We start from the raw sequence: 67,812 nt of genomic DNA on the forward strand, positions 1-67,812 counted from the left end.
AGCAGTCCATGAAATAATGCCTCAGAAGATGCAACACCTCAGTAGACTTGCCTGAGCTCAGAAACAAAAAGTGACTGGCCCTAATTAGTATTTCAAGGGAAGGTCTCAGGGGAATACCAGGTTGAAGACATTATGGAAAATTTGCACAAATGAAGGCAATGCCAACCACTTTCATATTGCCGCCCAAAAAGCAGCATGGGTAAGTCCATGAAATCATAAGAAAGTCAACCCAAAAGAGATTTTACTTAAATAGAATACTTACTAGAATCTACCTCTAGGCAAATTTACTGAAATGATTAATTAAATGAATGTAAAATGCATTACATAACTGATTCAAACATGATTTTATAGAGGCTTTGAAAGGAAACTTCGTATTTTGTAAACCTTCAAAATATACATATATTTTTTTGGTTTTATGGATAGAAATGAATGTTAAACTGTGTCTAGATTAAATGTGGATAAGTAATATAGGTTCTGAAGCTCAATGAAAAAGTTAATTGCTTCACTTTACTTAAAAGGTTAGACTAAGGATTTAGCAAGAATTCTAAGTCCTCTAAATCTCAATCAAAAGGATCATCATCATTATGCTGAACTAATAAACTGAACAAAAAATAAAAATACAGTCATTTTTATTATTCAATATTGTGAGTACTCGAAAAAGAATTATCTATTCTCCTCTTTTTAAATATGTTTCAACATTGTGAGCTTTATACCACTTCTATCAGCTTAAATCACATTTACAAATATCTCAGTTCCAAACGTATTTATAGAGTCTTGCATGATACCCTTTAACAAAACACTTGCAATTAGCATAGTAAGGGGAGCGGTAATTAACATTAGAAACAAAGAGGCTGTTCTTTTCCGAAATGATTGTAAGAGGAAAGTCAGCCTCGTATTTGTACCAATCCATGCCTAGAGAGACAATAACATCCACCAAGACAAATAGTACATTCATCAGTACTCAGCATTTCACTGAAAACATTGTCAATCCACCTCTTCTGGAAAGTTATAGTTTGTTCAAGACAACTGCGTGCTTAGATAAATCTAGTACCTGTAGTGCATCAGGCCACAAATCTTTCCTATCAAGAAAATAGCAAAATAAGCATGAATTTGAAATATGGCCTTCCATATGGTGTTCAGAAATTAATATCAAATCAAGTCCTTTACCTACAATGGTGCCAACTATTTTGGGTTTTTTGAATTTACTAAAAATTTAAATTAGTATGAAGGAAACCAGAAAGACAATCAATATAGAAGCAAAATCTAAGTACCTTGGTTTTTAAAGATGTCACTACTAGGGATATCTGGATGGGAAAACTAAGAGCATTTCCCCACATGCACTTCACCCAGTACTGTACAGATATAACCCAGCAACCTCTTTTTTTTGCACTGTCTTCAAGACAATTTCTTTTTCCAACACTGAACTGAACAAATGCTAACTTTATTTTATTTTAGAATCTTAACATAAAATGATGACATTAAAAGTCCCTTTTGAACTTCATTATTGGTTTTATAAATGGAACATGCATGAAGAATCAAGTATATGAGAGTGAACTTTGAAACAGAGCAATTAAACAGAACTCTAAATTGGTAAACTACAGTCATCTCATTTCTTCTTCGCCCACGATACCTTTATAGAGGGCAAAATCCAACCTCAAGTGAGCACAATTCTCAATGGATTATTTTTCCCCTCTCCTCTTCTTTCTATAGTTTCTATTTGTTGCACTGTCCTTATGTTAAAAATTTAAGTATTTAGCAATCATCCTAAGTTTTAGGATTGTTATGTGCTTACCTGCAGTTAGTCATTTTTAATATGTTAGCGTTAATCCCAAATTGGATTAAACATATTGAAGAGTTACACCCTCACTTCATCAAGCTTGCCATCTTTTAACCTTATTTTTATGTTTTATTTCATTGTAATTTTTTTGATTATTAGCCTCCCAGAATAACTGAGAGTTGGGCAGCACGCAGGTTTTATAAAACTATTACCTCATTTATTTGCAATACTATTATATGATAAGGCTGCAATATGATTTAATTACTCACTGATACATCTAGGCTTTTTCTTTATAACATTTATAACTACAATTGTAATACATTTAATATATAGTTCAGAATTCAAAGGACATTTTGGAGGCTTTTTATAACTGTTTAAGAAATAATTATTATTTACATTGCTCTAGTAAGGTTTACAAATCTGGATATATTGGGCATGATCTATAAGAGAGAAACTAATATCTTGAGTGTGCCATTATATGCAAAACCATAATGGAAATATAGCTGAACCTAAATATTTGGAATTTCAGTATTCAATATTTTTTAATCCAAGTCTGTTTGATTATGTTTAATCAAGACTATGACCTGATTCTTTGCCTAGGGCCTTGCTTAGTGTTATTGAAGCCCTCTTTTCTTCTTTTTCCTTGTTCCCATCTGAGTTTGTTGTTTCTGCCATCTTTTTTGTTTGGTATTGCTTTCTTGTTTTAATTGGTTTTTAAACAATTGATAAACCACTCAGAATCTCTGGGAGTCAGGCACCATATAAATATTATTATGGTTGGTCAAAACCAGATATTTATAGGGGATTTGACATTTTTGTCTACCTATTGAGTCCTTTCCAAGGAATTGGGTTAGGCAGATGTCGTTGATTAATAATATTACAAGAATTGTCATAAGATATAAGCTGTTCCAACTGAAGCTGCCTTTGCAATAGAATGATGGTGATTTTGTCATCCAAATCAGTCATTGCCCCGATCAACAAGGCCAGCAGTAAGTGATGGAGTTCCTGCACATCAGATAACAACTGGGTTACAAGGACTCAAAACTGGTGACTGAATAACCAGGGTCAGCAGCTACAGGACTATTGGGAAAAAAGTTGCTTACCTGTTGCAAATATACAAAGACTGAAAACAAATAACTGCTTTGAAGCTTGTTACAAAAAACAGCTAGCCAAAGGTGGTTTTTTTTTTCTTCCGTTCAATCATGTCCGATTCTCAGAGACTGCCTGGACAAGTCCATGCAGTTTGTTTGGCAAGGTTTTTCCTCCTTCCTCCTCCTTCCTGAGAGAAAGTGACTGGCCCAAGGTCATCCATTTGACTTTGTGCCTAAGCTGAGACTAGTCTTCTGGTTTCTATCCAGATCTCTTAACCACTACACCAAACTGACTGTCCCTGCACAGGTATTAAATGATGCCAATATTGTAACATCAAAAATAAGCACCGACTCATTTCAAGAAACGAAACAACTGATACACAGCATAGTTGCAATTATAACTGAAGATCTTGGATGCAAAATCAGTCAACAAGAAATAATCCAAACAGTACATCAGCAAAATGGAAGGTTGGGTTAGAAAATACGATCAAAATGTTAAGATCAAATGCAAGCAAGTTAAAACACATAGAAGAAAAGAAGCTAAAGAACAAGACCAATACCTAATCAAGAACTATGACCTAGAGCAGAGGTGAGCAATTAATTTTCCCAAGGAGCCACAAGAGAAACTGGAACTGTTGTGGAGGGATGATGATGCCCTCTGCCCTCCACTGATGCTGTATCACCGCCCCCGATAATGATACCCCAATGCTGATGCCAACACCGCAAGACAGATGTGGCCCTGGGACTGTAAAATGCTCAGATCTGATCTAAAAACCAAGAAGATCAAAAAAGCACTGGAAATAATAAAGTAGCAAATAACAGCCATAGCCAAGAAAATCAGCAGATACAAATCTTGAACTGCACATTACAGGCAGAATCTCCAATTTCAGTTGAATCAGAAACATTTCTACCAATCCATCAATAGAAAATGCCGTTGTTTGTAGTCTATGTAAACCTCTTGCAGCACTCAACTAGGTGGTCCACTGCTTCTTCAGCTTCTTTACAGAGACAGCATTTGCTGTCTGTTGCTGTCTTTCCAATTCTGGCTTTATATGCATTTGTTTTTAATGTTTTGTCTTCTGCATTGAGAATTAGCCCCCCTCTCTCTTTCTTCAACTTTCCTGCTCTTAGGCATTGCCAGATCCTGTTATTATCTGACCGTATCCCGTCATTTCAACCCTAAGCTGCAAGTATTCTTTATTGTTATTATCTGCTTTACCTACTCATTTTTTAATGCAGTGGCCATGTAATATTTTGCCCTGACATCATAGTTCTTTTCTGTTCTTCAGATGGTCTCTCTTATATATATAATTTAATCTCTTTGGTATTCAGTAAGCCTTCATGGTGTACTATGTTCAATAAATCTTCTACATTGTCCTTTAGATGTTCTTCCAATGTCCTTTTTTCTTCTTTAAGTGTCTGATATACTTGCAATATTCCTGACCTATTTATGCTCCATGGTAAACAGAGTCTGTCAACGCCTTTGCGTGGATGAAGGACATTATTTTTCTGGTCTTTCTATCCAGAGCTTCTACTTCAGCTCAAGTCTAATCCACCATTCCAACTGGATATATAACGACTGGAATTGTCCAGGTGCTAATCACCTTGATGGTATTTCCACCAAAGAGTTTGAATTCTAAAATCTTCTTCACTCTTCTGGTGTATTCACTACTAATCATCTTGATTTCAGTGCTAGAGCCTGAAAGATTTCCCATCTATTACCATTGACTAGTGTCTTCCATTGTTCCATTGATCTTTGCAAGTCAGAAAGCAAATGATAAGTAATATATAGTGCAGTTGCACAGAATTCTCCTACTTTGGTATGCAATGTGAAATAAATAGTATCTCTCTTTAGCAAAATAATAAAAAATAACATTAAACTCACTCACCTTATTTCGGTTTGGAGGAAACTTCAAGAAGCGTAGTACTATGCAATGCTAGAATGTAAAAAAAGTGCAAAATTAACATGATTTGGTAATTTGAACTGCTGAATAGGCTGATATCAGTTAAAATAAAAGTGAACAAAATAAATCCCTTTTCTTTAAGAATGAATATAGGCAAATAAATTTTATACAGCATGCAGCTCTCGGATGATGAGGCAGAAACTCATCAGAACATGACTTGTTTCAGTCAGCAAGTGACTAAATCAGAGTTCAAAATAAGTAAGTAGGGACAATCCTTATCATTCTGGACTTTACGTGCATGGATGAAAAAATAACCCACATGAAGAACTGAAGGTAACAGCAAAGATGTTTGATACAACTTATGTGCAGGTAAACTGTAACGATTTAGAGGAAGGCAGATAGTCCCTGCTTCTGATAACAAGTTTAATCTTTGGAATAAACCACCTACAAAAAAAACTGTTTTCAATCATGTTTGAAGTAGCTTCTTAATGAACTGCACAATATTAATAATATACTTTAGAAGAAATTGTTGATGTTTGCGATACATCAATAACACAGAGTCAGATATGTTGGGGTTTTAATGGGGATTTTTATATTGTTATCGACTGTTTTAGCTGGGCTACTATTTAATTCTTTTTAATTTTTGTATCCTGTATTTTTTATGTATGCCCTGTTCACCGCCCTGAGTCCTTCGGGAGAAGGGCGGTATACAAATACAATAAAAGCAAAAAGCAAAAGCAAAGCAAAGATCACCAATAATCTCTCTCCTCAGATTCTTTTCGACTAAAATAGTTATATCACCCATTACAAATTATTGTTGTACTGTGAATTCAAGACAGGCTGGGGATAAGCTACCAGATCTGGGCTGCAAAAATCCAGACAACTACTTCTAAATGGCAGCAAAGACTTTGAGGATTTTTTCTCTCTCGTTTCTATCATCCAGTCATCTGGATTTCCGCAGTCTGAGAAACTTCCCATAACTAAAAAATCAAGTAACTCAAACTGGTTTCAGTTTTGCCCCATTGAAACATGGTCCACCCATTAAATAAATCTTTTGGATGCAACATTTTTTTCTCCAATAAAATGCATCTCCCATTTCATGGGCATACTGCTATATAGCAATTAAAACCACCATTGTTTAAAGAGGTATTAAAGATGAGTGGCAGTGTAAAGGTGTATACTCCTAAGCTAAAACTTCAGATAACTAAAAGTAAAAAAATGTATTTAGATATCAAAAGATAGTACTTGGCATTACAGACAATTATAAATCTCATATTCAACTTATCCCAATGTTTGGAATAGAAGAGAGTGCAACTTAATACTGTATATTTAGCATTGCTACTAAACTATTTACATACTATTAAAACTCTCCTGTTTGTCTGTTGGTCACCTTCAGTTAAGCAAAATGGCACATCATAAGGCAATAATTTTTGAATCAAGGAACCTCAAATGGGCTAACTTAAAGATTGTATCCAAAATCCAAGACCCATTACTCTCTGGGACTGAAACTTGGCAAAATTGTGACCATTTCGGCAACGTTATAGTCAGCCACAATCATGTGATTGTCATTTCCCACGCTCTCTGTCAGCTTCCCGGAAGGAAAGTCAATGGAGAAACCTGCAGGAAGTTGGAAATCATTCCTTCTCTCATTGCTTTTTTGTCCGTCTGTGGTCATTCAGTTTCCCTGTTTGAGAAAGGGAATATCTCTGAAATGATGGTCCAACGGGTCATTGGATGTCTAGTATAATTATACACTTGGAAGGCAATGGCATTTGTTAGGTTAATAAACCTAAAGAAAAAAAAGCAGCAGAACCTGCTCTGAACTCTTCAATATACATGTTCAACCTCTGTTATGAAGAAAAGAACAGAATCAGCTTAAGGCAGTTAGTGGATGAAATGCAAACTCTAAAACCTTGGGTTTTGTTTTAATTCTATTCATTTTCTATTGGAGCCAATATTAATGAATATAAATTACTTTGTAAAATACTTCTCTAGGCGTAAGTATTTTCCACTACTCCACAGAAGCCCATTAATGTATAAACAAAATTATTTTGTGACTAGAAAAGTAACCAAAATTAAATGCTGGCTATAAGTTGATCATTAACGTTAATCTTAGTTATCATGATGCATCTTCATGATGTATACAGTAGGCAAACTTCTGATTATATCATTTCCTTCCCAATCTATGTAAAGAATTTCAAGGAACTATTACAAATAGCCACTTCTGGGGATGCAGCATCACAAATCATGGGATGCTTTCAAATAAGAGCAAGCCAAATTACGCAAACAATAATTTCATTAATAATGGCTTGCCACATGTTGGTTCATGCAATAAAATAAACTATGGCTTTACAAATCACAATTGGATGCAATGTTGTGCTTTACCAAGTAAGTTTTATCTTGCTCCTCCCAAAAAACTTGGCAAAGAAATGATAACATTGTAATGTGGTTCTTAGTACAAAAGAAGTTAGTTATCATAAAATGGGATATTTTTATTCTTTATAACCCAAATGAATATTTGAAAGGAATGTTATACAAGGTAAACCTTCTATCAGTACAAACCTAAGGGTGAGGCCGTAGGGCAACGACTCCAAAAATCAGTGACTCTGCTATTCTGAGCCCTTCCCTCCTCCTTCCCAGCCACATGAGCAGAGCATATGCAGCCTGCTCCATGTTTCCCAGTGCACACCTATATACATCCCAGACAGATACAACATGAGGGGAGCACAGAGAAACATTGTAACACAGAACAAACTACAGATGACTGCTGATAACAGGGCTGGAATGAATTCCAAATGCCACATTGTACATGTTTGTCCCACATTTGTTTTTCAAGAAGGTCTTTGAAAAAATAAACAATTATAAGAATGCCAGGAATCCTTTAATGTGTATTATTTATTGGCTAATCCCTCATTTAAGAAATAGCTTACCTCTTAAGCTAAGATGTAATCGTGTGTCATGCAACATTCTTTGTAGTTTGACAAAATTTTAAGCCTAAGACATTAATCTCTACAGTACACTACTTCTTAAAAGAACAAGGAGAAGGTGCCAAAGAATGAAATCACGACACGACAGGTCTCCGGAGTTTCCAACAGGGGCTTTATTGACTTTTTAATAAAAAGTATTTTTCCTAATATTTTTGGACAGAGGAACTTTGACTCAAACACAAGAGGTCATTTGAATACCGTAATGCCTCTTCTAGGACATCATAGCAGCTTGCTTTCCTACATACTTAGCTTTTGATGTCAAACGCAATTGCTTTACAAGTATGACTCAGGCACTTTTGCATGCAGCTTTAAAGGGACTTGCTTTCCAGCCTATTTCTACACCGACTTTAGGAGTTTTTCCAAGAAGAATTCTGCTAAGAATTCTCAAGGACTCTGGATTTATGATGGAGTATAACTTCACCATTCAAGATATTGGGCGGGGAGTGAAATGTTTCCATCTCGATCAGCAGTGTTGGGGTTCCTCTGTGTATCAAGGAGACCCCAAGACATGCTTTCCCAAACCGATGACAGTTTGCTTCCTCTGACCGTTTTCAATAATCTTGCTTCAATTCTGCATTCCAACCCTTAACTTTCAGGATCTGTATTTACGGAAAGTGGAACTGAATTATTATTATTATTATTATTATTATTATTATTATTATTATTATTATTATTATTATTATTATTATTATTATTATTATTACTATTATTATTTATTATTTATTATTTATTAATTATTAATTATTACTATTATTATTTTTAAAAAAATTAAAACCACCCAAACTGCACTTTGCAAGAGCGCGGAAAGAGGCAGAAAACCCGCTCGAAGGATGTGAGAACGGGGCGGCAAGAGACCCACCGGCGACTTCCCACCAGCCAAGGGCGGGAGAGGGGAGGGGGGCGGTGAGGAGCGGAAACGAGCTCGGCAAGTCTGGGGGATGCTTTCTCTGGCATGGTTGGGGGGGGGGGGGAGGAGGAAGAGATCCCAGGAGGAACCGGCCGGGACTGACAGGACTTCCTCCTCCCGGCCCGTGAGCGTAACGGTGGGGCCGCCGGCCGGAGCATAGACAGACCCGTGGGGAGGCAGGGGGGGGCGGAGCGCTACCCGAGACCAGAGAGCCGTTGGCCGCCGCCGCCGCCTCGAGACAAGCGCGAGGCGAACGGCGGGCTGCGCGCGTGCCCCCCCCCCCTCAGCGCCGTTACCTGTCTGTGGGAGACGACGAGGCTCTTGTTGCCCTCCCCGTGATATCGCCATTCATTCTCATCCATCTTCTCCGCTTCCATCCTCCGGCCAACGGCGCCTTCCTTACGGTTTCCGGGCAGGTTCCTCCGGCTCGTTCTCTTTCTTCTTCTTCTTCTTCCTCGGCTTTTATCGCTTTCCTCTGTGCCCGCCCACAAACCCAAATAGCAATGAGAGCACCTTTTCCGATCCTCTGATCGTCATTCACGAGTCAACCACTCAGTAGTTTTCGACACACACACACACAGACACACACACGCTAAGCTGGCGCCCGGGTCAGAACAGGAAGTTCCACCTTCCGCCATCGGGCAAGTGGAAGCCACCAACCTATGATAATAACGCAAGGAATAAGGGGTGGGACTTCCTTAATTAGCCATCTTTAATGAGGGCAGAAGCTTCCGCTGCCGTGGTCGCGAGAATGTGGCCTGTTAAAAACATGCGAGTTCTGCTCTTGGGGAAAAAAAAAAGAGGGCTTCACCAGCTTTACTGAGTATGCGCAGAAGAATATTGGGGTAATATAGCGAGGAGTTGGATTACTGTCTTAGAGGTCTTCAAACTTGGCCCTTTTATGACTCATGGACTTCAACTCCCAGAATTTCTCAGCCAGGCATGCTGGCTGAGGAATTCTGGGAGTTGAAGTCCATGAGTCATAAAAGGGCCGAGTTTGAAGACCCCTGCTTTAAACGGTGGAATGATTTCGGAAAGGGTTATGGTTTGTTTTTCTTCATTAGCTGCCTATGTTCGTATTTTTATTCTTGAGTCATAGGATAATACAGTCAACCTAAATTAAACCAGCAGTGAAGATTGACACGGCACAGAATTTAACGCAGATAAAGCTCATTGGAATGTAGATCTGAATAGGCGAGTATAAATTGCTACATAATGCTATTCGTGTTAAGTGTCCCTTACTAAAGGTTTGGAGAATGTAACAAATTTTAAAAAGCATCTAAGCTGCATCAACTCCAAGCCCTTAAGAACCCACTTTCATGTGAAGGCATCTTATATGGAGTCTTGCATTTTGTCCATCAAGGCACGCATGATCTGTTTTGATAGCAGTTCAGGAAAAGTTTAGCAGAGAGTTGTTTCCCTGCTCCACTATTAGTAAATATGATGCATACACTAATATGAAATCAAATTTTGAGAGGGAAAAAATATCCTTACTTGCTGCAAAACAAAGGGACAGCGCTTTTGTATAAACCTTTGATGTGCTATTAGGGTTTTTCCCCAGAAAATCTTGCTCTTTCCATAGATGGATATTCAAATGTGAGCTCGCTCACCTATAGTTTCCATCGTTCAATCTATTTAGGAAAAAACATGATAGCAACAACAGAACATTTGGTGTTCATGCCAGAAGCCTCAAGCGATCATTCCTTCTTAATCATAATCTAGATAAATGTTGGATAAAATGTTTATCCTGAACCTTTTTCCTTTGATGTAAAGGACCCAGATTGTTGGGGGCAATTAAGCTGACTTTGTAATAATGCCGCTTGGGGTGTGTGTGAAAGCCCTAATAAGCAGGCATATACATAGAATGAAGGCTACTGCTAAGCTTGTAAGCCGCCCTGAGTCTTCGGAGAAGGGCGGGATATAAATGGAATTAAAATAAAATAAAAAATAAAATAAATTAAGATGCGTAATGTGGACTACCAACTTGACTGGCCTCAAAAAGGGTTGAGCAAACTCAGGAAATTATGGGGATCAATGTCTATTGGCTTTGATGGCAGTGTTACTGCCTCTGAAGGCCATCTGCTGGAAGACTAATGGACATCCTTGTGCAATTGGTTGGTTGCTGTGAAAACAGATTGTTGGACAAAATGATCCAGGGGTTGCAATCCGTCCAAGTGATTTATATACAGTAGCTACTCATCTCATAATTGCAGTTCTGGGCAATGAAAAACAAGATCAAAAACCAACAGAACTAGGATAAATAATAATAATAAGATTATAATAGCAGATTGGCACCCAAGGGCAATCAAATTGAAACCTCATAGCTTCAGTCATGTAAAAAAAAATGATGGACTTGCCCAGGCTATTGTTATTATTATTAAAAATTGTATTAACACCTCAACTAAAAAGTCTGCCAGTGCAACTTACAGAACAGTAAAGTAGTAAACTTTGTTTGTCCTGAGGTTAAACTCTGCATTAAAATAACTCTGCAACTTAAAAGAAAATGGATTTCAGAGCAATAATGGAGCAAGTTATGTATATATAAAGTATAAGAGGCAAAATCTAAATAGTTGTGCCTAGACTTCAGACAGGAATTATTTCAAAATTCTGGTGGCATATTATTTTAAAATATTTAGTTCTGGAAAAACTAATCTTATTTTGTTGAAGGAAAAGTCTTCATCATGGTTCAGTCCAAGCTGGGAATAAACAACATGACAACTGCTTTAGAAAGAAGGTTGCAGTTTATTGAAGAGGAGAGCCAGATAGAAAGATGGCTCTGTAAGAAAAAGAGTGGGCGCATGTAGGGTGTGGGGTTTTTTTATTATTATTATTATTATTATTATTATTATTATTATTATTATTATTATTATTATTATTATTATTATTATTATTATTTATTAATTTTATTTATATACCGCCCTTCTCCCGAAGGACTCAGGGCGGTGAACAGGGCAATGCATGTTAAAAGACAAAATACAAAATACAAAAATTAAAAGGGATTAAACAGAATGCTCACAACTCTTACAATAAGTTAAAACACAATAAAAAAGTTAAAACACATTAACAAAATTAATAAAATTATACCCTCTGGAGCCTGTTGTTTGGAGTTGTTTCCTGTTCCTGTTTGAGGCTTCATATTTCCTGTGTCATGTATTCTGACCTGAGTCTGGGCGTGCCCTTTGGCATCTGTGGGTTAATCCTATTATGTCCTGCCTTAGAGTTTGGATAGGGTATGTAGATTTTAGGTGTCTTTTTCTTTTTAATAGTCTAGCTGAGGGCCTCCAACCTTCCTGGATGGTTTATAGAGCTGGTTTCTGCTTGGGGGAGGGAGACTTGGGGCTATTAAGAAAAACTGGGCATGCTTTTCTACCTCTTTAAAATCCTTTAGGGAAAATATATTTTTCTGCCCTTTTTAATATTTCCTTCCCTGCGGGCTAACTTCCCACAATTTGATATGGTCTTGTGGTTTTAAACATGAGGGAGCCAATTTCATCATGAAAAACAAAATAACGAGAATATGTTCATTAAAGACAACATAGACTACTCAAATAATTTTGGATTCACAACTAGAATTTATAAACAAGTAATTTGTAAATGGCATGTTTGGTTGTTCAAGATATCTGTATTGATATTAAAAGTATTGTAATATTTGGGGAAAATGAGTTCTAATTTGTGGAAATAATGTACAATTCTATATGAAAGAACTATGTCTTGCTATAAATTGGTTTAATTCATATTCTTTGATCCCATAATTGGGCTTTAGATATGGTTGTTCATAGAGACTTAAATTACAAGACATGTTAAGCTAATGTTTTTCATAATTCAGGATTATTCTACATAAGCAGGCTACTGTGTTCTGCCCCATTATTCCACATGATTTGTCAATTTGAGCTAAACAAATCAGGGAACACCTATGGTTCATTTAACTTTCCATTGAAGGGATGATTCTTTGTATCTTATAATTAGAATTATAAGCAAATATTTGTCCTTAGCTGTTTGATTTGTTGCACTGTTGTTAATGGCAAGAGGAGCCAAAAGGGAGCATCTAGCAAAAGTCACTAGGGGCTTTATTCAGTTATTACCATAATTAGGGAGAAACCAGCTGATTGTAAATTTTCTTCCACATTCTTCAGCAGTGCATTTAATTTCCCCCCCCCTGAACATCACAGTTAAACGTGTTCAGAAAATGATCCTGGGCCAAAATTCTAGCAGTTTGCTAGAATTCCAAGTGCTTTATTTATTTTTAGTTAAATATTTCCCAACAATTGCCCTTTGCTTATACATCTATCCCTTACTATGACTCACTTCCTGGAATGGAAAATAGAAAAAAAATGAAACAATTCAGAACAGTTCAGATATGACATCGTTGCTAAAAGAAACTGTTTTGGCCATTGTTTAATAAATTATTTGCATGCAGTAAGAGTTCATTGTTAACAGTTCAGTTCAGGATGGGGGCTTCCATCATACTGAAATGTGTCAAATCTCACTGTACATTATTTCAGACACTTTTATGTCATTTATGTAATTATGCAAGTGGTATAATTTGCATCAATTTATGCTGCTTCAAATAATTACACTTTGATGTAAAACAAGCAAATATGTGAATTGTCCTGGTTGCAAAAGCATATAATTATTTAAATCATACTAATTTATGTGAATCATCCAGTTTACTTCCATTACAATGCAATTTATTGTTTGAAATGATGTCTATATATAGTTTGTCAGTTGCCAAAATTTGCTAAATCGGAGTCCACTAAATAAGCTTTATTATGCAGCTAGTCTTTGTTTAATAGCAATAATTGGGAGTGGAATTTCTGCCACTAAACAATATGGCCATAAAGTGCAGAATCACATGACTGTCATTTAACAATGGCAGTTTCAGCAGTCTCCAGTTACCATTGTTAAACAAATCACTTCAGATTGTTAAGTAAGGGCCCTACATGACTGCGACTTCTGACTTCTTGCCAGCTTCCCCACCAACTGGGAAGCTGAAGGGAAAGTTGCATATCATGATCCCATGAGCACAGGATTCTGCAACAATTGGAAATCTGGGCCGAATACTAAGCACTAAGATTGTATGTAACCATGAGGATGCTGCAATAACAGTTCAATGACCAGTCATAAGTATCACTTATTCAGCATGCCTTCCTGCTTGAGTGTTTAAAGTCTAGTCCAGACGTAGTTTGCTCCCATTTCTGCCTGCGCGCCAGGTCAAGGTTATGAAGAAGTTCATTGGCTATCTCAGCATCACCATTCTCTAGATGTTTTTGGTACAGGTTTTCGCAGGTTTCATTCCATCCTGGGATATATTCCTTGCGGAAGCCACGTGGGATGGATTTTTTAGCCAATAACATGATTGCTCCAACCAAGTAGCTTTTACTAACTGCCGGGATACGTCCTATTGTGTTCTCAAGGTCCATCGTAAACTTTTCCCAGTTGGCCATCTTAAGGTTCCACCTTGGTCGGGGTATAGATCTGATAATAGGTATCTTTATTCCTGTCTTAATGATAATAGGTCTATGTTGGCTATGGGGGAAGGTTGGTAGCACTTGCCGAGAGGCAGGTACAGGTTTGGTTTTATCTTGTGTAACAAAACATAAGTCAGGGTTATACTCTTTCTTCTATGCAGCTGATTTAAAAGTACCTCAATCTTTAGCATCAAAAACTAGGTATAGGTTGTTCTGCTCTGCCCATTCACAGAGGGTCTCGCCGTTAGTATCATTAAGCATATATCTCCATTGGGTATGGTGGCTATTGAAATCTCCTATATAGATGCCCGGGTGTGGAATCCTTGGAAGAACTGTGTTAGGCCAAGAGATAGTAGGGGGCTTATAGATGTTCATAACTTGGGTGTCTCCAATCTTAATTGTGATAGTGTAGATGTTATCCTCACTGCTTGTTTCCAATAAATATGCGTTGTCAATGTTATTACGCACGTATGTTATCAGACTATAAGTTTGATGAAAAATAGCGCCTAAGACGTCATATCCAGGTATTCTTCCTCTGCTTTTAAGCTGCTGTTCATTCTCAATGTGTGTTTCCTGGATCACAGCCAAATCGACATAGTTTTCAAGTAGTAGTTTGGAGAGATGTTCACATTTTGATCTACTACTGCCTTCGATGTTAAGTTGGCATATACATATTGAACTTCCAATATTCCGAATCATTTTAGTATTGGTATTTGTTATTTCTGTTATTTCTGCTATTTTTTAGTCCTTAAAAGGACTGTGGAGTTGTGTGTGAAGCCAGGAGATCCTCGCGGATGTCTGGCTACCAGTCTGTCTGTTACTCATTTAGCACCACCCAGGAGGCACGTGTGGCTTAAGGATTGCCACGGATGCGAGTAACTTTGCCCCCTAATGATAAACTTAGTGAATTCAGAGGATTTGGACTTTTATCTATGCCTACAAATATGCCAAACTTCCAAACTGTTTCTGTAGATTTTTTGGATTATATATTATGTAAATTTCTTTAAAATTAATTTCCATATACACATTTCTATCAAAAATATTCTCACTGAATTAGAAGCAAATAATCAGAATGCCTAGAAAATGCCACTATTGAAAAGTTAATGGTGGGGTCATCCCACTTAAAAGTTGTATTTCAATTAGTTCTATAAGGCTGTGCTCAGCTTTATGATTTCTGATGCAGTAATGGCAATCCAGTACTTTAAATGCCACTATTGAGGTTAGATAACATGGGTTTCAGTTTTTTTCACCTTTAATTTATATAGAGTGCCACAGAGCAGTCCAAAGGTTCAAGTCTCAGCAGACAAAAAGGAAGTTGATTCACTCACATCTAGATACCTTATGTTATGATTGTCAGTAATACATCAGAATTTTAAGCAAAAATTGCAACTCTGAACAACTGACCAGGAAGGAGGAAGGACAAAGAGAAGAGGTCTGATACAATAGAAGAACTGTTCCTAAAACATTCATGGGTCTCTGTGGTTTTGTGTAACAGTTAGGCCAGGCAGGTTTTTGACCTGTTAGTTACCAAAACTATTGCAAGTATATAGTACTGCTTTTCCTTTAAGATTTCTTAGATGTGGTTATTCAAAGATTGGACTCCAAGAAATCACATACATTACATTTGGAATTACTCAACATTTAGCTTTTCTGAAAAAGGGATTCATGGGTGGGAAAAATTGAAAAATAAAACTGTGATAAAATTTACAGTGATTCCCAAAAATTCTGTGGTGCAACTATACTGGAAAAGGTGTGTACAATTCAAGTTAGTACATTTCAGAAAAGATACTTTAGAGAAAAAAAATACATTGAAGATGGTAATTGAAATGATTGAGAAATTGAAAACAATTCATGTGAGGAAAGTTTGCAGTGTTTGAAGGGCTAATAAAAGAGATTACATTTTATTCATACTTTATGTTTGTGTCTGACATGAAGACACTGGATAGATATTTTTCTCTCTAAAATATTAAAGCCAGGTCATCTGATTGATCTGAATGGGGAAAAACTCAAAACATTGAAAATGAAGTATTTTTTCAAGTAATGAATTGCTAAACTTTGGCATTGCCTACTGAAAAACATAAAGATTGGCATCAGTTTGAATAGTCTTAAAAGGAAGGGTGGTAAATAAATCTTTCGCATATACAATTATCAATGGCTATAAGATAAATTAACTGGAAGTTTCTTTCATTATATTCTAACTTTTTACTACCAATTGCTGGAAAACAGGCACTGATATCCAGCAACTTTCCACGGGTATTGTCTTATCTATTCCAAAAACAAAATGGCAGGTCTAAGATCTCATCCAACAGAGTTCTTTTTATGTAATTAAATTTTCCTGATTTTTCATAGTTTAACTTTAATGTCATATGAAATGATTGTGTAGAGCAGGGGTGTCAAACTCAATTTCACTGAAGGCCACATCAGCATTGCGGTTGCCCTCAAGGGGCCGGGTGGGTGTGGCCAGGGTGGGCGGGGCCTACTGGGTGGGCGGGGCTAGGGTATGTATGGCCTACTGGGTGGGCATGGCCAGCTCTACATCGTTTGCATCAAGGGTGCCTATGGGGGCCTGGGCAGGAGTAGGACAGATCTGAGGGTCTATGGCAGAAGGAGGGTTTCTGGGCCAGGGCCAAGGCAGTGGGGGCCATTCCCTCACTGTTTCCAGGAAGGCTTTGCGGGCCACATGAAACCACTTCGCGGGCCGGATCCGGCCCCCGGGCCTTGTGTTTGACATGTCTGGTGTAGAGTATTATGGGCAATATAGGGAAAATTGAACTAAGGATATTGCATTTTTGTGACCAGGGAAAATGTATTGTTTAAGATACATGAATCAATTTGGTGTCCACTCTTAGTGGACACATGCAGTAAATAAATTTTCTTCAAGTTTTTAGCAACACAAAATATTTTGTGCTTATCCATAAGTTAGATATTTTGTTTTAAACCTATTTATTTATATAGTTTTATGAAATAGTCATACAATGTTTCTTTACAATAGATTCCATTAAAGAGATTAAACAGAAACTTTAAGAACATTCCTGGGATAAATAATCCCACCCAAGGTCTTTGGGTCTCTTGTACTATGACCGTTAAACCTTAAGGTAATTAAAGGGCTTTTCCTCTATATTGCTTTGATAAGCTGAAATCTTCACTTTAGCTAATCAGCAACTGAGAACAATATATTATTAAGTCTGTAGTTGCCTATCTGTAAGAATTTCATAATATAGCAATAAACATCTCTGGAGAATTAAGTTGCATAGAAGCATCACAAACCTTAAGTCTACAAATGCATTATTTGTTTCCAAGAACAACACTATTATGGGTTTTTATAGTAAAAATAATAGCCAGAATGTCATTGCCCTTGTGCAATGCTTATCTAGGGTGATATATTATTTTCCCATATTTGCTTCTTACATAGTTGACATTAAATAGGCCCAATAAGTAAGCAAGACAAATCTATATTGAACATTCGTTTATGTTTTAGCATATACATAGTATATGCCCACTGTGCATTTTCAGAAGACAGTTTGTTACCATGACCCTTCTGATTGTCCTCCAACTCCATTGTCTACCTTGCTAAACAACTCTTATCACTTCTCCCAAACTGCATGTGATCTGAGAAAGCTCATCTAAAACATGTTCAGCCATGAAATACTGATAGGAAAGGTAAAAGTTCTTAACTGGGGACAGAAAATGTTTGAAAGTTGCTATTTTTTTCTCTCCAAAGGAGATGTTACAGTGTATTGACTATGGACTATTTGACTTCATATTTCTATATCTGCTATATGTACAGTTCCCTGATTTTGAATCTAAACAAATCCCCATAAAAAAATATACGGTACGTATTCAAAATACCCTGCTTAGCTTTGTATAGTGTAGGGCTTGAGCCAACTTTCTACTGACATCATTGATGTGTAATTTGTCCAGGGATATTTCAATGTTTGTATGAAATTGTGTATGAACAGTGGAATTCTCCCCCACCTTCTCTGGCAGTTTTTTTCCAGCCTGATTTCAGGAGAGAAATTGTAGTAAAGCTACAAGACTGAAAGGTTGTAACATCCAACAACTCTGCATCTCTTCTGTGAAATCGATCCCATTGTCACACTACAGCTTCACTTTAGATAGCTGTAAGGTAGACCTACAATTAAAAATTAGCCTACACTTTGTATGTTTTTGAGCTAGGAATTGTCTTTCTGATCCGTTGTCTGAATATTTTAATATTGGAAGCTAGAGTCTCTTCTCTTTCTATTATATAATTACATTGACACGGGTTGGTATAAATAGATATTTACCTGTCCTATCATCTCTCCTATAGCCTGTTCATAACTATTTACATTGTTTTCAAATGGAGAATTGTGCAATGTATACAGATAAAGTCTCTTCTATAGTTTCCTCTACCTCTCATTAGAAACAGCATTCTCTTCCTGTATCTAAACCTATCAAAATCCTGTTGAGGTGCTTCTTTTTTTTTTGAGTCTCTGACTAAATGATAATTTATATTCTGTTTTTATTGTTTTTTGTTTCTCAGAATTCCCTCCCTTCCAAAGTAGCTTTCCTTTCATTATCAAAAGCAACTTTTATGTTTCTACACAATCTTGTCATTCACTCCAGCAAAGGAGATACTGTATATTTAAGATTACTACTAGACTTCAATCTTAATTATTGCCTGCTCACTATTTCAATCTGATCATTATTCTTTCCTATGAACTCTGGTTTTAGGTAAATGGTGTGTGTAGAGTTTAATATTTCAAGGTTTCTTAGAACGTTATACAGCATAGATTGATCAAACAGCAATCCATCAATAGGTACCACTATATATTTTGTCTGAAAAAGCAACTATAACTGTATTGGTCTCAGGAAAGGGTCAGGGAATTCCAACAATTTGTAGCTAGGTAATACCTTTATAAAAACCAAATAGACTAATACAACAATATGCAAATTTTCCAGAATTCTTGCACCTATTAGTTTTATAGGCCATTCAACTCTGTTATGATTCCTGCAAGTAAATGAATGAATCATACAATTTATTTTCTCCCCAGAACATCACATATACTTTGTAAACATTCTGCTATTCTTAATCATTTATGATAATTTTGAAAGAATTACTGTTTGAAAAACAGTGATTAAAACTATAAATGAACATTTTCCCCAAGGGAAAAATATTTTCGACACCTTTCTCTGGCATTGATTGTACTGTAAAAAAAGCACCATCTAGTGGCTAGAAGAATACCAGATTTCTATTATAGCAAGTATTTCCTGCATTTTACCTGTCAAAGCTTACCAGATATAGTAACTTTATAATTTTGTGGCACCCTAAAGATGTAACAAATTGTTATGGCATTAAGTTGGTTTTTTCTTAGCAATGGTATCAGCCTATTTCATGTGAATGAAGCTACTGATATTTTGTCATATGGAAGGTTTAATTTGGTGGCACTGTTTTAATCCATTGCTCTGTCAGGATGAGCTTATCTGAGAACTTTGGTGAATAAAACAGGAAGTTCCATTGACCCAAACCTCAACATTTTAAAAAGAAATATAATTGGCATGCCAAATGTCCCTTCAAAATCAATGTTGATCATTACATTACATTAATAATACTCTGTTTGTCCCAGATTATAACTGGAATGGAAACTAGCCAAGCATTCTTGTTATGAGCATTGATACTAGATCTTTTAAATCTAACAAGATACAGAATATTTTCAAACATGGAACTTATTTTATCAATGGCTGAAATTTTCTTTCTAAGGAGACTCACTTCATCCCCCAACCTACTGTATATTTTTGATCTTTATAATATATTATGATATCCGACATCTTTCTTCATTTCACAGCTCCCAGAAGCCAGAAACCTAGTTGCCAGGAATGATATCAAGTGATGCCCATTCTGGAGAAATAGGGGAAAGGAAAAAAAAATCCCCTAAAAGCAACCTAAGATGGAAGAAATGGAAGAAGAGCTAGCCTTGGGTATGTAAATCCATCTTGTCCTTTTAGCCTTTGCTGGATTACCACGTGCTACAAATCATGCTCAATAAATGGAGAAAGATGTGCACCCTCAACCATTATCTCCTGATATGTATGTAAGCATTAAGATGAATAGAATAGTTTGGGTTTATGTCTATGTACGAAACTTTAAAAATGTATAGTCTGTTTGATTCTCTCTCTTACATGTAACCTTTTTAAAGCGCAATAAATTTATTTTTTTAAAATTAAAGAATATGCATTCTGAAGGGAGAACGCAATTTTTAAAATATAGAGTATAAAGACTTGGCCCTCGAATAACACCATGCATTTCACAAATAGATTCCACTAGAGCAATTTTAAATGTTTCAAGGATGCACAATAGTGCTATGTCTATTATTATTACTACATTAATGTAGAGTAGTTAGAGTGTTCATTTGTAATACAGAACTGTCTTCTCTCTAAAAGTTACATGATTATTTCTCTGTTCTACTTATATTAAATCGGTCTTACATCTGTTTCTAAGAAGAAAATAATAGCAAGCTATGTCTTGTGTTCTTGCTTTCCAAGAAAACAACATAAACTTGTCACCGTTGAATTTGCCCTTACAGAGATTTTAGTTAGGAGCCCTGGTGGCGCATTGGTTAGAATGCAGTATTGCAGGCTAATTCTGCTCACATCGGGAATTTGATCCTGACAGGTTCAAGTTTGATTCAGCCTTCCATCCTTCTGAGGTTGATAAAATGGGGACTTAAATTCTTGGAGGCAATATGCTGACATTGTAAATGAATCAGAGAGTGTTATAAAGTGCTATGGAGTGATATATAAGACTAAGAGCTATTGCTATTGCTGTATTTATTCAGGAATAAGTAACAACAGAACTCAATCAAATTTACTTATAAAAAATGTATGTATCTTGTAGGAAAGAAACCTATTATAGTTTATGTATAATTGAGGCAGAAGGTGGGAAAATGCTCTTTATTTCCTTTCTGTTTGGTCTCAGAATTCTCCAACAATAGGATTTGTTTTTAAACATGCTACATATGTGAATTTGTTTTTAAATGTTAGAATATATTTGCTATATCCAATATTTCTTTTGTAAGCTGTAATTATAATGATTTACAAGAACATATAGTAGCTCCTGGAAAGTATATAGATTCATTTCTGGATATTTATTAATTAAATATATATCACACCTTTACTTTTACAACTCTTTTAGGATTTTTTTCAGCTTTTCAGACTAGCCTACAGCTCTGCGATATCCTGATGGTCTCTCTTCTAAATACTTTTTAGATCTGACTCAGTTGGGGGAGATCAACTGAGGTAATGTAATTATCATCCTCTGTATTTTTTTTATTTCCCATTATCATTACTGTTTATATCCTTCCCACAAATTATCTGTCTGCCCATGTACTGTATGCATCTGTCTAGTTTAATATTTTATATTGTGATGAACTGAAGCCTATGCCATAATAAATATATTGCTCTTCAAGAGGCCACACAGTTTGTTTTTGTTGCAACACGTTAATATAACTTTCTCTGAGGTTATTAGCTGGCTAATTCTATATGTTATATGAAAACATCATATTTGAAGGCAAATACACATAAATGCAAAAGTACAAATATTATTCGTAGTGAATCTTGAGAAGTTCCAACAATATTTTGACTATTACCATCCTCTCTTCTTCACTCCACAGGAACACGCATAAGAATACACTGAAGTTACTGTAGGTGGCTAATACCGTAAATTAAGTAAATAATTAATAACCATCCATTTCTAAAGAGATTGAATGCTATGTCCAAACATCACTCAAAGAAAAAGAAACATCTACAAAACAAATAATGATATAAATTTATGGAAAACTCACCATTATACAGTTCCTGATTTTTATGCAGTTAAATCTAACAAGAAAAGCAAAGAATGACACTGGACAAAAAATGCCTTCAAACAATAAACAAAATCTTTAAAACAATAAAAGATATAGTAGCAAAATGAACTATTTTATCACAAGAACACATAAATAAACCAGAAAATTGCTCTCTATTAAGAACAATTTAAATAGTAATTATTGACAGTTTTGAAGAAATTAGCACTCATTCATTCCCTTCAATTCATTATATAAAGGCGGCAAAAGTAGTTTCTCCCAACCAACGTGAATCTTGAAAATTTGAGCGTTTTTTCAATCCTGAGCAACAAATATTCCCTTTCATTGGTTTGGAAATTTACTTGCTTTTTGATTTACCATTGTCTTTCAAGGAATCTGTTTTAGTAGAGTTGGATTGTGAAAGCCCGATCTTTAATTCTTTAGTTTAAATCTTTAGTTTAGTACTTCACTTCAGGCTTGCAAGATGGATGGACTGTTCTTACAGCTGTATTAGAACTGCCACCATAATATCACTATAGACGTACTGTTTTAAGGATGTGATCCAGAATATTTTTTAAATTTCAGGGAAGATTATGTGGTTTATTCAGATATATTTGTAACATCACTTGTGGGTATGTTTTGCTGTAATGGGAGGGAGGGGGGAGGGAAGGAAGGAAGGAAATCCCAGCCATACTTTTAACAGATGGATTAATTATGGGAAGTTATTCTGATCTGCTAGGAAATAAAAAAGTAGCTTAGGAGTAACTGAAACTCACAAAACGATGAGCTAACTTTTTAACTTTTCAGTCTTTTCCTGCAGGTTAAGTATGTTAAATGAAGCAAGCACCAGCAAATGCTTTTTTTCCCCTTGGTGCAAATGAGTTCTTACGCATTTAGCATAAACTAAGTATTTAGTTTGCCAAAACTTCCTGAATCTTAATACTGCACTTGCTCACTGGAGATGGGGCATATGCCAGAAACATTTTCCTCCCTCCCTGATTTTTTGTTTCCTTTTAGTTAAAAAAAAATCCGAACATACAAAATATGATTCACTGCATTTCTCTGCTTTTGATTCAGTAAACACAAAGTTGCTGTCAGTGAGAAATGACTGAAGCCAGTGCCATTTTTCACATGAACACAGACTCCCCTCATCTGGTATTTTCTAGAGAAATTGGAAAATGACTCATATCATTCCTCACAATTATGATATAAGTCAGGGGTGTCAAGCTCAATTTCATTGAGGGCCGCATCAGCATTGCGGTTGTCCTCGGGGCCAGGTGAGTGTGGCCAGGGTAGGCGTGGCCTACTGGGTGGGCGTGGCTGGAGTGCATGTGGCCTACTGGGTGGGCATGGCCAGCTCTACATCATTCGTGTCAAGGGTACCTATGGGGGCCTGGGCAGGAGTGGGATAGATCTGAGGGTCTCTGGCAGAAGGAGATGGGACCGGGGCAAGTGCCAAGGCATGGTCCACTGGAGGAGCCTCACTGTTCCTCTCAGGCCATGCAGGGGGGGGTCTGGATGGTGGCATGGAGGTCAAATGCCCAGCCCAGCCCTCAAGCACCCGTGGCACTAAGCCCAGCCCCAATTCCCCAAGGGGGTGCCCAGCTGCACTTACCTCAAGGCTGCTGCTGCTGTGCTTGCTCTCCTTAGTCAGGTTGCTTATGATGGGTATGAGGGCAAAGTCAAGAGGGAGGCCCACTCCCTCTCCATGTGTGGAGACCTGGCTTTGTATCCAAAACTTCCTTAGCAATAGGATGGGAGACCCCCAGGATAGGCCAAGAGGAGGGGGCAAGGGGATGGTGAAAGGGCAGCAGGGAAGGACTAAGGACTTCCCTCAGACCTTCCCTCTCCTTTCCTTCCTTCCTTCCTTCCTTCCTTCCTTCCTTCCTTCCTTCCTTCCTTCCTTCCTTCCTTCGAGTGGTGGGAAAATATTTGAGATGAGGGAGAGAGAAAAACAGGCAAGAAACGCAGCTGGGGAAGTGGCATCCTTTGTGAGGAATGAAAAAATGCACCATTGCCTGGAAGTGGCCAGCACATGGACCTCGCCTACTTCACATATCCGGCTTGGTGGGCTCTGGGAAAGGAGATACCATGAGCAGCATGAGAGTCGATGTTACTTGCGCAGTGCTGCCCAGCCCTCAGCCTGCCCAGTTTTGGCAGGCAGCAGAGTGCTCTCCTCACAGTGCAGTGAGGCTGAGCCAGGTGGCATGAATCTAAAGAGAAGCGCAATGCTGCTCAGCCCCTAGCCTGTTTGAAGTAGGGAGGGCCATGTGCTGGCCACTTCCAGGCAATGGTGCCTTTCTTCATTCCTCACAAAGGGTGATACCTCCCCAGCGTGCACCCAGTGGGTGGGGCCAACACAGCAGGGGCTGGTCCCTTGCTGTTTCCAGATGGCCTTGTGGAGCTAAGACTGAATGCGTTTCAGCATAGATGGCCACCACAAAATTGTACATTGGCTTCTGGCCAGCCAGGGCCAAGGCAGTGGGGGCCGTTCCCTCACTGTTTCCAGGATGGGTTTGAGGGCCACATGAAACCACTCCACGGGCCACATCTGGCCCCCGGGCCTTGTGTTTGACATGTCTGATATAAGTGATTACTTAACGAATATGCCACAAACAAACAAACCAGGGGAGCTTGATAAAGAACTTTCTGAAAATTAAGACAAATGTTCTCTCTTTATTTCAGCTTCTACGTAACTCAATAGTAAATGGGTGTTAGACAAAAACTGAACCTTCTCCTCCAAATCAACAAACTCAAAATTCTCCTGTGTAGTCATTTATCATCCAGAAAATATCCAAGTAATAGAATGTGATGGAACGAAGAGAGAGAATAGACAAAAAGACCAATAACACAAATCTATAGTAAATGTTCTTTTCACTGATGCAAGTTGCGAGAGAATCTCAGAGGAACTTTTATACAAGGGAAATTTCCACACGCTGCCAAGGCAGGACCACTTACATACTTCCTTTAAATGAGTCAGATGTAAACATTTATAAAGCCTTATCTTTTTTTGAAGACTGGCCCTTCCACAGTGTTTGAAGTATTTCTTGTATTCCTATATAGTTTCTCCCTCCTCTTTATCCTCAGATTGTGGTGGAAAAAAATAATCCCAAATCCATAAATTATTTTTCCCATACACAAAGATTAAACTGCAAGGCTCTTATCAGAAAGCTTCAAGGAATGTTTTTATAGTCCATTGATCATGATAACTTCTTTTTTAATTTAATTTTTTCCCTTAGTACCCAAATTGATTATTTTATTTAATTCCCCCCCCCCGGCAATATATCACAGAATTGGCTTTCCATTAACATGCTTATGTATCTACAAACTTTCTGATGCAATGTAAAGTGACAGCATAAATGATATAAATTTAAAAATAGAAAGAGAATATATAAATAAAATAAGATGAGATGAAATTATGAAGTTAGACATAGGTAGGGGTGTGTGTGTGTGTGTGTGTGTAGGTGTGGCTGTTAGGGCTACAAAAAACTGGTTGAACACTAGATGGCAACAAGGAGGCACAGAAACATGTAGTGAGTGCTACTCAGTGATTGACCAACTTTTTTCAATTCAGGTCTGATCATTCTAGGTTTACCAAATATGAGATATCAACAGTTTTGCAATCATTTATTTGAAATGTTGTACAAATCAGATCTAGCAAGACTCTCAAGTTTTTATCTGCACGTACATTTGAAGAATTGCCTCAAACTGCCATTTTCACGCTAAGAAAATTCTCAGTTCTTTTACTTAAGGATTTTTTTAACCACCCTTTCTATAGATGAGACTCTGTACTTGTTTTGAAATAGTATCTCCCAGAATTCCTATTTATGCAGTCCTAATACATCTGGAGAATGCCAAATTGGGTAAGGTTGATGAAAACATTGCCTAGTGCACATTTAAATTCTTTTTCAAGCCAATGAACAGAACTTACCCTCAGTGACAAAATAATATTAAATAGAACACTGTAGAGAGAAAGTTTACAGAAGAGCTAATTATTATTTATTTTTCACATTTTTAAATCACCCCTCTCCCTCATAGATGAAACCACAGTGGAGAGGAGACTGAAGATATAATGGAGGGAACAGGTCTTAACATGTTGTTTTTAATATGGAACCAACTGGGCTGCTTCCTGATACCATTACAGGAAAACCTCTGATCTATATTCCAAACAATGAAACTTTCAACTGCAATGGACAATGGAGTCTAAAGATGACACAGAAATCTAAGATTACCTCCATACTCCAGAAAAAAAAATCTTTAGTAATGATGTGTCACAGATTACTGTTCAAACTGGGGACGAATGAAGGTAGAGGTTTCAGGTAATTTTTATCTATTATCTTGAAGAAGAACAGCATGGGAAAGAGGAATACTTGTGAGTCATTCATTTTCACAGGAAGTACAATGTAGATGTCGTAGTTCCAACAGACAGGGATGAATAAAGCAGAACTCCGAGGCTTGGAAATTCCTCAAAGAACATGTTTATTAGTTACAAAGTATCGGCATGTCAAAAGTGCCAGACACATGTAAACAATTCCCTAATACAAAATTGAAAATCCCAACCCTAAAACCAGTGTTGGGATTCAGCCAGTTCGCACCACTTCGCCAGAACTGGTAGCTAATTTTTTGTTGCCCAGGCCCAGAATGGAAGTGACATCCACACAGAGAACTGGTTGTTCACGTATTTGAATTCCACCACTGCCTGAAATTATGCAAGCAACTACGTTCCCCAATACATTGTGCTGGTGGGCTTTTTTCACAATGCCCAGCCTGCAGTCTGAGGAGCAGTCAATGACCTTGGTTCCCATGGGACAAAAGATTATTTTGACTAGCGAAGCACCTGGCAACCCCCCCCCTCCATTCTATGTGGCAACCGAAAATAGAGGAAAAATGGCTGCAGCCATGCTCACTTGTAGAGTTGACAGCAGACATACACATACACACACACACACACATATACATAATTATAGATATATACATATATACATATACTTCCATAGTATAATATGAAGATTAATACTATAACTTTTCATAAAGGAATACATTTGGTTTTTCTTTATCAATCAAAATAAATAAATAAATCGCTTCTCACTGCTATGGGCGATATGTGTCTTCCCTGATCTTCAGTCCTCCATCAAAGGCCTGGGATCTGGAGGGTTCTGTGCAGTGTCTTAGTTATTCCTAGCACTGTACTTGTCTGGATAGAGAGCTCTGATGTTCCTGGGATTTGTTGGAGCCATACTCCCAGCTTACGAGACACAGTCCCGAATGCTCCTACCACCATTGGGACCACTTTGGCATTTACTTTCCACATCCTCTCTAGTTTCTTCTTCAGATTTCTTTAGCTTATCATGCTTCCTGATGTTGTTGTCATTTGGCACCATTATATCTATCAGCACTGCTATCTTCTGGTCCTTATCTACTATCATGATGCCTGGTTCACTGGTCAGTACCTGCTAGCAGGAAAACCAAGCTGACTGTCATAAGAGAAATCAATGGAGCCATGCAGGAAGTCATTTCCCCCCCCCAAGTAGACTGCTAAAAGGTGCTAGGCTGCTTTTTCCAGCTTGACATCAGAAAATGGATTCCTTTTCTCCATGGCAAGCACAATAATACTGATAGCCCCTTGGCAGGCTAGTTTACAGAAGTATTTCAGTGATTTATTTAGAGCACTTTGCCACATATTACTGGCATACTATGAACAAACACTAATACTTTCAAACAAATGTTCTTGATATAATGTTATCTTCCAAACATCTTTGTGAATAGTTTAAAAGATTTTAGTAGCTGATACATGTTCTGTAAACTTCCAGTTTGGGAACAATATACAGTAATTGCAGGGTGGGGGGAAAGGAAGGAAGAGGAAAGAAAAAAAGCAGTATTCTTCTAAGCACAAATATATAATGCTGACAATTTAGATTCATCTCCACCCACCTGGTTTACATTACAGAAAAGATTTCTTTTATATATGATCTTTTCTATGTAGTTTTAATTATGGGATTTTATGTTGTTCTGGGTTCCTACCAGAGAATTTGGGGAAATATATTTTCATTTATGAAAATATGATTTATGCTTGATCTATATGTATAGTGTGGGTTGATAGATTCAACTATAGCAATCTTGATTATCCAACTGGAGGGCATGAAGAGTGAAAAGATCCTAGAGAGGGTCTCCCTGACTCAGTGGCATTCAAAAACTTAACTTTGTTTTATGAACTTAAGCAGGATACGGAATACAAAATACTGACTTGCACTGACCAGAAGAAAAAAGAAACAAGTTCATTTCCTGTTAAACAGCTGCTTTCAAAGGTTCAGTGAGAATCATTTTGGTGTAGTGGTTAAGATAATTGACTACAAAGAAAGCCAACTAGGTGAACTTGGGCTCACTTTCAGCCCTAGGAAGGAGAGTATGGCAAACCACTTCTCAAAACAACTCACCAAGCAAACTGCAGAGACATGTCCAGGCAGAACTCGACACAATTAAATGGGGGGGGGGAATCTCAATATATCTTGAAGTTAAAATAATTTTAATATATTTCATGATATGCTTTAAAACGTTATGCAGTTTATTGAACTATTTTATTAGAAATCTCCATTTTAAACATTTTTTATTTATTGAATTATAAAACAATTGAGATTCCACTCTTTCAATTCATTCTACGTGTCACTTTGAATCTGTCCAGACTTGTTCCTTAACTGCACCTTTTGCCTTGGTAATGTGATATATTAAGACAGGTTAGAGTTTAACAACATACAAAACCAAACTCTACTTGGTATGACAAAGACCTTAGAAGGTTTTTTTAATAGCCTTTAGGATTCTAAAACACCGAATGTGAGATTCTTTTAAAATTTGAGTAGAACAATAGCAAACATTTTTAAATATCAGACACACTGGATTCAAATGTGCTATGAAATTGACCTATATGAACTGAAATCACAACTGTTTTATTTGAGAATACTTTAACATGAATGGAACATAATTCCATTCATGTAAGCTGCTGAGTTGAAGTTTGGGAAGGATATTGTTATTTCATAAATAATTCCAAATTAGACTTGTGGATCAAAACAAACTGTTAGACAATTTAATCCCAAGAAAACATTCACAATTATATTTTGAAGGCTTGAATAATTGTTAAATTTAATATATATTGGATATATTAAAACATTAAAATATTTAATAGATATTTGACCAAAGTGACAGGAATAAACCATTCAGCAAATTTCTATAATACTCAGATTTCATGCTTGACAACTTTGGGGGAAAAGTATTCTGGATATTTAGTCATAGCATACTTGTATTCCACAGCAGTGTTTACATCCCCAAATACAAAAGTTTGTGCAGCCAAATTAAGTTTTAAAAATCCCTTTTATTAAAGTGTATAATGCCCAACCACATCCCCATCTCTTTTCTTATGTCCACCCCTATGTTATTGCTCAAGAAGTGCAATGATGATGTAGGAATGCTATTCTAAAGTAAAAGTCATTATAAAAATAAAAAATAAATGAAATTAATTTCATTTTTATTACAAACAGCCAAGGATTTTTTTTCCAAAATATAAATCTGTAAAACCATTGCAGTGACTGTACAATTTCATTTACAGTATACAATCCAGAAAAACATGTAAAAGAACTGTTTTTATACATTAGCCCTTGGCCACAAAACAAAGAGTTTGGCAGTAGTACTACAACTTTAATGACTATGGGGTGAAAATCAACATATCAATTACATCATCTAACATCATTATCAAAGTGGGATACATACATACATCATTGTACAGGGAATGTTTTTTTTTGTTTTTGTTTTTAACTGGAAACTGTCATCATGTTGTAGTTCTTGGAAGGGCTGGCTCTGCCAATTCTCCATTCCTCTTTACAGCTGCTTCTGCTCTCCAGAGCTTTGGCATTCTTCATGGCTGGTTTAGGGCCTTCGTAGAGGACGCAGATAGACCCATCTTCTCCTATACGATAGGACACTTCAAACGGGTCTACCCAGAGAGTTAGTTCGCTGGGCAGGAGCTGGAAGAGTCTCTGGTGGCTTAGTCCAATCATGCCTGCTGCCTTGCCTATCAAGGGGTCCATCTTGTGATTGATCCTAATGCAGCGGTACCCAGAGCCTTTGGAGGGCATCAAGGGGAACCAGTGCTGCTTGTAATGATCTGCAAACAGGGAACAAAGGAAAAGAAAAATGGGAGAAGAGTTAGAGCAGGGGTAGGCAACCTCGGCTCTTTTATGACTCGTGGACTTCAACTCCCAGAATTCCTGAGCCAGCATAGCTGGCTCAGGAATTCTGGGAGTTGAAGTCCACGAGTCATAAAAGAGCCGAGGTTTGCCTACCCCTGGGTTAGAGCCTGCACAGCCGGCCCTGGGGAGGCAGGTGTTGGGGAGGGGTCACTCCAGAATCAGCCGGACCAGCCCGCCACCAGCCCGGCAGGGGGCCGGCAAGCGGGGACTGGACGGAAGGCAGCAAAGAACCGCTCCCGTCGGTCAGGAGAAACCGTTGGGCTGAGTCCGAGAAGGGTCCCGCCAACGGTAGGAGGGCTGGGGGTGGTCGAGCGCGGAGGGGGCCCGAAGCCGACCGCCCAAGGACGAGAGACGCCAAGAGCTGCTCCCGGGCGGCGGGGGCAGGAGGCGGCGGGAGTCGGGGAACTCGGGTCTCCGGCTGAGGCGCCTCAGGAGGTTGCCGTCGCGCGGCGGACGGGGACGGACGTCCTTTTTGGGGCTCGGCGCAACGGGGCCGGCGGCTGAGGGGCGCCGGGCTCCGCGTCGCTCGTCCCGGCGGCGGCGGCGGCGGCGGCGGCGCTGAAGGCAGAGACGGAAAGGGGGACGCGGGGGTCTCTCGCCGCTGCCTCACCTCGGAGTGCCTCCTGGAGAGACTCGCTGAAGCAACGCAGCTCTTCGTCGCCGATGCCGCCGGGGGTCCTGAGGAGGCGGGTGATGAAGCCCGCGGCCGTGGAAATCTCCGTCTTCATGGCTCTCCCCGGGCAACTCTCTCGCTCTCGCTGCGCTGCTGCGTCGGAAGGGCGAAGGCGGCAGATGTTGCGGGGAAGGGAGGGGTGACCCAGCTGCCGATCGGCGCCGCCGGCTCAGCTGCTGCAGCCGCCGCAGCCGCCACCCACTCAGCCGCCGCTGGGGAGCCGAGCGCGAGGAGTCAACAGATCCCGAGACACAGACGGTGAGCGGCCGTCCCCTCCGCCTCCACACACGGGGTGGGGGGGGTGGGGGCGTGACCAGCCCCAACCAATGAAGGTGAAGGCGAGCGGCTTACATCACAGAAACCGGGGTTCCGTCTGGCGGACGCCAAACCACCTCTCCCGATTGGGCGAGAAATGGCACGCAGTCTCTTGATTGGCCGGACCGTGCAAAAGGAAGCCGCTATCTCCGATTCTCTCCGCGCAGAAAGTTTGAGAGGGGCGGGGCTCAAGGCCCCGCTGATTTGTTTGTTCTCCGCGTCAGCGCGGGAGGAGGTGTTGGAACGGCCGGCGGGCTCTTTCTGCCGCGCGGAAGGTAGGAGAGTTCGGAGGCGGAGATGTTTACAGTCTGCTGAGCGCAACGGCGCGGGGAGGGCGGTCTTCTCGTCGGCCAAGCAGTCGGGAGTTGATTGCAAATGCGCGAGATATGTTTTCGCAAAAGCACTAAGGAAGTTAGTGGGTTAAGTGGGTTAAGAATTTGCTTACCTAGGAAACTCTGAGCCTGGTGGTGGAATCGGGTGATGCAAATGTAGTTGAAATATGCGGCGAGAGCTGGATATGTCCTAGGACCACTACGCCAAATAAGTCACCTAGATTAGAACATTCTAGGAAAAGGCGGAGTAAAAAACTAATTAGAGCGCGGTGTAGGGGTTAAGTTATTGGTCTAGGCCAGGGGTTGGCAACCTCGGCTCTTTTATGACTCATGGACTTCAACTCCCAGAATTCCTGAGTCAGCTGACTCAGGAATTCTGGGAGTTGAAGTCCATGAGTCATAAAAGAGCCGAGGTTGCCTACCCCTGGCCTAGATCTAGAAGTAAGGAGACGTAGGTTTTACTTCACCTTCAACTATGGAAGCTCCCTGGGTGACTTTGGGCTAGGCATTCTGAACTCATACCTCCCGGGGTTGTGGTCTTGGGGGAAAAAATATGAGAAGCACTATTTATGTTCCCTGGAGCTTCTGTACAAAAGGGAGGATATAAGAATAGAATAGAATAGAATAGAATAGAATAGAATAGAATAGAATAGAATAGAATAGAATTAGAATAGAAATAGAATAGAAATAGAATAGAAATAGAATAGAATAGAATAGAATAGAATCCAAGGAAGCCGTAACAAAAGATTATTGCTCATATAAACTTTTGAATTGAAAATTCAGAGGTGTTCAGCAAGGTAATCCTATCCTCAGTATCTTGGCATAAAAATAAAAGATCCATAATTTTCCCCATTGACCAGTCAGGAAATATCCTGAGCATTTTTGGAGTAATATTATTTTGCAGTCCTTTGGTTTCTACTATTCAAATGGTATAAGAAAGCTAGATGTACACATTATTTTATCAGGAAAGCAACTTTATTTGGACTGTTTAACATCTGTTCTTCCAAGGGGGATCAAAGGAGCTGTAATTCAAAAATTTGCCCTGCATTAGTTATCAGTAGTCTAGCACTTCTTTGGGGTGCTAATTCTGATGATGCATGAGACGTTTGCACAATTTTATGCAAGTCTGTGGCATTTCAAAGAACAAAGCTTTTAACACATGTAAATTAATGATACAATATTAAGGGACTGAGAAAAAATATTATCAAGGGAACTTCACTTCTGTATGGTCCTATAAATGTTATGCAGAGATGAGATTCGAATGAAAAAAGATGGCAGGTTTTAGTAAAGTCTCAAAAAGCTTTTAGCAAACTATCATTCTTTCATATTTTTAATCAAATCCTTTTCTGATATCTGAGAATGTAAGAAGTGCCTTGATGCTTAAAATGAAAACTACTTCATTCAGAAAGATATAATATTGGGAAAGATCAGAAGTTGTCCAGGAGCTTAAGCATCCTTCCTCTAAAAATCAAAGCATCTCAATCCTTTCAAGAGTGGCAAATATGTGCCAATCCTGATACTGTATTACTTAGTTATAGCTCTCCTCATCCCTCACTTCTGGCCATGCCAGTTTTGATCTGATTTGTAATTCAGCAGTGTCTAGACGGTCATGGACTCCTTACTTTTGTGGTATTTGATTTATTGCCTGGTTGAGCACAAGCTTTTCCACATTTTGTTTAGATGTCTGAACAGCAGCATAGCAGTACATTCATGGCCTGAGAAGTGTGAGCATTATCTATCGTTGTTAGAGAATTCTTCGTTTCTTACTGCACACAGGCACCAGATCGAGAGAGTTATCTGTTGTCCTTGTTTAAGATACAGGGCTACAGAGAAACTTCAGTAATTCTTTTTTAGGCACAAATACAAGGAATTAAATGGGTTTTTGTTAATCCATGTAAGGGATATATTTCAAAGACTAGTTTGTCGATATTAGACGAGTTTTCAAAATAAATGTTTTTGGTCATATCTAGGAAAGCCATCTTTTTAGAACAGTGGCTATATTTGGAAAACTTAAAATATGAACCTTCTTCCAAAATGATTGCCTTAGAGAGCTGCGTTTTTTACAAAATGACTTCCATAGTGGTGGTGGCTAATTATAAAACATCAGCTTATCAGCTTATCACCACCTCCACCACCCCTCATTTCCCATTTGTCCTTTTTGAGAATTTTTTTGAGATCTATCTGGTGGCTTAGACATGTTCTTGAAAATAAAGAGGATGTTTGAGACGTATAGCCAAGTAGGTGGCACCATCTAAACAACTTCACTTGATCTCAAAAAATTAAGTAGATTTTTAGCTGTGGTACTTAATGTTTAAATAGGAGACTGGACATGCAGGCATATATGTGAGGAAATTTTAAAAAATGGGAAAAGCCCAAATATCCTGTACTGTTGCCAAGAAAATTATAAGAATGTGTCCATGAAGTCACAGTAGAGATCAATAAGAAAGATTTTTACTACTTAGAGATTATTTGTATATAATATGCTATTTCTCCATTGTTCATCTTTTCTAATATTTTTTTTAAAAGGTGAGGTGTACCAGGCTTAGTGGGCGATACAGGCTCATTAGCATCAGAGATATGTCACCTACAGTATCCTGCATAGGCCAAATATATTATGAAAGACTGCCATTTAGAGTAGCAAGAGAATTTAAAAAAGCTATCCTTAAATAATTTTCTCCTCTAATTTCAGGTAATCTGAAAGTGACATAATCCATAGTTATGCTGGCTGTCCAAAAATAAATCTTGCATGCTCCAGATGGAGGATAGTCTTGAAAATGACTACACTACAGGTTTTGGACTGGCTATATTTGCACAATCTACACTGAATCACAATCTGTCCAATCATTTTTTGAGGTAATATGTTGTGCAATATCTCATTTTGCAATTAGATTATGGTTCTGAGTATTCGGTGCATCTAGAAAATTTGATTAAATAAAACAAGATTCAGTTAACTATGGACAGATGTTATATGGACATAACTTCATCATACCTGTTTGTCTTATGCAAATAAAGAGAGCTTATGTACATTCTCATGGATCCTGACAGTTCTAAGGATTTAACATCTTTGTTTCTCAGTGGGATAGCACATCCCAGGAGAAAGGTGGTACCCAAATTGGGGATCCTCCTAGAGTTTCAGTTGTTGCTTGAGGAACATCCATGAATAGGAGGCCTATCTTACATGCCAATTCCTAGATTAGGGCACTCTACTTATTGTCACTGTTGCTTTGTTCACTCCCATCCAAATTATTGCAATGTGCTCTATATAAACTGCCCTGGAAGACAATTTGGAAGGTTCAATGGTGTGAGTAGTTATGAATGTGTATTGGTATACCCATTCTACTTGTGAGCAACTCTGACTCCAAGAGGTCTTTTGACTGCTATTCAAGGTGCTAATCTTCACCTAAAAAGCTCTTTGTGGCATAGAGCCAGGTTATTTGCAAAATTGCTTATTTTTCTGCATCCCACAAAATCTGATAGGGTGGGCTCCAGGTTCTCTCTGTTAAATATCTTCTAAGGGGTACCGTACCAGCCTTCTCTGTCACAAGACCTTCCTTAAATTCAAGACAATCCTGACCCTGCTGGCTTTTCATAAGAAATTGAGAGCTTTGTTCTTGCCTGAGCATTTGGCTAGGCTATTGGATAAATCTTGGTGTTTATGGTTCTATGTTGCTGAAGGCATACTCTAAGTGTGGTGTGTTGTTTCAATTTTTTTTAAAAAAATGACTTTTTAAATTGATCAGTTACTTACAATCCTGTTAAGTGAGGGCCAATGAAATTGAAATGATACATGCTGCCCTTTTCAACAGATAGCAAAAAAAACCCTATGCATTTCTAACCGCTGCTAGTTTATCATTTATTTTCTTCATTAATTGTAGATCTTTTGTACTGCTGTTTGATGATTTTTATTGCAATATTAGTTTAGATTGGAAGCTACTATGTAAACACAGAGAGTAAATAGAAATCAAATTGTATTTCCACCTTAATACCCTTTTCAAATCCGGAGAACCATTGACGTCTCCTTTTCACTTCATTGCGGGAGGTAGAAATTTAGTGGCTGCAACCAAAAAGCCTTGGATTTCGACATCCATCCTTAGGAGCAGTTGTCATTTTTACCGCTCTAGCCAGAAAGTGATGAAGTAAATCATGAATAATAATAATAATAATCATGAATAATAATAATCATGAATAATAATAATAATAATAATAATAATCATGAATAATAATTATGAATAATAATAATAATCATGAATAATAATAATAATAATGAATAATAATAATGGAGACAAGGCAGTTTGGAGCACTGGGCTAATGCCTCCTTAAGTAACACCAGCTGCCTGCAATTAGTGCAGGTTCGAGTCCCACCAGGCTCAAGGTTGACTCAGCCTTCCATCCTTCCGAGGTAGGTAAAATGAGGACCCAGATTGTTGGGGGCAATTAAGCTGACTTTGTAATAATGCCGCTTGGGGGGGTGTGTGAAAGCCCTAATAAGCAGGCATATACATAGAATGAAGGCTACTGCTGAGCTTGTAAGCCGCCCTGAGTCTTCGGAGAAGGGCGGGATATAAATGGAATTAAAATAAATAAATAAAGAAAACTGGCCAACCCCTTCCTTCCTTCTCTCCTTCCTTGGCGTTTCACATTTTGTCGCTGCTGCGTTTCCGTAGCGCGGCGCTTTACGTTCCGTTTCCGAAAAGCCGATCGGACCTTAAGGGCACCGGTGTTGTCATTGGTGGGGAGTCAGCTAGCGATTGGTCGGTGGGGATTTGGGGGCGTGGCCGCCATCACCCGCCTAGCTCGGGAGGACGCTCGGACGGACTCTATTTCTCCTTTTTTTCGCAGCGCTCTTTGCCGGAGCTTTGGCTGCCTCGCTTCCTTAGGACGATATTGCGGAACTGCTGAGGAGGAGACGAGAGGAGACGGAAGGAGAGGATGCGGAGTTGCCGGAGAACCGGAAGCCGTCGCCGCGCTGGGGCCAGGAGCGTGACCCTCGGTACGCCTTGTACGATGCGCGAGAGGGAATTCCCGCTTGCTTCCTGCTTCTAGTGTCTTCATGTAGACAGCGCAGGAAATACATAACCCTGTTTTGTCTCCAAACCATTTCCACGCTCGCTTCCACCCGACCTCGTTTTTCTGCGATAAGAAAAACCGAATATGCAAGTTAGATAACCGAGTAAAAAATGGCAGATGTCTGTGTTGGTAAAGCACATCAATAACCATTGCTGGATGTACGATGAACGTCGCTGTGGCTCGTTTATGATTCCATTCTGGCATAAGAGCACGGGAAACTCAGTGATAAGTCGTGCTTAAGTTAACGATCAGTTAACTAAATAAATTGTGCAGGGATTTTTTTTTTGTAGCTCGGGTGGCTTTTACGTAGGTAAAACCTTCAAGGATCTGAGGAACTATTCAAATAAAGCTAAGATAGAAGAAGAAGTGTGAACAAGGTGAGTTTAAGATTGTGAGTTTTGATAGCTGGAAAGCTAAAGCCAACATATAACTTGAGCAACAGGAAGCCTAGAATTGGCATCTGATTAACTTGCTACATGTGAAAATAATGCTTCTGTAGCTCATCTTTTAAGATTATTCTTACTCTACACTGAATACTATTGAACTTGATGAGATTATTTCTCAATAAAAATTTGTAGGATTAAGCTATGAAGTGCTTAAGCATCTTTTTGGATCTTGCTTATTTACTAGACCAGCCGTTCTCAACCTTTTTACTCTGGAGGAACCCTTAAAATAATGTTCATGTCTCAGAGAACATAAAAATTATGCTTACAGTGCCCAGAGTTAAGAAGGTTTTTTTTTTAACATCTAGAGACTTCTCATAAAATTCTAGGGTTTCACAAAACCCCAGTTGGGAAAAGCTACACTAAACTATTGTAATATGCATTATGTATTATTAAAGCTGAATTCTTTATTTTAGGAACTACTGCTCTAAGAAGTTTGGGTAATCAATTTTTACAACTTTCCTCTGGAATGCAAATGGCTTAAAGTGCAATCCTGTGCATATCTATTCCAAAATAAACTCTCCTGAATTCAATTGAACTTATTCCCAGGTAAACTTGTGTAGGACTGTGGCTTGAATATAATTGTGTTTAAATTCTTGGGTTTTTTTTCTTTCATTATTTTTACAAATCATTGGGCCTAGCAGTAAATTTCCTGAAGGGTTTTTTTTGGTGTATGTGATAAATATGCATGCATTTGGTTTTCAATACCTTAGGAAATAAGTGAATGAGACCCTAATATAGTTTGTTTATGTCACTCTGCTGATCTCTTATGTTTCTTCATTATTAACATTTGGTTGAATTCTTAACTATTTTTTTATTTTTCTGTCCATTTGCCAGGCCTATGTTAATAGAAAATGTCAGTGAATAACTTCTTTGGAAATAAGAAGAGAAACAGCTCCATATTATATGATGTTGATCAGACAGAAATTACTTCTTCATCTTCACCTTTCCAGACATCTATGAGCCATAATAATATTGGAAATCATGGTGAAGGATTCCCACCAAACAAGCGTTACAAAAGTGTTGTTTTACCCAAATGTAAAGAAACGGAAGATCCATTTGGGGATAATGATGATTTTACAGTAGATGACTTGAAGGAGATAGACATTATTGCTTCCCAGGCATTGACACCAGATGTTGCTCCAGAAACAAATTTGTTCAAAACAGAGCAAAATGCTCAGTTGTCCGTTTTCCCAAGTAGCACCAATCAGTTCAAAACACCTGATCAATGCACTGAGACAAAATTATTTGGTATGTACACAGTGAATACAGAAATTGATATGAATCAAATATGTAGGTATATGGAAAGAAATTGCAACAAATAATCCACTTTTATTTTCTGGTAAATTAGTTCATTTCTCTCTTTTCCTCTACATCTCCATGTTGAGTAACATAAAAATAATGCTATATAAAAGAGCAGGGTTTTTTATTGTACTGTATGCATAAATACAGGCTTGGCCTGTCACTTATCAATATTCTATTAGTAAACACAAGCAGTTAAAAAAAAACATTTTCCTAGCAAGAAGATATAACCATGGCAGAACCATTGGCTATTTGTCTTTAGTTTAAAATTAAAGTTCCTACATATAAAACTTAACATTTATAGAGGAGACATAATTATAAGGCAGGAATGGCTCTATTAGCCATTAACTAGTAACTTCCTATCACCACTCTGAGACCATATTGCTGAATCATGATAGCAAAATGACCACAATTAGGCATTGATTTTTTTATTCAAGCTTAAGATTGGGGATCACAGTGGAAACATTTAACTGATTCTCACTCCAAATCAGACTAGAATTACTGTTTCTCAGTCCGACTGCAGAATCCTTTTGGCTCTTTATAGGGGTTCTAAGGATGGGATGGGAGTAGGAAGCCCTTGAGAAACCAACTGTTTCCAGGTCCGAGTTTAACTCCTGGAAAAAAAAATCTGAAATTGAGCCAGAATTTGGGGGGAAAATTTGAAAGATTCACTTGCAAGTAGTTTGTGAGCCTTCCATTCCTTTTCCCACACTTAAGAAACAAAAATCAAAAAATGGACTAAAAATTAATCTAACCCTTTACTAAAGTCGCATTACTAGATTAATCTCTTATCTACAGGAAGTAGCATAGAAGAAATGAAACTTAAAGGAAGATTTAAACTTGAAACACTCCAGGCACAACATAAAGAGGCCATGAAAAAGGTGAGATGCAACTCATTCATGTTTTTTGAAATGTAACCAGGAATTAAGTTCTAGTCCTGAAACGTTTGATGCAGCTTCTCTTGTGTACTTGACCATGTAATGTACATGCTATTCAGGAGAAAGCTTTGTAGTATTCTTTGGAACTTATCTTCAGCTAACTGTATATAGAATTGTAACCTAGACATAGAAGAAATTAAAGAATGCATAGTTTCAAAAGGAAGGTTTCATAGTTGTTGTTAGCTGCGAAGTCGTGTCCGACCCATCGCGACCCTATGGACAATGTTCCTCCAGGCCTTCCTGTCCTCTACCATCTTCTGGAGTCCATTTAAGTTCACGACTACTGTTTCAGTGACTCCATCCAGCCACCTCATTCTCTGTCATCCCCTTCTTCTATTGCCCTCAATCTTTCCCAGCATTAGGCTCTTCTCCAGTGAGTCCTTCCTTCTCATTAGGTGGCCAAAGTATTTGAGTTTTAGCTTCAGGATCTGGCCTTCTAAAGAGAAGTCAGGGTTGATCTTCTCTAGGACTGACCGGTTTGATCGCCTTGCAGTCCAAGGGACTTGCAGGAGTCTTCTCCAGCACCACAGTTCAAAGGCCTCAATTCTTTGGCGCTCAGCCTTTCTTATGGTCCAACTTTCACTGCCATACATTGCAACTGGGAAGACCATAGCCTTGACTATACGCACTTTTGTTGACAGGGTGATGTCTCTGCTTTTTAGTGTGCTGTCATAGTTAGAAAAGGATAATTAGGTAAGAAAATTGTGTATGTGTTTACAAATATTCCAACAGATACAAGTAAATTATGAGTGGTTGAAGAAAATGTGTTGATTTAATGAACAGCAGAGAGGCCATGTGCTCTTACAAAGTCCAAATAATTTTGATAGTGTGCACAACTGTACTATACAGGTGAAACTTGAAAAATTAGAATATCGTGCAAAAGTTCATTTATTTCAGTAATGCAACTTAAAAGGGGAAACTAATATATGAGATAGACTCATTACATGCAAAGCAAGATAGTTCAAGCCGTGATTTGTCATAATTGTGATGATTATGGCATACAGCTCATGAAAACCCCAAATCCACAATCTCAGAAAATTAGAATATTACATGCAATCAATAAAACAAGGAGTGTACATAGAACAATATCGGACTTCTGAAAAGTATAAGCATGCATATGTACTCAGTACTTGGTCTGGGCCCCTTTTGCAGCAATCACTGCCTCAATGCGGTGTGGCATGGAAGCTATCAGCCTGTGGCACTGCTGAGGTGTTATGGAAGACCAGGATGCTTCAATAGCGGCCTTCAGCTCTTCTGCATTGTTCGGTCTCATGTCTCTCATCTTTCTCTTGGCAATGCCCCATAGATTCTCTATGGGGTTCAGGTCAGGCGAGTTTGCTGGCCAATCAAGCACAGTAATCCCACGGTCATTGAACCGGGTTTTGGTGCTTTTGGCAGTGTGGGCAGGTGCCAAGTCCTGCTGGAAAATGAAGTCAGGATCCCCATAAAGCTCGTCTGCGGAAGGAAGCATGAAGTGGCTCCAAAATCTCCTGGTAGATGGCTGTGTTGACCCTGGACTTAATGAAGCACAGTGGACCAACACCAGCAGATGACGTGGCTCCCCAAATCAACACAGACTGAAAACTTCACACTGGACTTCAAGCATCTTGCAGTGTGTGGCTCTCCATTCTTCCTCCAGACTCTGGGTCCTTGGTTTCCAAATGAGATGCAAAAGTTGCTCTCATCAGAAAAGAGGACTTTGGACCACTGAGCAACAGACCAGGTCTGTTTTTCTTTAGCCCAGGTAAGACGCTTCTGATGTTGTTTGTTGTTCAGGAGCGGCTTGACAAGAGGAATACGACATTTGAAGCCCATGTCCAGGATCCGTCTGTGTGTGCTGGCTCGATGCAGTGACTCCAGCCTCAGTCCACTCCTTGTGAAAGTCCCCAACACTTTTGAATGGCCTTTTCCTGACAATCCTCTCCAGGCTGCGGTCATCCCTGCTGCTTGTGCACCTTCCACACTTTTCCCTTCCACATAACTTTCTATTAATGTGATTTGATACAGCACTTTGGGAACATCCAACTTCTTTTGCAATTACCTTTTGAGGCTTTCTCTCCTTATGGAGGGTGTCAATGATGGTTTTCTGCACAACTGTCAGGTCAGCAGTCTTCCCCATGATTGTGATTCCTACTGAACCAGACTGAGAGACCATTTAAAGGCTCAGGAATCCTTTGCAGGTGTTATGGTCAGCATAATTAGCTGATTAGAGTGGGACACTTTGAGCCTAGAATATTGCACCTTTTCACAATATTCTAATTTTCTGAGATTGTGGATTTGGGGTTTTCATGAGCTGTATGCCATAATCATCACAATTATGACAAATCACAGCTTGAACTATCTTGCTTTGCATGTAATGAGTCTATCTCATATATTAGTTTCCCCTTTTAAGTTGCATTACTGAAATAAATGAACTTTTGTACGATATTCTAATTTTTCAAGTTTCACCTGTATATCTGTGATACAAAATAAATCCTTATTGGTTAGTTTTGTCTATAGTAATTATTATAGTTATTCAAATGGAAATAAATTTATTAGGACAAATATTGTTAGTATAAAGAAGAAATTGAAGACCAAATTTTATGCCTCCAGAGTTGGCAACATTTGCCAACTTTCTGGGCTTGAAAGCTAACCACGATTGGGCATGGTTAATATTTGGATCGCTATACTCCAAGGAATTTCAGGGTTATTGTCTAGTCTGAGAATTTGAAACCACATCATCACAGTAGAACACAGTGGCAAACTTTATTTGTATCATTGCCATGAAATTACCAACATTTGAACTCAATTTGGTTTTCATCCTCAGTTGCAGGAATTTTTAAAGCTGTGTTTGTTCTAATAATTTTTTAGTGAAAGCAATTTTTCATACATTAGAAACTTCAAATATTAATTTAAGTTTTCATTGTTGCAGTAATGAATATAGTAACAGTTTGAATTAAATTCATTGCTTAAGGGGGATAATTTTATATAGATTAGGAAATGTGGATAATAAACTCCCATAAGAAATTATTTTTTATTTGATTTTGCATGGCCATCCACCTGATCTAAGATACTCTGGGCAACTCGCAACAGATAAAATAATTTCAATAAAAACAAGTTAAAATCCAATATAGAAACATATAAGAATGTCCATAATCAATTTAAAAAACCAGAAAATTTCAGTCAGTCATTCCATATCATCCATTAGAAAGCTCCATTCCTGGACCCTGAGACTGGGCAGCAGAGCCACTTCTTCCCAAATTTTGGGTCGGGACCCTTCAGGGAGAGAGGAGGGAATTACTAATTTTCAAAACCTTGATCAGTCTTGCCTTAACAAAGCAAAAACACTGTCAAGAACCTGTTCTTGGTTTTGCTTCTCATTTTGCCTATGCAAACATGTAAATCTATAATATCTAAAGGTAAAGGTTCCCCTGCACATGCATGCTAGTCGTTTCTGACTCTAGGGGCCGGTGCTCATCTCTGTTTCAAAGCCGAAGAGCCAGCGCTTGTCCGAGGACGTCTCCGTGATCATGTGGCCGGCATGACTAGATGCCAAAGGCGCACGGAACGCTGTTACCTTCCCACCGTAGTGGTCTCTATTTTTCTACTTGCATTTTTACGTGCTTTTGAACTGCTAGGTTGGCAGAAGCTGGGACGAGTAACAGGCGCTCACTCTGTTATGCAGCACTTGGGATTCAACCCGCCAAACTGCCGACCTTCTGATGGACAAGCTCAGCGTCCTAACCCACTGAGCCACCACGTCCCTATCTCTATAATATCTAGAGGTAGCATATTTAGGGAACTGGTGTCAAAATGTTTGAGAAACATTATATTAGCAGAATTTATGGTGAAAGTTGTGTGGTGTCCACAAATTCTTCAAAGCCTTAAAAAAAGGATTATGCCAAAGATAATAACATGTACCAGTTTGCTTATAGTTCTAGTAACACAATCTCAAATTGTTATAACTTGTTTGATACAGTTGGCTGCCGTCTGCAATTGTCACATTATCCCAAGAAAATGCAGCTGCTTTGAAGAGCTGCAAACAAGGATTACATTTGCATTCTGGAGCACTTTTTGGAACTCAGTCTAAAGCATTGCATAACCCTATTAATACAGTAGTTTCAACAAAGTCCAGGGACAGCTACAGGTTATCTTCACGATCAGCTCTTGACTTGCTGAAATGAATTTTATGCCACAAAGAATTCTAGTGTTCCTCAAGATACTAAATATAATTTGTTTATCAGATTCTAAATTATACACTGGCAGTTTTAAGACTTTCAGCAGACCTTGCTGTGTGTCAGGTTTGACAGAGGCCCCCAACCTTTTGTGTAGAAAGATTTTTCCACGGACCAGGAGGGGCGTGGTTTCATGTCCTGCCTGCATCCAGCGGGTGGGGCTTCACTTGTTTGCGCAGCCCGATTGCTAGTATTCTGTGGTCCGGTGCCGGTTCACGGACCGAAGGTTGGGGACCCCTGATGTATGAATTTTATGTAAAATTAAAGAGATGTGTATGACATTACTAATGTTTTGACGGTTATAATTGTTAAAGCCTACTTAGCAGAAGAAATAGTGGTTGAAAGACTCATTTAAAACCAAGTCAGGATTTGTAATCAGTCATATTCCATAATATATTCTGTAATCCCAGAATTTTTTTTAATAATCAAGTCTCTCTTGTAACACAATTAGTCCTGGACTTATGACCACAGTGGGGCCTAGAATTGCAGTCTAAGTTGAGGCATTGTGTGACTCGACTTGATTCTACAATTGTTTTTGCATCATAAATCAAGTCACTACAGTTGTTAAGTGAATCACATTGTTAAATGAGCCATATGGTCATTAAGTGAATTCAGCATATACAATGGGGTTTTTTCTGTTTTTTGCTGGAAAACTGCAAAAAAAATGGCAAATCACAGAGACGTGACTGTGGTTCACTGTAACTGATTGCAAATGTGAGCTGGTTGCCACATGCCTGAAATGTGATCACCTGACCATGGGGGAGGGGGTAGCAGTCATAACTTCGAGGATGGGTTGTAAGTAGCTTTTGGAAGTCTCTCATAACTTCAGACGGTCATTAAGCACTGGTTCTAAATCAAGTACAACCTGTATTTCTATTCTTTGTATTAACCCAAGTTTATCTTTAAAGAATGATCAAAAATGAAAAAAGAAAAGTATCTTTTCAAGCTTCTACTCTTTCAAATATCGGTTTCAGATAACAAATTGTCACAGAGAAAATATGGCCCAGAATAGAAATAGGGTGCTAATTTCATCTGTACCTGATGAACATTAATTGAATTGCAAATGAAGGTAAATATACACATCCCAGGATAATATTGCAGGATCAGTCTGAGCCAGTCACCGGGACCAAAGGTTTATTCTTCCGAGCTTTTCAGGCTTGTGCTGCAGCCGTCGTCAGGGAACTTCTCTCTGCACAGATTCTGAAGAGGAAGAAGTTCCCTGATGATGGGCTCCATCATGAATCCAAAAGCTCAGAAAAGTAAACCTTTGGTCCCGATGACCTACTCAGATTGGATCCTGCATTAATTGAATTCCTGATTATATAAGTTAATTGTCTCAATTGTAGGGCATCCAAACAACGTTCCAAATTCAGTATTCTTAATCCTTCACAATACTTTGGCTTATATTGCATGGTTTGTGTAATTTCAGTTTATTTATAGTTTCATAAGTGAAAAAAACTGGTTGCCATTTATGAAATAAAGTGGCATAACTTTGATATGTTTGAACAAAGGAAATTGTAGGAAGAATAGTCTCTTTAATGCTGTTATTGTACTAAACATTGATAATTAAAACTACGGTATCGTCATAGGTTTTTCTATTTTAACCTTAGGCTTAAAGAAGTCATGATTGCATTTCTTGAATTGATCTCAATCTTTTATAATAATTATTTGTAACTACCCAAATTCATCTGGATTGATATGAAATCTGGTAAATTCTTGAGGCTATTTCTGTGATATCTTTGTCAGAATATATTAATGTATCAGTTTATCAAGAGTTAACATCTAAATTAGTACTGCAGGAAAAACAATTCAGTTTATGATGAAGTTATTTTTCTATTAGGGTTTTGAATAAAAATTAACATGTCTGCAAATAGATTAATTACATTAATGTTTAAACTGAATTTGCAGTTGAAGGAAATGCAGGATGAAATCCTTATTAAAAATGGAGAAATAAAAATTTTGCGGGATTCAATGCAGCAGATGGAATCTACTGTGGAGGAGCAGCGGAAATCATACATATTACTGGAAAGAGAAAAAGCTGAGTGTTTAAGTGAAAAAGAAAAGGAATTCTCCAGAAAGGTACTATTTAACAAATGACCAATATAAACTGCCTTAAAACTTCTGAGATCTAAGAAGTCCTTTGTTGAAACTTCCTTTTTTCCTGTTTGGAATGACTTTTAATCATAGATGCTTGTTGAAAATAATCAGCCAAAATGATTTCACTCGCCCATTTGCTAATGAGCAATGGCAGGCAAACTGCTTTTTCCAATGGTAAAAGGACAAATGAAAACCAGTGTAGTGGATAAAATCATTAGGTCAGAATTATTGTGATCCTGAATGATGGCCTTGAGCTAGTCACCTTCTCTCATCTCTAGGAAGAAGGCTAGGGCAAACTACTTCTGAAATCTTGCCAATAAAACTGCAGGACTTGTCCAGACAATTGCCAGGAGTCAAGAGTAACTCAAGGGCACATTGGGGAGAAAAATGTGTGCAAGTGATGAACTGTTTGATGTTCTATTTCCGCTCTGGCTGTTATTTTATTTTTTCATTTATTTATTGAAAGCAACCCTTCAGTTGAAACCAAGGGAAAGGAATTATTCTGCCGAAGCACTAAGGTCTGCCATTGATTACCTGCCAAACTGGAAGCCTTATCGCATGTTTAGAAGGAATTTGGATCCATGTCCCTTTCTGAAATGCCCCTTGTCCATTCCAGAGTAGCTCCTTTGGGCTCTGCCAGCGTTAAATGTTTTTCCAAAGCTATGCAAGGGAGATTTCAAAAGTCAGATTTGCTTCTCTGATGTCAGCGCTGTTGTTCGGCCTTAGACCCCCTAGAGCAGGGGTCGGCAACCTGAAAAAGCAAAAGAGCCACTGGGAACCGGTTCCATCACACATAAAAAAAAGTGGGAGCCGCTCGCATCCATGCACGCGCATGCCCATAAAACAAAATGTTTTGCACATGCGCAAGATGTTTTTTGCGCATGTGTGCGCGTGGATACACGCGCGCGGTTCCACTTTTTTTATGTGGACGCACCTGCACGCCAGCGGCGACGGGTCTCCGTGGTGATGGGCGCTGGGTTGCGGCGCCGCCTTCAGCCCGGGCATCGCTGGAGCCACCCCCAGGACCTCCAAGCTGCTGCCTGACCTCCGCCCAAACACCAGCAGGTCTCAACACGGGTGTTCGGGCAGAGGTGCGCGCGCAGCTCCATCCGAACAGCGGTTTGGAGACCTGCTGGTGCCGGTGGACGCACCTGCACGCCAGCGGCGACGGGTCTCCGTGGTGATGGGCGCTGGGTTGTGGCGCCACCTTCAGCCCGGGCGTCACCGGAGCCACCCCCGGGACCTCCAAACTGCCGCCTGACCTCCGCCCGAACACCAGCAGGTCTCGACACGGGTGTTCGGGTGGAGCTGCGCGCGCACCTCTCCAAAGGTTTGGAGAGGTGCGCGCCCAGCTCCACCCGAACACCCGTGTCGAGACCTGCTGGTGCCGGTTTAGAAAGCTGCCGCGGGTCGCAGCAGCTTTCTAAACCGGCACCAGCAGGTCTCCAAACCGCACCTCTGCCCGAACATCAGCAGCTCTCCAAACGGGTGTTCGGAGGGAGGTGCGAGAGAGGTGCGCGCGCACCTCCTCCCGTTCGGAGTGGTGCGCGCGCACCTCCCGTTCGGAGAGGTGCGCGCGCACCGGGCGACTGGGAGCCACAGGAGACGGCTCAAAGAGCCGCATGTGGCTCCGGAGCCGTGGGTTCCCTAGAGGGAAATATCGTAAAGCCAGCAGTTCTCTGGGAGACTTCCAGCAATGACAGGAATGCAGGCTGACTACGTGTGTTTAGCACTTTCTCAGAATGGGAGAAACATACTTTTTACTGTTTTGATGAATAAGCTGTTAGTGTTGATTTTGATGTAACTGAACAGAGCAAAAGTATAAGTGAGAAAGAGGAAAGAGTTGCAGGCTTCTTTCATAGTTGTATATTGTTTTCTGTGCTCAGCGGAATTTGAAATGTCTTAATTGTATGCTCTTTTAGTTACAGTCACTGCAGTCTGAACTACAGTTTAGAGATGCTGAAATGAATGAGATGAGAACAAAGATTTTGAATTGTGAAAGGATTAAACCCGTGACCCCTGTTTCATATACCAGGTACAAAATAAAATGGAATTTGTTTCAGGGAGTTCAGTTACTGAAGAATTTCCTTACCTCCCCTTTATAGCTGAAAATAATGAATTTCAGAACAGAGAGCAGACACTATAGTTGAACACATAGAATACTCTGAATTTATTTCTAGTGTTTGAATGCATAGATTGCTCTTCTTATGCTTGGAAAATACACATGTGAAGACATTGCCTTTCATTTACTGCATTGTGAATGTCTAAAATTGTTATTCGGATTCTTTCATTAGGAAATATAAGTCACCGTAAACGTTTAACTATTTTTAGAAAAAGACCTTTAAAGTTTCAAAATGAAATGCCTCTGTGCAGTTAATCCAGACTTTATTTTTACTTTTTAGTCCTAAGAAAAGCCCCTCTAACACTGTGAAAATCGAAAGATGCACTCATATTGAAAAAAAAAGTTACCCCACAGAAGAGTCTTTTGGATCTCAGATATTACCAATACCGTCTTGTTCCAGGACGCAGTCCCATGTTCACGTTCCTCAGCAAAATAATGGTAGGTAGATTTTTGGTGAACTGTATTTGACCTGGGTGGTGAGGCTAATTTGGTAATTTAGCATGTCTTTGTGGGGGATTGTAAGAAGGTTGAGAAAGAAATTGGAGAGAGAGAGAGAGCACAGAAACCACTAAGCGAAAATCAGCAAGTTAGTTGACACTTACAAATAACAATTTCACCCGAGAAAGAAATCAAAGAATAAATGTTTCAGATCGTTCAAAGAGAATTCACCATAACTAACTGATGAGGTTCCTCTTATAGGGAAATTCCAAGATGCTATATTTACCCAAGACTACCACTAGCAATATCTCACTGAAATCTATGTAGTTCTTGCTCCTTTGTTCTTGCCCAGCTGTGTGGAGTTTGACAGCTTTAATGCAAGGAACAAAATTCCTCTGGTATTCACATAATTTTATGTTTAGATTTTAGATTTTATTAGATTTATATACCGCCCTTTCCCGAAGGACTCAGGACGGTTTACAGGGCATTTTAAAATCATATCAATATAAAATACAAAGTTAAAAGAGAATTAAAAGATTAAATTATCCCTGAAAATAAAACCCCAGTTAAAATTCTCAGCCTGGGTCAGAGAGCTCAAAGAGCCAAGTCTTCAGGTCCCGGCGGAATGAGCGTAGGTCAGGGGCAGTCCTGAGCTCCACGGGCAGCTGTTAATTGTGTGATGGTATTATTATACAATTGATATAATTTGTGTAACAACAGCATTGTGGATGATATTGTAACAATGCGGAAGACCATTGAATTTCAAAGAGTTTAGTGGCATATTTTGATTTCTCCTGCAGATTAAGAAAATTCTAGAAGTTTAGAACTCATTCTAAGCTAACCCCCTTGTTCGTCATTCTTGCTTGCTGAATAAAGGAAAAGGGGAGGGAAAAATCTTCACACAGCTGCAAAGCTTTCCTTATCTGGAAAGTTTATCATACATTCATTCCCATCCTTGAGTTATGCACGCATCCACCCCCAGACACATACTGAGTCAAGATCAGGTTTTGCTGTCTTCTCATGACCATGGAAGCAGGGCTGTGAAATCTTGGAAGCTAGATTGTAATAAAAAAATCCTGGATGTGTTCATTAAAACATGGAGCTTCTGCACAGTTTTGAGTGCTCAAAATGGACACCCAGGGTCTTGGGATATCTCCACTGCTTGAGATGGGTTTCCCAGCAGCTGAAGGGAGAATGTGTTGTTTGATTAGGTTTTGCTTTCTTGAGTTTCTGATTAATTTGCCTACTACAGTTAAAGACTAAAACTTGAAATCTCCTTACTAGTATGTTTATTGTCTCAGGATCCTCAAAGAACCAATTGTCTAGCACCCAGCCACTGCTTGGCCCTCTGATTTAATGGACAGTGAGAAATAGCAAACGTTCTTTTCACAGTTGGTCCATTAAATCACTATTTTAATGTATATAACTGTGTCTCATTTAGGAATGGTCCAGTAATATTGCTGGACTTCAGTTAATAGGGTCAAGCTTAGTCTGCATAAGCATTGTGGGAAGATGTGAAACAGTTACTGGTCTTTCTCTAAAAAGATCTCTGAAGATAGCTTTGGGAATTCCATTACTGCCCAACCTGAATATGCAAATGGATTCTCGTAATTGTAGCCATTATACGGTTCTGAAATGTAGTAGTTGCTTTGTTTTGCCTTGTTTATTTTCTGAAGTTGCAAAATGCATTTCAAACCTATATCAGATAAGTCAATCCCCAAAACAGATTACATTGTGATAAAAGGGCAACCTATACTAGGTTAAAAATAAATACTATTTGATTTACTGGATTTTTCTATCCAGACAGCAAAATAACTGTCCTTGAAACTGAGCCAGTGAAACAAGAAACAAGTTTCAGCTGTCCTCTGAAACCAGGTAAATTTATCTAAGAGATCTTGTGATTAGGATTAGAAACCTGTATGAATGGAAATCATAGGCTATTTTAATATCAATTTCAACTATGAGGGAAGAGGGGGTTTGGGCAAATAAAGTAAAAAAATTGTGGATCTGCAAATAACCCTTTAATTTACTAATAAATACCTTATTGTGTTTTTGTTCTGCTGTAGAAATGAAATATTTCCAAAGTCACAGGAAGTGGAGACCTATAAAAATTCCTTACTTTCAAATTCTAGATTCTGAATGCACTCTTTCCTGGAATGATTTCTGCTTACTACCTTGAGTTATAAATTGAAATACATTTAAAAAAAAGAAAAATCAAGTTACTTTAAATGTTAACAGCTTTAGCTTAATATTAGCATCAGCCATTCTCCTATATTAACATATTTTTGTCTTATATTTTGAAATACGTTGTTCAAGGTTTTCCTAGTTAATATATACGTTTTAGGTTATATCTTGGCATAATCATCCATTAAGGTAGTTAATAAATGTCTGCTTGACTAATCCCTAATCAGTCTTCTAAAGGATGAAATCATCTAGGATTTTCCCTGCTTTTCACTTGGCACCTTGTAAATGTTTCACCTAACATCCAGAAAACAGGTGTGAACAGTGTTTGAACCAGGTTATTTTCATAAACACTGCTCTCTTCTGAATGCAACCTACATGTATTTATTCTTACATACAAACCAAAACAAATGCCACAACTTTAAAGCTTATGGTATTTCTTCACTCATAAGGATAGTTGAGTATCACTGTAAAATGTACCAAGTAAGTAAATGCAAAAGAAGAAAATACATTAACTTGGGCATATGGTGGGAAGGGAGGGAATATTTTGCCATAAGAAGTTATATACAGCTACAAATATATAGTGAATATGTTCACTTACTACTCAGAGCCAGGATTTTAATCAGGGTTTCTTGCATAAGACATAGCAGCGTGATTCTTCTGTAATGCAAAGTAACAATGCACCAAGCTAAAATTAAGCAAATTATATTATTATTTAGCTGTTAAACACACTGTGTATCTTGCTTCAGTGTGTGTGTCTTCAGCCTTGGATTTATCTGTTGTAGGTTCCCTTTTACTAAACGCACTGATGAAGCAGCCACTTGTTCCGGGATCATCGTTAGGAATCTGCAACCTTCTTAGCAGCAATACCAAAGCTTGGCCTGGATCTGCTATGCAGTCTGCTTCTTTCAGTGTGTATGTTTGCCCTTGACAATTGTTCACATTTTCTGAAATAGGAAGAAATCAGATTGCTAAAACCGACGGGTGGATATTTTGAGACAGCATTTCATCAGATGGAGGCTGGTTTTCTTATGTCATTGTTTTTAGATAACTTGACTGGGTGAATCTGAAAAGTAAGCCTGATCCACTCTACTGAGAATGTTGAACTTTTTTTTCTTTTTGGTGGAATTTTATTCTAGCATAGCAGTCAGATACTTGAGTTGAGGAATTTAATATTCAAAGTAAGTCTGGGTGGGGGGGAGGGTGTTTGACAAATATCCATTTATTTTTTTTACCTCTCCACTGATTTAAAGTGTGCCACTAGTGTCTTTGCCCTACTGATGCTAACCATAGCACATCTACCAGACCTGCTGGTCCAGATGAATTGTAAGAAATTCTAATCCTTGCTAATTAATGCAAATGGAGGATATAAAAGTATCCTTAATGTATCTTAGAAATTAAAGACACTTACAGGTAGTCCTCGACGTACGGCCACAGTTGAGCCCAAAATTTCTATTAAGTGAAACAGTTGTTAAGTGAATTTTGCCCCATGTTAACGACCTTTCTTGCCAGAGTTGTTCAGTGAATCACTGCAGTGGTTAAGTCAGTAACAGGGTTCGTAAGTGAATCTGGCTTCCCCATGGACTTTGCTTGTCAGAAGTTTGCCAAAGGTGTTCACGTGACCCTGGGACATTGCAGCTGTCATAAATGCGAGTCACTTGCCAAGTATCCGAATCTAAATCATGTGGCCATGGGGATGCTGCAGCGGTTCTAAGGGTGAAAAGCGCTGTGGTAACTTTGAATGGTCACTAAATGAACTGTTGTAAGTCGAGGACCACCTTTCCCTCTACCATGGGCAGCGACAACCATGGTGTTTATGTGGGGACTAATTCGCAGCAATTTCTGTGTGAGAAGGAATATTAAATTAAGACAAACTCTCCAGATGACAGTCAATTCTAAATTCCCTTTGCAAAAAGTGGCAGCAGTGTCGTTCAGCCCATTTTGCCTGGAGCATAATAATGTGCTCTACTTTCAGAAGATAACACAGAACATCACAAACAGTGCTATTTCCCCCCCCCTCTTGTTTTCTTAGAGGACCTACACAAAAATCCAGTAACCAGATTGGAAGCCCCCAGGGAGGCGAGACCTCCTTGAGAACGACTCAAAAACTCGCCTTAACTGGATTGAATTTGATTGCTGTAGATGGAGGCTCACCGGAAGGAGAACAGAACAGGAGAGACAGGCCCCACCTTAAGTGCTTTAAACTTCCCGGAGCGGCACATCTCCTTCCCCTCCTGGAACTTCACATTGGTGCATATAACCAAGCCCTCTTGTCAGTGACAAAGACTGGAAGCATTTCTTCTGGAAATCAATCTGCTTGCTCCTCTAGGACATCTTCAAGTTCGGCTTCAAGTGTAGAGGAAGCTTTTTCCACTCTTGAGGAATATGCGCTCGTGTCACTGGGCATCCTTTACTATTTGGTATTTTATAGCTGGGAAGTTATTAGTACACTTCTATCCCGTGATACGAAAGCAGATTGTAATCCAGGCTGTATAGACGTTTCTGAGAAGAACGAGACTGTGGCTTGCAACGAACAGAATACAGCTCCTCTTCCGGAAACCCTCCCAGAATTAGAGGTTACCAGTTGGGACAAATCCCAGCATCCTTTGTTTAAAAAGCTACTACAACTCTTAACCTTGTGCTTAAGGTCGGCAGGATGCCAGAGATGCCATATCGCAAATCAGTGCCTAGAGGTTTTGGTGAAATTAGCTGAAAAGTCAACAATTGACTTATTAATAAGGTAAAAGTACAGCTTGAATTTAACCCCACTTTTATTTTTAAATAAATTTGTTTCATGGCATTTTCACATGACAGCTCATTTGATTAAAAATATGTAGGTTGATTGTTTTGTTCTGGGTTCTAAAATGGCCTCTCCCAATCTGGACATCCTTCAGATGGGTGGCTTCAACTCTAAAAATTGGAAGCTAGGCTATCCATTGCTGGGGAATCAAAGGCATCACATCTGGAGGTCACTGAGGCTGTTCTGTATCTTCTAAGCATTATTGTGAAATATTTGGAACAAGGTTATGCTGACAGCGTATCCATGCCAGAGTGCCTTTTGTGAGCCCAAGAAAAAACAGCTGATTTAAAGCAGGGCCAACAGTTATGGTGGGTGACCTACATCTCCTTATGAAGCATCTTTGGATCTGAAGTGCTTCATTTCTGTTCTGTTCTCTGCATGTTAATTTTCATTGCTCGATAGGAATAAACTGCTGGAAAAATCAGACACTGAATGGTATTTTTTTATGTTTTTCTATAAAGCTTCCAGTGCTTGTTCGATAGCCAGTCGCAGATCCTGCTTCGCTGCATATCTTCGGAAACTCCCTTGTTTGCTGTCCTTCTTACTGTTAGGATGTTAAGTTTGCTTGCTGAGCATCAGGAGCTGGCTGCTCGGTTCTGTTCACGTTCAGGTAAGAAAACAGCCATCCTACTGCTTTAGTAAAACACTGAATTTATAAGGCAAGCAAGAGCATGTTAAAATGTGGTCCCATTTTGGGGTGTTGTTTCCTTGAGGATTTCTGTATTTCCCTGTTTATTTTAAAATACTTTTGACATTTATCAACATTTTGGGTCTCTGCAACTGGTTGCCTATATCATTCTGTGAAATAAAGTAGTTTTAGAGATGGTTCTTGCAACATAATTAGCTTGATCGGAATTACTGTTCACCTTTAAACCCTGTTAAGGGAATGGCTAAAACCAGTTCGCAAGAACAGAATATAAAATTTGTGGCCAGGTTTTATGTTTTGTTTTCTTCAATTTGAATAAGTTGGAATGAGCATACTGCAGTTGAACACTCTACTTGTTATGACAACATCTTGTTCCATCAACTATATTTATATATTTACTATATTTTTGAGCAAGGAAGCATAACAAATAGAGGAGCCCATGCAAATTATCTTGCTTTCATTCCCTCTGGGAGAAAAACAGTGTGTGAAGTCTAAAAGTGCTAAAGTGGTCTATGTACTCATTATAGGACAGTCGAGAGTTACAATATCTGCACATGTTGTTTACTGTGGTGTGGGACCACCAGTGCAATCCAGCTCCTCACCCATAATATTATTTTTGAACAAATAACACATTTAAGTGGAGTGAGGAAGAAAAGAAGATAGGTACAGCCAGTTAGATGAAATTATGGGAATCTTGCCTGAAATGCTTATTTCAAAAATGCTCTATGTTAGGAGTAGACAGCCATCACTGCCAATGGTAAGAATTAAGGACGTTGTTTCCAAACACCAGGAGGGCACCACTTGGAATTTATTAATTTAATGTTTCCATCTTTTGAGGATTTCCCTTACCACTTGTCCTGTCCTGGCAGCCGCTTTGCAATGAATTAAATTACCGTAATCTTTAATTTTGTTATATAGAAAATGAGGAGCACCCTGTATTCAAAAGAGCTTTGTAGTTTTTAAGACATTGCAGTCACATGGATGATAAGGTTGACATGTTACACTTAATTCTTTTCACAGAAACCTGCCTACTTTTGGCATTATATATGTACATCACATCACGCCCCGATAAATTAGCATCTGAGAGGCTTTGGCTGCGGTTGGAACAAGAGGTAAAAGTGTATTGCATGTGTAAAGGTAAAAACACGACAGTTTATTTGAACAGGAGAGATTAAATGCAGTTTATCTTAATCCTGCCTTCCAACTGAAAACCATAAATTTGTATCAGTTTCTAAGCCTCTAAAGCTATCCGAGTTATGATTCAACTTTTGGATGTGTAATGGAGTAGAAGAGCTGTCTGTGATGCAGCTCTGATTTGTTTTTTCTGAACTTGGCTGGAACCAAGTTTATAAAATAGAGAAGTGTAATAAAAATACATTAGTTATGCTAGTATGAGGGATTAAACAGAACTTAAAAACCTGATGCTCAGGAAATTTATTTGAAAGTCCTCCCTCCTTCCTTCCTTCCTTCCCTCCCTCCCTCCTCCTTCCCTTCTTTCCTTCCTTCCTTCCTTCCTTCCTTCCTTCTTTCCTTCCTTCCTTCCTTCCTTCCTTCCTTCCTTCCTTCCTTCCTTCCTTCCTTCCTTCCTTCCTTCCTGTTATTTCAAGCACTAAAAGACTTTTGTTTAGTAAGTTTGGGGCCAGAGAAAGGCAGGGTTTCCCTTTATATTGATACTATATGTTTTGTCTTTTAAAATAGCATTTTAAAAAATATTTTTATGTAAATTTTTCCTAGACGGTTCGTTTTCTGACGAAGTGTATGCAGTGTTGTAGATCCTCTGTTTTACTTGTGGGAACAGATTGTCAATGCACTTCTGAGGTAAGCCACTAAAAATTACATTTACGATCATAGTTTAATGCTATATGCTTTTTTGACCTGAAAAATCAACATGACTCCAGCGTTACCTGTTCAGTGTTACAGTCAGGGTATATTGCTTAAGTATACCTTGTGATCTTCAAACCTTGGTCCTCTAAATAAGTATTTCATGTGTCTTGATTACAATAGTACTATTCGAAAAAGAGATCAATTATAAATGTAACAGTACACACCCCAGTCTGTATGACAACTGTATTCTTTTTTTTTTTTGTAGGTAGTGAAGGCTCTGATAGTAATGTTACATAGGCAATGGCTTATGATCAGAAAAATGGAAGGAATCGTGTTCAGTGTACATGAAAAGCAAATTGTACAGTTTTTGCGGGATGCTGTTTTGCTTCTGCATGGTCTCTCCCAGAAAGATAAACTTTTCCATGAACATTGCCTGGAAGTGCTCCACCAATATGACGGAGTGTTGTCTGGGGTTACAGCAGTCCTGAGAAAAGGGCAGCATTTAAAAGCTTGTGAAGGTGAGAGACTCCTTGCATTAAACATGTGACTGCTAGCATAGACGGTGATCTGCCACCTGCAAGTGCATGATTATTGAGAAATGAACATCATTCATTTCCTCTGTCTGTCATAATATAGCATAGAAAGGCAACAGGTGCAGAATTATGTTAACAAAACCTGTGCTATTTGGGTCCATTGTCATTGCTGCTTCTAGAGTTTGTAACTGCACGGTTTGCCGTGTCATGAGTGTGCATTATATTCATGTTTAATTGATTCACAGATTTCTAAAAGAGCTGCTTTTAACTAATCAACTGCTGTCAACAGTGACAGGCATCAAATTAGCTGAAGCACTTTTCAGGGCCATGTTCTTTCCCAGGACTAGTACTTCAAATACACTGAATGGGATATTATGAAGCAGTGCGAGGACCTAGAATGATAAAAGGATATATCTCATATAATTCTTCTGAAATTCCTGTGGAACATATTTTGTTTCCTACTGGTATGCTTGTGGCTTTTTAAAAAGTTCTGGCACCACTGTAATTGAGCCTTTAGATGATCTTACTGTTTAGAACTCACCTGGCACTCTTCCCTCTTTGAATTTTTAGAGTATGGCTGGGAAGTTTGCATGCTCCAAAATGCCACTTTCTAACGCCATCTTCATTTTCAAGAATGCTTTCTTTGTAAGGAGCTTTTTGCTTTTTGCCTCCTGGTGCTTTGTGACCTTGGCAGCCATTTTGAGAGTGCACCCACAACATCCTCTCTAAATTTCTGCAATCCTCCCAGGTAAACCAGACAGGAAACACAACCAGATGAGGTAATTCTACTTTATTGTAAGGCTACATTAAACCAGAGAGGAAACACGACCAGATGAGGAAATTCTGCTTTATTGTATAGCTATTTAAATAGAATCTTGCCAGTCTGAAAGTACAGATCACCCACCAACACTTTTAACTTCCTGATCCATTCGGGCGGGACCTTCCTAAGTTTCCTTCCTTGACCATGAAGCCACTGGGGCTCCCCCTCCCAGCTGCTTATCTGATTATTTCCTAGGAAAGATGTCTTCTTCTCATTCCTCAGGGTCATTCTCACATACTATTACAATTTCAGAAGTGTGCACTGGCTCCAAAGCATTGGGAATAGTTTAGAGACTATCCTAAAGGTACTTGTGTCAAACCATTACTTGTTAATACTGATGGGGTTTTTTGTATTTAGTACAGAGTTGTCTATTTGGAGGAAATACCCTTTAATTTCTGGCTTATGAAAGTCCCCCTTATAGAGTATTGTTGAGTTATACGCATTCCCTGTTTGTAGACACAGAAGTTTACCATCTTCCAAATAAGTCAGTCTCAGGAATGGCACCCTCAAACTCTTAATTGTAGACCTTTTCTCTAGTCCAGGGGTCCCCAATCCCCAGTCTGTGGACCAGTACCGGGCCATGGCATGCCAGCAACTGGTCCACTGGCCCTATTCATGAGATGCAGGCAGAACACAAAAACACGCAGTCCGGTCTGTGAAAAAAACTCTCCATGGAACCAGTCCCTGGTGTCCAAAAGGTGTTGGACCTGTGCTCTAGCCCTCAAGTGTCAATTGCTGAAAATTGGTGACATCTCCCATTTTGAAGTAGAAAATTTAAAATGCTGTAGCCCAAATCTTAAGCAATCCTGCTGAAATTAAAAAGCATATTTCCCAAACTTTCTATTGCAATCTAGGGTTCAGAGTGGGTTTTTTTTAATCTCTTGAATCCAACTTTTCAGTGTTCTTAACTGTTAACCATCACTGCTGACAGCCACCTTGGCTCTATGGAATTTCTTTTGCAGAACAGATCCTTACTTTCATTGGTAACAGAGTAAGATGTGAGCATACTAATCAGAATCCTGTAAGGGTTTCCAAAACAAACAGATTTTATTAAACATAATAGAGATCTAGATCAGGGGTCTTCAAACTTGGCCCTTTTATGACTTGTGGACTTCAACTCCCAGAATTCCTCAGCCAAGCATGCTGGCTGAGGAATTCTGGGAGTTGAAGTCCACAAGTCATAAAAGGGCCAAGTTTGAAGACCCCTGATCTAGACAATAAGATGATATTCATAACTTCAGTCTTTAAAAAAAAAAGGTAACAAAATTACTAGCTCTTTTTTAGTTATCCTTGTGAATTAAACTTTTTTTTTAATAGAATAGTTTCGTCCTCAGGTCTCTGCAGTATTATTGTTGTAAAATTAGACTTTATAATGCCACCAATCTTTCTTTCCAAGATTACACCAACTATTTTATAATTTGTGGGGGGGACAGTAACTCTTTTTCTTCTGTCTTAGGAAAACTGGTTTTTTGACTTTAGAGAGAAAACTCAAATGTTCATTCTTGGACAAGAGACATATACTTTTAAACCTTTTTTGTACCTACTCAAAACATTGTGTCCTCTTTTTATTAGCTACCTCAATCAACTTTTCCTTGCCCACAGTGACAAAAGGTCATACATGTGACCTTTACATCCCATTCCATTATTCACATATGTCAGGTTCATTAATTTTCAGAGAAGAAACTCCTGGACCCACCCATTTTGCATCCTCCTGACATACACTGAGCTCAGAAGTGTTGGCCTTGGCAGTCCTTTTTGGATGGTTTAAGGGCACTCCTATGCACCTTTGGTTGTGTCCATGTGGTGATGGTTCTGTAGAAACTCTAAGCCATATGCTCCTTCATTGTTCCCTATATAAAGACTCTAGACAAATTCTTATATATCCGATATTGAAGAAATTTCCAGGCAGGGGGTATGAATTTTATTTAATGCTACTACTTTTGGATAAGGACCCGAAAATATCAATTCAGGTTGCCCAATTTTGTGCCACCACCTGCACAATATGTCGCACCATTATTAAGGTTTGAAAAATTTTAATATGATGTTTTATTTTGAGAATTTTGGATTGTATTATATTGATTGGTGGTTTTATATTCTGTAAATATGGATATGAGATTGTTACTGTTGTTATATATTTGGATTGTGTCTGGCCTTAAGGCTGTAATAAACAGTTGTTGTTGCTGCTCACTTTTGATCTAATTTAGTGTTGTGTTTAACATGACAACATGTATCTTGGGGTTTAGACATTCTATGGACTGAACTTAGAGCCTACTTTTTATAAGCAATATGCTCTTCTGCTATAAATTTCCCTATCATTTGAATTATGGCTAAGCCAATAAGGAAGGTTTTAGAGATGATTTTCATATCTATCTTCTTCTAACTTCTGTCATGGTTCCAACAGATGAAACTCTTCAAAAGAACTTCGAGGCATTGTTTACCTTAAAGGATCTTTTATTCGAGTAGCCTAATATTGGCACTACATAATCGAAGCCAAAAACTGATTTCCCCTCCCCTGGGCACATAGTATCAAAGCACAATTCCCTCCTCCAATTAACAGTCATAAATCACATTCCCCAATTAGTTTGAAGCACGGGCTTTCTCTCCAGCTCTCCAGCCCACCAATTCTTTATCAGCTCTGGGCTCAATAACCTTGATTTTCAGGCTACGTTTAGTGTTGTTATGTCTAGCTGGACTGTCATTCGCATCCCCCCCCCCCTCCCAGCATCATCTAACTCTAAAAGCGAAAGGGAAAAGATGGTTGCATTTCCATCTGTTGTCAATGCAAAAACATCTGATGTTAGCAGCATTGACAACTTCACTTTGTAAATAAAAGTGTCACAGGCTGAATAAGCACAGCATTGTTTCTGCAACTTACAAATGATAAATTTTGTTTTTGCTACACTAGTATTTTCAGTGTGCAAAGGTGCACATGTTTTGGCTCATTCTTTTTCACAAGTATATATAATGAGGAGCCTGTTTTGTTCCTGTCAAACTAGCCTGCATGTCAATTGCAAAGAACTGAGGTCACCAAATTGCTTAACCTCAGCTTTACTAACCCTTCAGTTATTACTCTTCATGATGGACAGGAATTTGACTCTGTATTAAAATACTCTTAAATTTTGACAATAGCAATGTTGAATAAACATGTTTTTTTTTAAAAAAAAAATCTTATACATTCTGTGTACATTCTTTCAGAACTTGCACTGGATGAACTGTATCCTTTGGAGCCTGAAGTCAATGACCAGGAAATGGATTGCAGATAATTGTCTTTCAATAATGTATTTGTTTATATTCCAAGAAAAGGTTACTATTGAAATGTAATTCAATGTGCTTTTTAAAATTTACAATTTAATGCAGAAAATGTTTCCTTTATTAATTACAGAAACCATCACAACCCAAGCAATATATTACTTTTGTATTGAATAAATTCCCATAATGAAACATAAATTCCCAAAGAATATATTAAAAATTATATTTATAAACTTTAATCATTGTGCCTGAAGAGTTATTTACAATTATGATTAGAAGTAGGTGAGAGTCAGGACTATTTTTTGTCATTAAATCTCCAAGTACCATTTGATTAATCTGATTTCCTTAAAAGTTGATAATGTTTTATGAATTAATATTGTCTTTTTTAATTAACAAGGACAATTTAATATCTATCTCACTAGTCCAATTACAGAAAAATGCTCGTATTTTTTTAATACTGTTTCATGTATACTGTATACCAATGGGTAAAACTGAAATCACTTGTGCTTATTTCCAAATAAATCTCTGTCAACACTATAAATGAAAGGATAGAAAATCAAGGTATTTGTAATCTGTTGTTTACTGTGAAAAAAGTGATAAAAGTAATAAATCCTGAATCTTCTTTTTCTGAGACTAGAAATTACAATTAACATTATATGTTTTTTGTTTTCATCTTTTTGGAGAGTTCCAGTTCATTTCTATTCTCAATAGGGCATTTTTAATCCTTAATTTAAGTGGCATTTGGAATTCTGCATATCAAATACTATATAAGGATGGGGGTCCTTGCTATAGAAATCAAAGAGTTCCTTAGAAGTCGGATGAAGTTAAAATAGGCTGTAGCAGCTTTTCTCTGGTAAAATGGCTTATGTATCACAGTAATACAATCCCATAATTTTAGCATTCACTTGTTAAACAAGAAATGTATATTTAGCGTCAATGTGAGGAAATATACCCTATAATATTAATTGTCAGAATCTTTTATTTTGCATTGTTGTAGTCTATTATTGTAGGAATTATATACTGTAGTTGAACAATGTCACTTAACAATTCTTCTCTGATACTGAAAAATTAAGCAATATTGGACTAGATTAATATTTGGATGGAAAGTCTTGAGTCATTTTTAGGATTAGAGATTAAACAAGAAAGTTTCAAAAAATATATAGGAAAAGGCAGCAGTGGCAAGCCATCTCTGAATTGTTGCCAAGAAAACAAAATTGATGCGTCCATGAAGTCACCAGGATATTTTCTATGCAAGTTAGCTGTTTCAAGTGTAGTGGTACTACTACAACTCCAGGCTTGCACAGCCAAGCTGTGGTAATGCTTGTAATATTACTAATGTTCTTCCTTTCAACTACAGGGACTAGACCTTAAGGTGTTGAATGATCTATCTACGATTCCTACTCTATATTCCACCAGTATTCCCCTCCCTTTTTAAAGCCATCCAACCATTTACATTCCTTGAGGGTTAAGGAAAAATAGTTCAATTGAACCACCTATTTTTCTTGCTGTAATGAATGTATTTTAAGTCGACACTGTCTTAGACAATAGCATTCTAAGAAGACATTCCATAGTAGAGAGCCATTTGAATATACAGTATATGTGTTTTAAAGATCATCAAAAGTTCAAGCTTGCTTATGTTGTGTACCTTAATTAATAATTCATTTTAATTATTTAGCAGCCAAATCCAGGAAATCACTGACTAGCAACTCACTAAACAGTGCAATTGTGCCATTGTGACTATAATGTCAACATCTTTGTTTCATAAACCAGTGCAATGGGCTGAACCAAATATTCAGTGTGGTAAGAAAAGAAAATTTAATTAGAATGCCATGTTTGTTTCAAGTTCAATATAATTACGTTGCGCACAGATTTTAGCCGCCAGATTTAGAAGCTGGTATGAGTCAGCAGAACAACTAGGGAAAAAGCTCAGATATGGCCTTGGAATTAAGAAATGAGGGCCGATGAGCTGACATGGCTGATAACCAGGTCTCTTGTGGGGTCTGGATGTAGGCAGCATTTCTATGAGTCAGGTCTTGTATATAGGGGGCAAGGGGGACCCACCACTTCAGTTGCTGGAGGATAGATAGATAGAAAGATAGATAGATAGATAGATAGATAGATAGATAGATAGATAGATAGATAGATAGATAGATAGATGATAGTCTTGTCATTTTTTCTGTGGGCATATTGACACATTAAAAATGAAATTTAGTTGCTTGCTCTCAAAGTACACAACACATTTAAACCTGCTATATACAACATATGTATAAACCTACACACATATAAATACATATAAATATTAATCATTGTCCATCTTGAATACATAGCGGAAAGAGGAAGCTTGAGAGTTCACAAGGTTAATACTGTATGGAACAAAACTATGACTAACTCTGAAAGTTGCTTCATATACCACAGAGCCTCCTCCCAGAAGATAACAAGGAAAACAGGTCATGATGTGTGGTGTTTCAGACAATCTTGTGGACCCTGCTCAAGCAGTGCTTGTATGCTATGTCTTGGATGGAAGGGAGGGAACTGCCAATAATCTTTTCTGCCATCCTCATCACTCTGCACCGCCTGTCTGAAGCAGTAATGCTTCCAAACCAGACTAATGCAATGTCACAGGATGCTGTCAATCGTCCCTCTGTAGCAAATGGTAAGCACGGGAAAGAAGGCGTACTTTTTTCATGGGACACAGAAAATAACAGGCGCTGCTGTGCCAGCTTCACCAATGTCTCACTGTTGAGCGACCAAGCCAGCCTACTCGTTAACTGCACACCCAGGAATTTGATGCTGGTAACCATCTCCACAGATGAACCATCAATGCGCAGAGGAGTGCGGCTGTGCCTGCCTTTTCTGAAATCAACAATGATCTCTTTGGTTTTTCCAGTGTTTAAAACTAGGCTGTTTTTCTTACACCAGTTCACCAAACCTCAACCTCCTTGCGATAAGTACCCTCATTGTCATCATGAATAAGGCCCACTACTGGGTCTTATTATAATAAGACATGCTGCTTGTCTAACCTGTGAAAGAGACAGGCAGCCACGTTTTAGCAAGTGTTGCAGAACGTGCTATTTGGAGAGTGCTAGAAGCTTTGGTTAGAGAAAAACATAATAGTAATCATACAAGAGAATTAAGTGTGGTTGTAATTACCTGGTGCTGGAGGGAGAAGAAACTGAAGACAATAGTGGGAGGTTTTTCCCTGGCAGAAGAGAAACAAAATCTCAGACAAAGTTTGCAGACAGATACTTGGAGTTTTGAAGTTACCTCAGATCACAAAGGCCTGGAAAAAAGGCCCAGGGGGAGATGTATCACACAGTGTCTATGCAGAGGCCAGCCGCCAAGATCCAAACAGAAAAAACTTGCTGAATACTTTTCACAGCAGTACAACCAATTCCCTTGGGGAATGGGCTAAAAGAAGAAAAAGGTGGGAAAGCTCATAACTTAGCACTGGACCAAGGGTTTGTTATTGAATAGCCCTGAATAAAGGCTGGGAGAAAGTGACCCATTTGTAAATGGGAGTTCCTACTTGCTGTAAGTAGTACTTCCTGTAGTAAAACAATCAGAAAAGCCCCTACCATTTCTATCATTGTGAAGCAGTTGTCCTTAGTTAAACAGACATCCAGCTGCCAAAGGACCCACGGCCACACTGTGACACACTTAAGGTTGATGTAATGTTATGTCTGGGAAAAGATAGTAATTTTAGACCCTCTCATCAAACAAAAAAACCTCTTCAGGTAACTTCTCCAAAATGGCTACATTGGAAACTGGAATTCAACAATAGGAAACCACAAATCATATATTAAATCCAGTTGTGGATCACCTGGTATGAGCTTCCATCTCTGCTTTCATGTCTGGAAAGAATTTTTTAAAAACCACTTGGTGCCAAGAATTCCATAAATAAAAACAAATGCTAATTCCTCAGATACTGAAGTTCAAGACCAGAATCAAGACTCCATCGTGAAACTCAGTTTCACTTCTGCAGCTGGACATCCAAGACAAAATACTTCTGAAAGATAATCAAGGGAGAAAAGCATAATTATGCCTTTAGAGATTGCTTTATTCCTAACTGATTTTTACAGCAAACAAGCATAGATACCAGTAGTGTGATGTGCCAATCCATTAAATATATGCTTTCCCTACACAACTCGGCCATATTGTAAGGCTTCAAAGTATCTCTAGCCTCTCTTTTTCCAGGAGAAAATTATGTTACTGTATTAATTTCACAACTTTCTATTGTTCAGCACTTGTATCAGATCTTAAGACACACAAGATAAATACACTGTATGTACAATTTAGATCAGGGAGAAGTAGAATCTGGCTCTCAAGATGTCAGATTGCAATTCCCATCACCCATTACCAATTTTAGCCCAGTGAACATGAAAGATCTGTGACTAAAGGCTGCAATGAAGGCCTGGATAAAAGCACGGATATTTTAGATTGAAGCCTTCCGGATTTCAAAGTACCTCAGTACAGGATAGTCCTTGACATATGACCAAAATTGGGACTGGAACTCCCTTTGCTAAGCAATGCCGTTAAGTGAACCGTGCCCGATTTTATGTCCTTCTTCTCCATTTACTTGCTTATAGGAAGCCTCCTGAGAAGGTTGCAAATTGTCATGTGACCCTGGGACACTGCAATTGTCATAAATACGTACCGGTTGCCAAGTACACGATAATATGACAGAGGGGATGTTGAGATGGTTATAAGTGTGAGGCCTGGCCAGTAAATCCCTTTTTCAAAGCTATTGCAACCAAATAGTTGTTAAATGCATGGTTCTGAGTTAAGGACTACCTGTAAGTTCCTTTCTCTATATTTTATCCTATGGAAGTATAAATTTGAAATCTTGTGTTTTGACTTCTGCCCGCTTTGTGTTTCTTTTATCCCTTGTGCCTAATCGTGAAAATTCAATGCCTGCGTGTGATTTTGGGAAAGGCTCTGATTCTGAACATAGCTTTGATGAGATCCAGTTCTCTCCAGCCTTAACTTCAGCTTCTGACTGTGTTTGGATTTTATGGCATATGTACTTTAGTTATGTTACATCCTGTTAAAAATATTTTTTTCCTCTCTCGTTATTTATTAATCCTTTTTGTAACTTGCCAGTTTAAAATAAAGTTTCCGTGTTTTCTTTCTCTTCTGACTGATGGGAAAGGAAGCTTTCTGGCGTCATCTGTTCACTAGAGATGAATCCTTTTTTTTCTGAATGCGTTCAAGATTAATCATAGAACATTAATCAAGATCATATCCATTCTTGATTTTGATCGCTAACATTGTCATGAGGAGTAGGGTGCAATTGTTTTTATCAGTACTTGTTCAGTGAACTACACTGCTGGTAAGATGTTTCCCTCGTCTATCACTATTTTGTGGTAGGAGGGTGAATCTCCATTCACAGCATTCACAGCTTCTGGAGGCCGGTTGTTCCACTGATTAATTGTTCTAACTGTCAGGAAGTTTCTCCTTAGTTCTAGGTTGCTTCTCTCTTTGGTTAGTTTCCATCCGTTGCTTCTTGTCCTGCCTTCAGGTGCTTTGGAGAGTAGCTTGACTGCCTCTTCCTTGTGGCAGACCCTGAGATATTGGAATACTGCTATCATGTCCCCCCTCGTTCTTCTCTTCATTAAACTAGATATACCCAATTCCAGCAACCGTTCCTCATATGTTTTAGCCTCCAGTCCCCTAATCATCTTTGTTGCTCTTCTCTGTACTCTTTCTAGAGTCTCAACATCTTTTTTACATTGTGGTGGCCAAAACTGGATGCAGTATTCCAGGTGTGGCCTGACCAAGGCATTGTAAAGTGGTATTAGTACTTCACATGATCTTGATTCTATCCCTCTGTTAATGCAGCCTAGCACTGTGTTGGCTTTTTTGGCAGTTGCAGCACACTGCTGGCTCATATTGAAGTGATTGTCCACTGGGACTCTGAAATGCCTCTCACAACTACAGATGGTTCTGTGCCTGAATAGAGTGGAGGATATTGTGTTGGGTAGACTGAATTTCCCTGTGGCTGTATTGTCCCAAGATGGTCAAGGTATGGCCACAGCAGGAGCTTAAGCTGTCTCCATGACAGTTATAAAGAAAAGGAGGACATACACATATAAAACAGTATAAAGTCATTATGAGAAATATACTTGCATTTTCCAATTTATACAGAAATACTAGAAGGACCTCCTATCCAAAGGAGTTCTCACTTGGAAATGGCCTGAATTTACACACCCCCATATTTATTTTCAATGAAATTTGAAACCCAATTTCACTCAAGTGCAGTTTTAACAGGGCTCTAGCCTTTCTGCAATACATCTTTTTCTAGAGCCTTATCTTATATTGGCACCATGAACCTCCAAACAGTCAAGTGGATCAGAGTCATTCATCTCCCTCCCACTCAATCTCCCTCTATTGATGGTATGAAGTGTTGATTGGGACAGTCAGAAGTCAAAATGCAACTAGATTTATCTGGGTGAAATTACTGACCTCTTTGTTATTGGAAATCTTGAACAATCGAGTTTTTCTAATGTGGTTTGCATCTGTTTCATATCCTGTTTGTCAATAAGACATGGCTGCGGGCCTGAAGGACAATAATTGGAGGAAGCATTCATTCTTTTGATTTTAGAACATCTGAGTACAACTTCGAGAATACTCTTTGCCAGATTCAATTTAATCATTTGGTCAAGGATAACATAAAAAAAGAACAAAACCTAAGTAAAATAGAAATGTTCTCTCAATGGCACCATACAGAAAATTTCAATTTCAATTACCATGTATGGATGTAGTTTTCTGTTGTTCATACTAAACTAAATGGGCCCAGAAACTGAGATGAGAATGGCTAAAAAATGAGAGTAAAACCATGGTATTGTTTAAAACTAAGACATTGTTCCTAACCAAAGCTAAATGGCAGGAGTCTGGAAAATGATTTATTTGACAGATGTCAGCCCCCATCTAGTTTTAATATGGCAGAATTTAGCAATATGTAAGGAGGTGGCATCTGAATGTTCTGAAAGGAGAGCTTGTATGTAATAAGGAGCCACATGTCTGGGATATATTGCTATATGAAAGCCAATGAAATGAGCTGCCTGAAATAGAATAAGACATGAATACAATAGATTGTACAGTGTTTGTGCACAAACACTTAATTGGGCAACACAAAGTATTTATTTCTACCTGCCTTCTAAATTCTAGAACCATGGTGGCGAACCTATGGCATGCATGCCACAGGTGGCACGCAGAGCCCTCTCTGTGGACATACGTGCCATCGACCCAGTCCTAGGCCTTCAGCTGGGTTTTATAAAACATTTTCGCTTTAGGCCTCCACCGCCATGTGCAAAAAAAAAAGGTTCAATGAATCAATCAATTTCAACTTCTCACTGGGAAAAAAAAGATCTCACAAAATTGGAATTGATTGATTGAACTTTTTAGTCCCACCCAATCTGCCGTTACCACCGCAGCCAGGCGACCCTCAAGGGCCATGCCACCCCAACGAGCCGCCCCCACCCAATGGGCCACACCCACCCAGCCCCCGACGATACATAAGTGGGTTTTGGGTTGCAGTTTGGGCACTTGGTCTCTAAAAGGTTCGCCATCACTGTTCTAGAACAATAGTTGGCAGAGCATGAGGCTGAGCTGATGAAGCTCAGTTGGAAAC

General features: G+C 38.6%; 3 protein-coding genes and 1 long non-coding RNA gene across 14 annotated transcripts in view; 2 read left to right on the forward strand and 2 right to left on the reverse strand.

The window, feature by feature from the left end:
• The window catches only part of IPPK (inositol-pentakisphosphate 2-kinase), a 39,665-nt gene extending 30,379 nt beyond the window's left edge, over window positions 1-9,286 (reverse strand). The window contains exons 1-2 of the mRNA XM_083353883.1: window positions 8,963-9,286; window positions 4,758-4,805 (exon numbers count right to left, since the gene is read on the reverse strand). Of these exons, the coding sequence (XP_083210009.1) occupies window positions 4,758-4,805; window positions 8,963-9,043 (129 nt within the window). The 5' untranslated portion in view covers window positions 9,044-9,286. The remainder of the gene's footprint in view (window positions 1-4,757; window positions 4,806-8,962) is intronic.
• Window positions 9,287-9,386: 100 nt separating this feature from the next.
• LOC310635202 lies at window positions 9,387-22,533 on the forward strand. Of its 4 annotated transcripts, XR_014491355.1 has the most exons (5): window positions 9,397-9,511; window positions 9,766-9,860; window positions 19,960-20,092; window positions 21,306-21,409; window positions 21,784-22,533. It is a non-coding gene; the product is annotated as an uncharacterized lncRNA (long non-coding RNA). The 4 variants fall into 4 exon arrangements; XR_014491354.1 differs by lacking the exon at window positions 9,766-9,860 and having other exon boundaries at window positions 9,387-9,511; XR_014491356.1 differs by lacking the exon at window positions 9,766-9,860 and having other exon boundaries at window positions 9,408-9,489.
• A 6,921-nt stretch (window positions 22,534-29,454) lies between these two features.
• On the reverse strand, window positions 29,455-31,223 carry LOC310636650 (protein BTG1-like). Its single transcript, XM_083356634.1, has 2 exons — window positions 30,799-31,223; window positions 29,455-30,103 (listed from the first exon to the last, which is right to left on the reverse strand). Exons 1-2 carry the CDS (start codon window positions 30,914-30,916, stop codon window positions 29,751-29,753), a joined length of 471 nt encoding a protein of 156 aa, XP_083212760.1. The 5' UTR covers window positions 30,917-31,223; the 3' UTR covers window positions 29,455-29,750.
• Window positions 31,224-31,271: 48 nt separating this feature from the next.
• On the forward strand, window positions 31,272-60,421 carry ATRIP (ATR interacting protein). Of its 8 annotated transcripts, none has more exons than XM_083356629.1 (17): window positions 31,292-31,451; window positions 34,198-34,361; window positions 36,348-36,952; window positions 37,435-37,567; window positions 37,856-38,269; window positions 39,119-39,201; window positions 45,381-45,551; window positions 47,492-47,604; window positions 47,972-48,129; window positions 49,933-50,004; window positions 51,096-51,225; window positions 52,343-53,050; window positions 53,572-53,720; window positions 54,777-54,868; window positions 55,491-55,574; window positions 55,846-56,098; window positions 60,129-60,421. In XM_083356629.1, the coding sequence occupies exons 5-17, from the start codon at window positions 37,873-37,875 to the stop codon at window positions 60,194-60,196; spliced, it is 2,478 nt and encodes an 825-aa protein (XP_083212755.1). In that variant the 5' UTR covers window positions 31,292-31,451; window positions 34,198-34,361; window positions 36,348-36,952; window positions 37,435-37,567; window positions 37,856-37,872; the 3' UTR covers window positions 60,197-60,421. The 8 variants fall into 8 exon arrangements, with proteins under 8 accessions (XP_083212759.1, XP_083212758.1, XP_083212757.1 ...); XM_083356626.1 differs by having other exon boundaries at window positions 36,348-36,498; XM_083356627.1 differs by lacking the exon at window positions 31,292-31,451 and adding an exon at window positions 32,288-32,305 and having other exon boundaries at window positions 36,348-36,498.
• The last annotated feature ends 7,391 nt before the right edge of the window (window positions 60,422-67,812 follow it).

Source organism: Vipera ursinii (assembly GCF_947247035.1).
Source record: "Vipera ursinii genome assembly, chromosome: 2".
NCBI lineage: Eukaryota > Metazoa > Chordata > Lepidosauria > Squamata > Viperidae > Vipera > Vipera ursinii.

Excerpts from the sequence above, each read along its gene's own strand:
- LOC310636650 (XM_083356634.1), bottom strand. The coding sequence starts at position 30,916 with ATGAAGACGGAGATTTCCACGGCCGCGGGCTTCATCACCCGCCTCCTC. Across the intron at positions 30,104-30,798 it reads TCTCCAGGAGGCACTCCGAG|ATCATTACAAGCAGCACTGG; the intron begins GTGAGGCAGCGG and ends CCCTGTTTGCAG.
- ATRIP (XM_083356628.1), top strand. The coding sequence starts at position 37,873 with ATGTCAGTGAATAACTTCTTTGGAAATAAGAAGAGAAACAGCTCCATA. Across the intron at positions 54,869-55,490 it reads GGCTGCGGTTGGAACAAGAG|ACGGTTCGTTTTCTGACGAA; the intron begins GTAAAAGTGTAT and ends AATTTTTCCTAG. Across the intron at positions 55,575-55,845 it reads ATTGTCAATGCACTTCTGAG|GTAGTGAAGGCTCTGATAGT; the intron begins GTAAGCCACTAA and ends TTTTTTTTGTAG.